This window comes from Cyrtonyx montezumae, unplaced genomic scaffold (genome assembly GCF_038088225.1).
Source record: "Cyrtonyx montezumae isolate F1298 unplaced genomic scaffold, pur_monq_1.0 scaffold_3, whole genome shotgun sequence".
NCBI classification, from domain to species: domain Eukaryota; kingdom Metazoa; phylum Chordata; class Aves; order Galliformes; family Odontophoridae; genus Cyrtonyx; species Cyrtonyx montezumae.
In genome coordinates this window covers 14,149,810-14,221,898 of record NW_027072034.1, presented here as the reverse complement: position 1 = coordinate 14,221,898, position 72,089 = coordinate 14,149,810, and the positions used below count along the sequence as shown (strand labels likewise).

The window sequence follows — 72,089 nt, the reverse complement described above, 5'->3', positions numbered from 1 at the left end:
TGCACCAGAAGAACCACTAGGAAATAGAGAATTTACTTCAGTTATTGTCATATTTTTTATGCAACGCAAACTGGGCAACAAAATAAGGTTCCATGTGCTCAGCACTTACAGTATAAGCATAAAATCAGAGAAAGTCTCAGGAAATAAATTGAAAAAAAATAAAAACATTAAAGTATCCAGGAAAGTAGGAACACAAAAACACAGTAAATGATGTCATAGGAGTAAATATTAGCTTTATTATTGTTGCTTAAAATTTTTCTATGAAGTTCTGAAAGGAACAAGGCAGGTGGAAAGACAAAAGGTAGGGGTCAACCTGTGAGAGCAAACATGAGTGCAGATTGGTAGGCATGACTGGATGTACCAGCCAACTGACTGGGACATTTCAGACCTGTGAAAAAAATTTATTTTAATGGCAAGAGAAACATCTCTTGCAGTAGCTTTAGCAAAAAGAAAAAATAAAAACAACATATCGGTCATCTAAAGATTGAAGAACCTAAAAAGAAAAACAGAAATGCTTTATATTGGCTCATCTGAACAGAGATACTGAGGAAACTGTCAAGATTTATTGTACATGCCAAAAGAACATGCCAAGTCAAGCAAAAGAGCCCCTATTGGTGGCACAGGAAAAACTGTTCCCCTGGAGCAAAACACATTTAGACTTGTTTGGATTGGCCAAGAAAGAATACGTGCTCTTTTCTGAACTCTTAGTTGCTTTTCCACAAGTGGCATTACTAGACTATGTTACTGCTAAATAACTATTTCTGATACTAATTTTGAAAGTGGGCCACAGTTTACTAAACAGCACTATTTTGTGAAGTTTGGATATAAACAATTTACTGCTTGCGTCTCTTATTCATAATTCAGCAGTAAGTTTGAAAAAAATAGTACAGTTAATCAAACAACTAAATACTGCTTGTCACCTGCAGACAGCTGTTTCAAAAGACAGAGCATGGCAATGGCTTTAATGATAGCAGTCGATGCCAGGGTTTTGTGAATGTATAAAAACAGCTATATGCAATAAGACCTGATGGTCAGGGAGTTCTCAGCGATTCTGTAACTTGAAACACCATATTTGCAAATGATGGAAACCAACAAACAAAACAAACAAACAAAAAAACAGACAGAGAAACCACAGTACCATTAAGAAGTTTCATGTCACGCTTTCTAATCATAAGATAATTGACAAAAATCACCAAACTTCCCACATTTTCCTATTTATAATGTGGCTAAACCCTGTCCTGTAATCCTGGGAAGGGTTCAGATGTTTTTCCCCCGATTTTTTGTTAAATCTCCATCAGTAGGAAAATGCTGATATCACCAGTTTCAAGAGAGAAGGTAAGAGTCACTCAACTTGGAATTTTGGTGGGGAGAAATTCATGAGTAAGCAGTAGTTACAATCAGTAAGATAACTAAATTTAAGGTCTTTACAATTATTACAAAACATACTCATTTACCATTTCCTACTAGCCATTTTGTTATTTCAAGAGACTTACCAGTGAATGAACCTCAGAGAAGCTGAAAAGAGCTATTAAGCTCAGCACACAATCACATGTCAGTTTATTTAGAAGGTTGATCATAAACATTTAGAAGTATGCTCCAGACATGTTGTTTAAGGATTCATATTTAAAGTTTTTTCATTCAGAAGGCTGAATTAAGGTATTCAACCTGTCTGAGAGACCTTGGCATACATGGAAGCCCTCATGCATTTGCCTCCTTCTTGGCTGGCCTAGAGCAGAAAAAGGGAAGCGGGAAGAGTGAACCAATGGATATATTTAAATATATTTACATACATTTCACGTTGTATATATTTTTAAATTTAATATTTAAATAAATATTAAATATTTTTAAATTTAATATTTATTAAATTTAAATTTATGTAACTGCAACCCGGTAAAACGCCTCCTAATCCCTGAATCCTAATCCATCCTAAACTGTGAAGTATAATACAGCCCCAGACTTGTTTCTTGGATGGTCCAACAGCAACTGAAATATAACCAGAAGAGGCAAGTGGCCAAAATTTGGAACACTATCTTCCCAGAAAAAGAGGAAGATTTTAACTAGTAGTTGTGCACTTCACAGAAGGAGCTACATTTTGATTCTGCTTTTTTTATTCCCATCCTTCTCTTCCTCCTTCTCACCTTTCAGAACTGTTTAATTAATATATACATTTGCTTGGTGCATCACATACAGCTGCAGAAGTATTTGTTCAGACAAACTAAGCTTATTTTCCCAGGTTTCTAGGTATACATACAAGTCTGTTTTAATATAGAGTCTTCTAAAAGCCTTTGTTGCTGTCAAAAAGACTGGCAAAAGGATTAGTTATTAGGTGTTATCTGGGAAAAGCAGCTGTAATGGATGAATACTTACTTTAAGTGGTTCATTTTGAGAAATGTCACTGATCAAAAAAGTCTCTTTCCTTTACTGCAGACCTTGAGGCTATGTCTACAACTCCCAGGAAAGCAAGTCACCACCACTTAGCTGACTTGAAGGCCAGGTGGGACCAGCTGCTTACCTCAAACTTATTTAGGACTAATCTCCTGGAGATATGTCTTGGAGATGGCTAGCTGGAGCAGACAAAAATGAAGCCGGGGAACAAGATACCAGTCAAGCAAGGTAGATCACATTGGGTGCAGTGTCTGGACTCCAGTATAGCAATGATGACTGAGCTCTATCCTGACCTTTCAACACATTCTGTGGAAGTGAGATGGCACCAATGCAAAAAACATGATTACTTCTACCCTTTAGAAGAAGGCTCATGAACAGCTTGATCCACAAAGCCTCACCACCTGCCAGAGAAGTGGGTCAAGGTTTGAGTCATATGCTTTCATTTTGTGCTGCAGGATAGGAAAGCAAAGAGAAAAAAAGAACATTGCTAAGTGCTGTACCTGAGGCACTAACCAGCAAACAGAGCAAATCCAGCAAGGAAGTCTGGAGTGTGTCAGGTGCAAGAAGAAACTGAATTGTTGAAGCACTACAAAAAAAAAGGAGATTTTGCATGCATCAGTGGCAATTGCAAACAGCTGCACTGATGTCCATCACCTGGGTGATGAATTGTATGGAGAAAGCAGATGAAACCACTTAATCTAGGGCAGGATAGAGGAGGTAGCTGTACTTGCTGTTTTGGAATTGCTCAGAAAGTTTTGTTTATTCCAAGCTAGTAACTGTATAGAGATCCTAGTACACAGCTTTTCATTAATGCTGTCAGACTAAAGCCTTAAACCCTAGTTTATTCCTCAATATGCAATGTACTGCACCTTTCAGAGAACACACAGCAAAGTCATGAAGAATGTCTACAAGTTCTGCAGAAGCTGACATCAACACAGGAGTTTCTGAGCCCAGTTGTCAGCAGGGATGGTACTGAGAGATTTTTGTGGGGGTCTAAATGATCTGGGATCTCACAGTTTTCAAGCCAGCTCTGGGCAGGATAACTGACATGATTCCACTGCATTCATCTTTTATGGATGGTTTATTTGACCAAATCTTTTGTTTGGAGTTACTTTTCTGTCAAAACAAGGAAGCACATGAGTTATCAACTCAGAACCTATGCTATACTTACACTTCTTCACTTGAATGCAGATTTTAAAAATGCTCCAACCACTACAAAACACCCAATAGACTTTTGCCCTGTGATGGAGCAGATTTTTGGACTGCAGGAAGGATTACATTACATGACTGATCAGCTGTAAGCTTCTATCCTGTGATATTTTCTTACAGATGTGAGAGCACAGCTATTTAAAGAAAACAAAACAGTAACAACATCCTCTACTGTGTTGGACAGACTTCCTACGTGTGTTATTAATTACTCTCTGTGACAGAAAAATATTTTTCTTCATGCAAATATCTCTTATAAATATGTTCTGATGAGTCTTCTAAACATTTTCATCCTACGTTCAGGCATCACATTTCTACCATGTTTTGTCAAGTATGAGGTGTACTGTCATGACACAGAATACCATTCGACCAACAGTAAAAATAAACTTTTGTACATGGTAGCTCTGTTCTGCAGTTTCTTGAAGCACTGCATAGTTTAATATAAACATCCTAAAATATATAAACATGTTCTGATTAAAACCTACCACTTAAAATTCAAACAAATGGTAACAAAGTGAGGATGAAAAAAAGGTGTTATGAGATAAGTAAACCCAAAGTCACTGTTGTTGAGGATTAAAATAATCATCTTCATTTAAGTGATGTTTGATTGCTTAAATCTAGATCTACCATATGTACACAGGTTGGAAAATTATTTTTAACAAATAGATTAACCACTCTCAAATTAGCCTGATCACCAAACACTGCTCCTTATTCCTGCTAAAACAAGAATGTGGCTTCCTCAGATCAGGTAAGAATCTAATAGAACCATTCATCTTGTTTTCTGAGAAAGTTCTGTGAAATTATATCTTTGCTCTGTAGATATTACTGGCAATAACAATCATATGCGCTTTGATTATAACGTGAGCTTAGCTGTGCAGCTTGTTTGGAGACAGCATTTAGATATCTACAGTTTGGTACTGAATCCCACTCCCAAATGGATTAAGTGGTGAAAAAGTAAGCATTTAAGACTCCATTCAATTGCTTGAATACAGGTGCCACTTGGATGCTGCAGGGTATCATGCTTGTTGTCCTGCTTTCCATTAGAGAAAAGCACAGGCCCACTAGAAGTCTGGTACCTTAATCCATCAGTTTTATGTGGACAACCCCATGGCAAGTAACTATGTTTAGACAACTGGATTGGTCCCTATATATGGATAATATATATGAGACAAACCATAGCATGAAAGTTCCTGCTTCTGTCCATTAGTATTTCTGGCAATCCCAGGCACCAATACAAAGCAGAAGAGTCCTATTGTAGGTAAGTCTGAAAAATCCTAAAGTGGAGGCACGGAAGTACAGTTCATTCCAATCTTTGTGTGGGTCATGACAGAGATATCTTATCTGGAAGGTACACTGGGTATATCTCCATGAAAGGAAATCAAAGCACCGATGTCATTTCCTACCTGTGACTCCCATCTTGCATAGAGAGAGCTGTTAGTCACTAACAATGAACTTAGAATTTCCAAGTATGCTTTGGTGTTTCCATGTGCTAGTGGCCAGGATTATGTACTGATACAAAAGTCCTTGTATTGCTGCTTGCCCTTCATGTTTTCCCTGTCATCACAGGATCATTGCTGCTTGTCTTCTCTGTATATAATCTGACCTTAAGGATCTCCAGTCTTAGGACATGGCTGAGTACAGTTTCCAAAGCTGAAATCTAACACTGAAAAACATTTGTTCCAGAAGAGCTTTTAGGAATGGACATTAAAACATGCTCAAAATAAAAATTCCAAAATCAATCAATCAGCAAGAAATAACATCAGTCATAGGGAATTTCAAAACAGAACTGTAGCAAGGAATCTCTGCAGCCATGTAAGAATCTCATCATTAGCAAGATGAGTTTTATTGTGTATTTTGGAAAGGGGAGTTAATAAGGATAAGGAAACATGTATGTTTAAGATACTGGAAGTAGCTAAGAACTATTGATAATTAGTATCTTATGTTAATTCCTAGGAAGGTTGATGTTAGGTACTCCTCTTAAACCTTGACACTTTTTCAGATCAAAAATTTGACATAGCATGAGTTCCAAGGGTTTTTGTTTTCTGTGGTGAATTTTCTCAAGGATAGATAACATTCTCTAAAAATTACTGAGCCCCTATTCTCCCATACCATGCTGGAAAATCTATTGCCTTTCACTACCTCAAGTCTAATCTCAGAGGCCAACCCCCTCTCTCTGTAGCTATTTTACAATAGAGGGTTTGTCTTGTTTTTGTTTCTTTGCTTCCTAAACATGATTCTGTTTTGTCAGTCTTTTAATCAATAGCACTTTCACCTGTAGCAGTATTTTTTCCAAGTCTTACCTACCACTTGTTGCTTTGAGTTCTCAAACTTTCAAAGCATATAAAAGCTGCTTTTCTCATTGGGTCATGCTTTATCTACATTATATCCAGCACTTTGTCAGAACATGTTAATTAATGTAAAACCTGAAAGTAAAATAATAGGTTCAAGACACATGCCTCCTCATTTTAATTCCTAGAATAAAGAAATTGAGGTAGGAATGTAAACATCTGATTCTTTGTGGTCAACGGAGAGAAGTAATCATCTCAGAAGGCTGAGTTGCTTTCTTGATACACACTTCTTTCCATTGCCTATATGAAGAGATATAATTCATATTTCTGGTGGTGGAGTTAGAAGCTTGACTTACATTCTAATACTTCCAGGAAGAAAAAAATTAATCTTTCAATACAATGTCAAATGGTCACTTTAAAAGCAGGAACTTCACCTGGATGTATCTCTACTTATTTAGCATATATTATAATATACATTAAGCAATTGTGCTTTGTTGAGGCTGGGGTAGCTACTGTGATTAATGTCAAGCCTTGAATTTCAAGGTAAGATCTTAATATATTTGAAAAAAATGACGTTAAAAAAAATCATGCATCATTTCCTAAGAATATTAATAACTTCAATACAAAATATGGACAATTTATTGTCTGGTTCTCTCTCACACAAATCCTGGAAGAGATCATTTATGTTTTTTATGTACCAAATTCTGATAAAAATGGGAACTCAATTGCCAGGAAACTATTTTTTTTGTAACAAAGCCAAAAAACAGAAAATCTGTTCTTAATCTCTCCTATCTGGTAGTAGAGGTCTGCATCTGTACTGAGCTGTAACTCTGTAGAGCCACTAAACTCGTAAACAACATGCAACCCATTTATATGTGTTTGGGAATGTAGTAAGTTTGAGTGTGAGTACAAGCAGTACACATACCTCCAGGAGTAAGAAGTAAACAATTTGCTAGCAGAAGCCATGGAAGAATGCAGTCATGAATTGGTGAGGATCAGCAATGAAAAAATGACAGTTAAAGATATAAATCATAATTTGTCAGAGAATTGAAATGGTGAACATAATGGAATAAAAAAACTGAGGATAAATATCTTACTGTTACTTAATTAGAATGATGAGTTCCTCCTCTGTTGTCTATCATCACTTTATTTCTGCACAAATTCCAGTGGCTTTTTTTCTGTAGCTAATGCTACAGTCCGTTACATTTGCTTTGATCTGTCTAGAGTAACTTAGCAATCATGTTGTCTCAGACACAAAATGTTTACTATACAGATAGTATAAGTATTACAAGGTGAGTACATGTACAGAAACAGAGCAAGTTTATCTCCTAGTCTCACTTCCAGTGTCTGTTTCCAAAGCTGCCTATGGATGCATTACGAGTGATATTGAATCACTTGTGTTAAATGTGTAAAATTACTTTCTATAGTTGTCACCAGGAACACAAGCACCATTTAGATGAAATGAGCAATTCAGCAATAAAACTGTATTTTAATGCCATTAATATGAAAGCCAATTTTACACTGTCAGGATGCTGTGGTTTAACCTGGTGGGCAACTCAGCACTGCACAGTTGTTTCCTTGTGCCCGCTCAGCCCTACTCACTGATGGGACAGTACGAGAAGCTGAAACATCTTTGCCACTGTACAGCACTGCTCAGCAGCAACTAAAACATTGCTGCATTATCAACATTGCGTTTCTCCCAAAGCCAAAGCATAGCATCATATCAGGAAAAGGAAGGAAAAATAAAACCTCTGTCATAATAACAGCTTTTGCAACAGTCCTAGAGACCCTAGGAAATGACAGCTACATGTTTATTGACTGAGTATAAGATTCCTCTCTCCCCAGAATCGAATCCAGTTCTTAAGTCTTCTCTGCTTTAGTGGAGAGACACAGACCCCTCCAGTGGGAAGCTGACCTGAGCAAAGGTTGCAGTAAGAGAGAAATTGCCTCAAAGAGAAACTTATCTTTCCTCATTGAATGTGGGAAAAAAAAAACCCCACACAAGACTAACTTAGCGGAGATCCCTACATTTTGTTGGCAAAAGTTAGATTAAAAAAAGTCCCATTTTTAGAGATTGTATTCTGGGAAGAAATAATATTTGTCTTCCAGAAATGGAGAACAGATTACAGAGAGACACTGCCCCATTTCTAATAACACTGAAGGCAGGGGGAAGGCAGTGGACCCCAGAAGAGTACCTGTGTGTATGACATGGTTTTTCCCTATCAGTTGCTTCACTTGACAGGTTTCTCTCTGCTTAGATCATGTGATCAAATAGTCATATCACCTTTCCTGTTTTGCTACCTGCTTGCAGTGTACTAGGCTTTTACTAGGACTGAACTGTGAATACATGAAAGAACTGTAAGAAGAGTTGTATACAGTAGGCAAACATTTCAAATCAAAGCAAAGATAACGATAAGCAAATTTCATTTTAATGCAGTAAGACAAGCTGTTGGCAACACCTTCTCCTAGTGAGTTTGTGCCACAGTGCTGTTCAGATATCACGTTGTGACTGCCAAAACTCCTTGACACTTCTACCTGCAAACTGTCTGCCTTGGAAAATCAGCCCATCGACTCAGTGATTCATAACTGTTCTGTTGAACTGAATGGGCTAAGAATTACAAAGAAAAACTCGCATCAAATCTAAATCACCTACACGACACAAAAGGAAAATGAGATGAGGAAGAAAAGAGGGCTGCAGGAGCTCTTCCCCTTTCTAAGTAAATCTGTCTCTTGGTGGAAAGGAAGACGGTATGCTGAATGCACTAGCAGAGTGTTTTGCAGTAAAACAAAGATGTGAAGATGCAGGAGAACCCAAACAATCCTACAGTCACTGAAAAATTGTGATAGACAGTAAATAACAAAGATACAGATGGAATAAAAAGATGAGTTCCCTTTAACATAGTGTAGTATGCTCTCTCAAAAGCAATGAGTCACCTTTCTTGTAGTTCTTATGGTAGAAATAAGGAATCACATTCAACAGTGTTTCTACTTCTGAATGTCCCTTGCTGGTGTTCAGTGTAGAGAAATATTTGCGAGGTGCACTAAAAGATGCATTTATTTTGGCCACTACTGCTCAGGACTGAATCTGCTCCATTATAGCCAACTGAGTTATGTACATATTACTTTCAGAACAATACAGTTCATACCACTCAGATGTTCAAGAAGCTACTCCCTTTCCTAAAGGAAATGTGAATTATTTCAGTGACTATGAAATGTTTGCAGTCATACATTAAGGCAAATGTTACCATGAGCAGAACTATGGGGTCTGGTGGAATACCACACTCATAGAAACCCTACAGCTTTCATTTTCCCTCCAGTAGTTTACTTATCCAAAGAGGAAGGAGATAGGATTGTAAGCATTAGGTGGTAAAATATCCTATTATCTCAGAAAGAAAACTTTCAGAGTTGTCAGTGTTTACTCTCCCTCCCATCCTCTGGGCAAACAAAATGCAGTGTGATTTACCAATGTCCTGGGGAGTGTGTGTCATACACAAAGCTTTAAAAGTTCCTGTTTATTCTGAGTGGACATTTGAGATCCCAGGATACAGAATCATAGAACTAGGTCTTTTCTTTCTTTCATGCTTTGCCAGCAACAGACTGCTCACTATTCTGTCGTAGTATACATGTGTCTATACCAGCTTTGGGATATTTGAAAGACACTATGTACATGTAGCTTATAGTGAAAGTAATGAGGTTTAAAATCACGTATAGCTTTTGTGACTGTAAATGATGACATCCATCTACTTAAAGACACTGAAGAAGTCTAATGAGAAAATCAATTCCAATTCAAGTACTGATGGATAGCTGCTTATATTTTTGAAAACATAACAATTACCCTTTGCAGTTCTAGTAGTCTTATTAGTAAAAAAGAAAATATAAAGCTTTGTAATATTACTGAGTCAGGCATTAGTGTGACAAGTCCTGCTTATCTTAACTTTCTGGAGCTTTAAACATGAAATCTAACAGGGAGGAAGCAGGAAGACAATTTAGCAGTCAAGAATAGCTGGTGTGAAAGGAAGGGAGGGAGCTTTCCCCTGGAGCAATGAAAAGATAACTTGCAAACTCTTTTTCTTTCTTTCAAAATGCACTTAAAATCAGGATGATGATTTACTGAATACTCAAATTCTGGTACTTCAGTGAAATTATTTATGCAGATAAAATATGTTTGGTCTTTTTTTAATTAAAAACAATAAAAAACAAAACAACAACAACAAAAAACAATAATCTACTTTTGGTCCCATATTTTTCCTTAGGAACAGGTTCCTAAAAATAAGAGCAACAAGATGGTAGGTGACATGTGCATGCATTCAGGATATATAATTCTTATTTTGTGGTAAATTTTCTATAATGACTTTAAAATCTAGATTCACAAAATCCTAACAAAGGTAAGTTCAAACCCCTTAGCATTCAAGTAAGAAAGTTCTGAGTTTTAAAGTGATTTTAGAAATGATCTTTTAAAAATATTCTTTCAGGGAATCAGGAAGATATTCCAGTGTTTTAGATAGCTGTGCAAATGTCTCCTTTTATTTTTTTCATATTCAATAAAAGTAACTGAGAGCAAAATAGACCCAGCTGTACTGGGGTCTACATACAAATGGAGATGCATTTTCTCCCTGCCATGAAACTAGCAATATCAACTGCACAAAGCTGTGTTAGTGTGACAAAAAGAAAACCGTGGAGGTGCTACATTCCTTCTAATCTTTGCTCTATTACAAGGATTAAGACTGTATAGCTCTGCAGTCTTGCAACTCAGAAGTAGAATGGAGATATAGAGCCTTATGCATTCATGCAGAAATGATGGGAGCTGCCCATGGCATCTTTTCTTCATAATAGTAATGAAATAGCACACTGCTGTTGCAATTCTACTCCAGAATTTATTTTCATGGCTCAAAATGCACTCAATATGTGATGAAGCCAATTGATATTTGCAAAAAGCAATTTTTTAGATCTGTGAGAAAAATATTCTACAGTTATTTTCAGTGCTGGAAAAGCCACGTGCTAGTAAAGCACATATGGCTGAACATTTCTTGGGAACTGGATAAAGAGGCCCACAAGTGGACACCATGTGATGGCAGCCTCTTCTGTGAATGCAGCTTTTCCAGAAGGCAGAGTACTTGGCACAAGCCTGGAAGTCATGAGGCCTGCATGAGACTTGGAGAAATCCATCTGAACCTCTGTCTTCTTTTCTTTTGAAATGGCAAGAGCTACTGCTGTTCACACTCCAATGGCTGCTAAAAAGTTTAACTAATCAAGGTTAATAAAGCACACTCTCACAGCATGGGTATTTTGTTCTCTGGGACAGAACATGCAAAACAGGAAATCTCAATTTCTGATTCCACGTTAGAAAATGACATTTTATTTTAGGAACACTAAGAAACTCAGAACCTGATCCTCAGAACAGCAACTTCAGTGACATCTACTGAACCAAGTGGATCTATCTCAGTGAAAGGTAGGACCCTCAGTTCTTCAGAAGTAGCATTAAAAATAAAATAAAAAAATAATGTGAGCCCATTGGTTTGGTTAAGATTTTGAATCATGGAGTCGTTAAGATTAGAAAAGACCAATAAGGTCATATAGTCCAGCTGTCAGCCCATCACCACCATGTCAACTAATTATGTCCGTTAGTGTCTCTCCATCTCCATGTTTATTGAACACCTCCAGGGACAGTGAGCTCACCATCTCCCTATGCCAGTACCTCACCAGTCTTTCTGAGAAGAAGCTTTTCACAGTATCCAATCTAGAACAGCCTGTGCATGGGATGCTATTAAGTGCTTCTTAATTAAATAGATCCTGTACTTAATGTTAGGCATGTATTCCCATACTTTCCTAAATAGGAGTGACATCACTGTTGTTTAAGGGCTCACTCTGCTGTATTCCACCACAATTTTTATTAAACGTATCAGATAGACAGGACTGTTTCTGAAGTTTTGAATCAGGACTTTATGTCTCCTGTGTGCAGTGAACCAATATCTCTCCAGTGTTCGTTTCACTGAGTACAGACTCTCCAAACTATTTCTGCAACTGTATTTTTGCAGTGTTCATTTCCTTGGCATCTGGAGAGATTAAATAACCTTGCTCATCTGCAGCAAAAGCAATACTGCTTCTGCCAATAGCTAAGAATGAGAGCTGAAAGAGCATTCAAAATACATCTTGAATAAATGCTCAAAAACATGTCCTTAGGGTAGTTTCCTGTGTTACTGGCAAACATACTTTGTGTCTGTCTGATAAAATGGTTTTGAACTATGAAAGTTTAATATTGCAAAGAGTGTTTGATGATGTTTAGGACATGGCACATGACATACTCTGAGCAATTCCCTATGCTTCTAGCTTATCATTTCTTGTCACTGAAAAAATCCAGTCAGATGGATCGAGCTGTGCATCTACTTTGTTCATCTTTCAGGTACCTGGTATCTGCAATTAATTTCCGAACTTTTGCCTCACAGCTTTCTTGGTAAGCCTGAGCATTTTTATTAACTTTTCTTTATTGCTAGTATGAGATACGAAACTCCCTGAACTATTTTCCTAAATGATTGAGTCTGTATTGAATGACTTTTATGCTACTCAAGTGAGAAGCTCTTACACTGCTACCAGTGAGGAAGATTATTAGAAAGGAAGACTTAATCAGTGAAGTGTCCCTATACCTCCCTTTCTCCTTCACTTCAAACCAAGATTACATGAATTCCTAGAGACTCAGATAAATATAGAGGTAGGTGAGTAAACTTGTAGGAAATGGGTTTTTAATGAGCATGGAGTTTTGAAAGCTAAGAATATCAAAGCCAGTCAAACCAAGCCAAACAAACAAAATCAAAGCAGTATTCATGCTTTAAATAAAGCAAAATCTATATCAAGCGCTATTGGGTGAGCAAGAGGACTCTGTTTTCAGAGGTGTCCTTCCACAACTGCTTCCTACTTGTGAAACTTCTGCTTTTCAGAAACTGAAAATTTGCTGATGTATTCCTAAATGTCTGGTGCTGGTAATGCCAGGACCATCAAGAAAAAAAAAACACATTTCTAGTTCTTTCAGCTGTTGAAACACGTAACTGCCTTTTTGGATGACATTCAGCTTTGTTCAGAAAAGAGAACTGGGATCATATTAGATGGCAATCCAGCAGTCAGCAATGAGTAGAATACTTTAGGTCGATGTGGATCCAGAGGTGACTTTGCATCACTTCACCATGCAGTAAAATGCTCTCTGTTTTCTTTCAGGATAAAGAAACCACAGCTATTATTTTTTTTTAAACCTAGAAACACTCCAAAAACAATGCAAACCAAATGCCTATGAAAACTAAGCACATCCTTTTCAAACCCTACTCTAAAATGATTTCCAAAATATCTATTGATGAATATATTTGCCCTTGGCAAATACATTCCAGATTTCATCTGAAGAGCAACAGGAAGCAACATGTTCATTTGTCTTACAGCTTTATTATAGCAGTAAAGCGACTGAAACATTCAATGCTGGAGTTTAAGATTGCTTATTTTCACTTCCTTCTCTTGGTCATATTTTGAAAGAATAATAACTCCTGTAAGCTATGTCCAGAAAAAAGACTGGTTCTACCTGCTGATGTTAGTTATTAACATCTGCATAAAGGTTTGCTATAAGGATTTCATCTAAAAGCTGTGGACACATCCAGGAAAGTAGTGATCAAAAGGAGTATTACAAGAAATGCTTCTCAGATACTCCTGCAGAACATGATCCCCTTTGTGATAATATAAACAGTCTGCATCTATATTTTATATGCAACTTGTACCTGCGTTCGTCATGACTGCTTTACAGTAGCATATTTAGTGAAGCAATTTTTCCAAGCTTATTTTTTAGATTCAGAATCATTAGAAAGAATTGTAGGCATTTAAAGTGTGTGGCAGCCTCTGTATGCAGTAACTGCTTAATGTAAAACATAGAAGTAGTCTCAGAAGAAAACCAAAACAAACCAGAAACCAAAACCAAAACAAGAATAAGCACACTACCAACACAGCGGTTCTTTTCCCTTTAATGCTGCAAATTGTTGTAGGTTAGCCAACTTATGCTACTCCTCTTTCCCAGAGTTTTCAGTAGTCTTCTGCTCAGTTTATCATAGAATCACAGAATGGATTGGGTTGTTGCATGTTGCATCTGCTGTAAGTTAGAATCACAGAATCACAGAAAATTTAGGTTGGAAGAGACTTTAAAGATCATCTAATTCCATCATGAAAACTGTTACCACCCATGAGATCAGCTGCCCAGGGCCACATCCAACCTGGCCTCGAATGCCCCCAGGGATGGGGCATCCACATCTCTGAGCAATCTGTTCCTATATCTCACCACCCTCTGCGTAAAGAATTTCCTCCTGATATCTAATCTAAATCTACCCTCTTATAAGAGGGTAAAACCATTCTTTCTTGTCCTGTCACTATCAGACCACATAGAAAGTCACTTTCCATCCTGTTTATAAGCTCTTTTTAAATAGTGGAAGGCCACATTGTGTTCTCCCTGAAGCCTTTTCTTCTCCAAGTTGAACAATCCCAGCTCCCTTAGTCTGTTTTCATAGGAGAGGTGTTCCAGCCCTCTGATAATCTTTGTGGCCCTCCTCTGGACTCTCTCCAACATCTCCAATAGTGCCATGATTTCTTGTGCTGGAGGTCCCAAGCCTGGATGCAGTACCCCAGATGGGGCCTCACAAGAGCAGAGTAGGGAAGGGTAATCAGCTCCCTCTCCCTGCTGGCCACCCCTCTTTTGATGCAGCCCACCATACAGTTGGCCTTCTGGGCTGCAAGCAGACTCTGCTGGCTCATGTCTGGCTTTTCATCCACCAGAACCCTCAAGTCCTTCACCGTAGGGCTGCTCTTGATGATTTCTTCTCCCAGTATGCATTTAGCCATACTGAAACTAATGAGTTTCACATGGGTTCACTCTTCAAGCTTGTTTACATCTCTGTGTGACTTCCCTTCCTACTGTCACATCAATTGCACCACTCATGTTAGTGTCATCTATATATTTGATGAGGGTACACTCAGTCCCATTGCCTATGTAATTGATAAAGATGTTGAAGAGCACCAGTCCCTAGATGGACTCCTGAGAGACACCACTCATCACTGGACACTGCCTGGACATACAATCCTATGGCTGTGACCAACTAATCAATTCTTTATCCACCGTATAATCAACTCTTCAGACCTCTCAAATTTAGAGATAAAAGTGTGGTTTGGGACCATATTAAATCTTTACACTAGTCCAGCTAGTCCATCAGTTGTTCTTCTTTTGTCCAGAGATGCCAGTAGTCCATAGTGGAAGGCCACCTGACTGGGCAGACATGATATGCCCTTGTGAAAGCCATGCTGATTGTCTCATATCACCTTTTTGTCTTGCAATTTAAGAAGAGAAGCTGGAGGATCATGGTAGCTGTGGGACACAAGCTGTTAGATCTTACAAACCAAGTGTAGTACTTCTTCGGGAAACATTAAAACTGTCAATAGTAATATAAAGAGATGCTATTTTGGAGGTTAAAAAGGCTGAGTCCTGCTCAATTCCTACAGAGTATTTTTTTTCTGCTAGAAAAGAATCAGGAACTTAAACAAAGCAGCAGGCCCACATATCATCCACAGTATTTAAATGTTAATTGATACCTTGGCTTCCGTTCAGACTGGTAACTTGAAGAGGTAACTCTCTTCAAGATGCATTTTGTTCCAGAGGGAGCTGCCCCTCAGTTGTGTAGCCAAGAAACAGTTCATGTCATTTGGCTTTGAGGTCAGGGATTGGCTCATGATCCCTTTTTAATTAACAGCATAAACACTGCTTCAAAGAACATATGTGGGTGTCAGACCTCATTAGGGGATTTGTGGTTCTGACTCCCAAGTGAGCAGACTCAGCTCTATTATAGCAGAGGCACCTACAGTCTAGAAAGGGAAGGATTTATTTAACCAGCCTTAATGGAAGCACTCCTCTGAGGTGTCTCTCTCACCCTTAGCAATTAGTATGCATCCTTATTTTACTCAAGATTTTGGATTACTTCCTAGGTGGACATGAACATCGAAAGTAGGCAAGACATTTCCTACTGTGTAGGCACCCACCTCCCCTCTTGGGTGTACTTCTACACTCCATGGATAGCTTTTCTTCTTTTTCCTTTTCTTTTTTTTTTTTTTTTTTTCACCAAGCTTAGAACTAGAATATCTGCTCATGCAGTCACTGTTGATGCAAATTTAGATGAAAAACAGAAGCTTCCTTGTTGGAACTGCTTAGAAGTGGTTAAGAGATGAGGAAGAACAGAAGCTTAGTACGTAGTTGAGAAAATAATGCCCCAAGATTTTACAGCATCAAATAATATCATGATAATCCTATTCCTTTACTATTTTTTGTGTCATAGTAGATGCCATCAATGCTGCTTTTTCTTTGACCTTCTAAAGCATTCATGCCTACTCAGAGCTCACTGAAGTTATGTGGTAGCTTACTTTCACAGTCCTTGCTCTCAGATCTAATGCTTCAAGGTCAGCTTCTATGGTAAATTCAAAGAAGAGGATACCAAAGAAAATTGCCAGAGATATTACCCTTTCAAGTACATACAATCTAAAACCTGAACTACTCTGTAGAGTTTAATGTACATTTTAATGTTATTTTTCCTTGTTTTTCAGACCTTAAACCCTTCAGGGTAGGGACTTATTCTTGATGTATCTAATTTTATCTCCTTACTAATGACATGTGCATAGCAGCTGAGCAACAAGTGTGATTCTGCGGTAACAGCACAGAATTTCAGAAAATAATTTTATTTACAGTAATTGGAGGACAACATACAAAAATATTGAAGATCTTGGTTTCTGATGGACAGAGAAATGCATGCATACAATAACAATATATACTTTCAGAATAGTATGTGTCTTATGCGAGATCATCTGGCTTATTATTATCCTTGTGCATCACTACAATATAATATAATACAATATAATACCATGAATATAATGATAACGTGGTGAACCCCAGTACTCTCAGTTTTCTCCCATCCTCTCTCCTCTACTAAATGATAAATACTTGCACATATTAATGGATACTAAGGAAACCATTTTTTTTCTTCTTCTAGACAAATATATTCTGCTACCTGAATTCTGGTCATACATACATCAGCTTGACTCCAGAACATTCTAGGAAAGTCCATTGTCCTTTGGGATAAGAGTCAGCATGTATGAGATAAGGATGGCATATGTGATACCGAGTCAGCATGTATGAGATAAGGATGGCATATGTGATACCTTTTAAAGCACTCTGAAGGTCTCTGGAGATCTTTTAAGATAGCTCTCTGGTTAGAGCTTGAAGAAAAGAGTATAGGGCCAATAAACTATCTTACACTTGTCAATTTTATATGAAAAATAACAAAATGAAAAAAATTAAACCATCCTGAAAATTAGTTTTTGAAGTAAAAATGTATCAAATTCCTGTCTTGTTCTTACCAATTCTCACCACACAGAGAATGTTTTTATCTTTCTCCCTGTGCAAAATTATTTTGGCAGCTAGGAAGTAGCCACAGGATATCAAAAAGACATTTCTTCTCAAAAATGAGCGCTTAACCCAATAACATAAACACATGAAGGGCTTATAAGAGGGAGAGAAAAAGGAAAGGGATTGCTTTAAACACCCTTTCTTGTGCTAGGATTTGAAACTAGTAACAAAAACGCAGTCTGGGCAAAGGACAGATAAGTACTTGCTATGGAGACCTCCTTGCCTTCAAACAAGTGCTCTTCCCATCAGTTGACTTTATTTTAGCTCTCTTTCTCACTTTTCCTCCCACTTCTGTTTGATGCATTTGGTTGCATGACATGAAGATACCAAATCTTCTTCAGCTCGCAAAATAAAGGGCAACGCTTCAGAAGCGGCATGTAGTTATTTCTTTATGGATACCTGAACTTCTTAAAGACCCTTTGCTCATTACCTGATTTCAATGTTAACACAAGATTACCCCAGCTCCACAGAAGATATGAGTAGATCATATGGAAAAATGCCTTCGGATTTGGATTAGGAAGTTGTATTTTTCCACGAATTGCTAAATGGTTATCTGTGTTCGTTAGCAGCATCAGAAATTACTACCTGCTTTGCTGTAGTTCCCATAAGATTTAAAAAGTGATTCTGTTATGCTAGACTGCATGAGTACATGGTTAAGTTCATTTAAGCAAAGACTGTTTGGTTAAGCAAAGATGTTTGGTTAAGCAGGGAAAGGGACACAGGTTTTCTGATTCCCAGTTTACTCTACTGACTGTTTACTCATGTCTCAGCATCAGTTCTGCTATGTTCCTCCAGCTGGAACAACTTTATTCATATGACAAGGTGTACAAACAGAGTTCAGGCAATACACTCACTGAGTCTGCCAGCTGCTTCAGACGAGGCTTTTTGTTGTTATTGCATGAAGTCCAACTTCCTTCCAGCACACAGACACTGCCACAATACAGACACCTAATCCCGCTGCACAAGTGTGGGTATGTACCACGGGTTTCCCAGTGGTACTGAGGTTTTTATGAAAGACATTCATTTTCAGTGCTCTCTGATTTTGTCAGCAGGCTACCACATGCCACGAGGCAGCTTTTCATGTATCTTTTTCTCCCAGAGGAAAAAAATAAAAGCATTTTACAACAAACTTATCCGCTTTGTGGAACTAAGGAAAGGTTTCAGAATGGAGGACAAAGTGGCAGTTCACTGATTCACAAAGGATTAAAAGGATATGCAGGAGAAGTGCTTTATGTCTTTTTTTTTTTCTTTTTTTCTAGGAGAGTGTCTGCTTTTACGTAAACTGCCTTTCATCTTATCATATATTGTTCACAGTGAGGATATAAAGTAGACAGGATATTGAGTGAGGCTGCAAAATGATGCAGAAGTTAACACAGCTCTTTTTGGCAGTTTATGCTCCTAAACACTGTTGAAATGTTCAAGTTTTCCACTTCTCCATTTCTTTCTTGGAAGCTACTTTGTGCTTATATAAACATGACAAGCACCTGTGATTTATATTTTGAAGCAAGACATGAAGTTGAGCAAACTTTTGGTTTAGTCTGCAAGCTGTAAGCTTACTCTTTGGGAAACTGATGAGACTTGCTGTGGTGGAGTTCTCCACCACATAACTGCTCCTTGGCTATAATTTCATAGTGTATTGTATACTTCAATGGGACTTTTATGAATGCCTAAGTCTTCTTATTAAAATACAAGTTCATTATATACTTTCTATTAAAATATACACTCAATTCTATACAAAGCAATTGAGTGCCAGGGAAACCTATCACTCCAATTGTCTGAAATACCTTGCCTAGTAGATGGCATTTCAACTCCTCTTCAGAAAGTATGCCATCAACAAAGCATTATTTTTAACAGAATGTCCTGTGCACTGAATTTGGAATTCCACAAAAATACACAGTACCGTCCTTCAGAGAATAAATTTTATTTCAAACTATTTTCTCTCACTGCCATCATATAAATGCTTTCTGTAATAGATTGTAAGATATTGCTCTGTGAAAACAGAATAATGAATCCTCAAATTAAACATAACTTAATAGGAAAAGAGATTGTATCAGGGAGATACAATTTGTCCAGCATATAATTTCAGAGGTGTTAACAGTCTTAAGAGTTTGAGGCAAAAGCAATGGCATCTGCAAGTACTCAGTACATGAGAAAAACATGCCCATATTGTTAGTCTGTGAATAATTACATTTGGTTCTTCATCAAAGAGCATCACTCAGTAGTTCGCTTACAAACCGTAGGCCTGATAACAGAGCCACAGATTTGCTATCGGCTATCAGCTGCCAGGCTGTTAGTACAGAGTTAGGTGCATGACCTCCTACCCCACCTCAGATCTCCATATGGATGAGACTGTATCCAAAGTAATAAGGTGTCTTGAGAAGCAAGATAAGCTCTGCTAACGCTCAGCATAGCTTCTGGATCAGACTTCACTTACAGCAACCAGATCAGAGCACACCTGAAAGGGCTCGAGCCCATCTGCACCCACCCAAGTAGCTGCAGCTGTAGATCAAGTGGGACAGGAACCATCACGGCTATTGCGTTCCTTTTATAGAGATGGAAGCAGGTTTGTATACTGTGATTTCTGATCCAGCTAGCAATGAAGCAACATCATTATGTCTGATGTTTTTTTCCCTTCTCTTATGTATACAAAAATCCTTCCTGTTGTATATGTATACATAATCAGAGTTGCATAATTCATTCCAGTCAATGACTGCCTAGAAAAACATGGGTTAGATAAAAACACATTTTTATGATTACTTTGGCTTAAAAAGATCACACTTTTTCTAAACCAATTTTTTTTCTGAGTTCTGGAACTTTCTCTTCAATTACTGCTTGACATTTTAAAGGAGCTGAACGGAATATTAGCAGCATTATGAAAAAAAAATGGTTATATACTGAGGCTGGAATTGGAGTATCTGCTTTAGAAGCAGTAAGAGAAAGTCTTCTATACAGGTCAAGAGTCAGTAAGCATTTTTCTAAAAATAAATACAACATATTTTTATTGGCTTAGTGAAATTCACATTTGGAAAGTAAAGAGCACTTATTCAGACACTACAATGGGCTGCCCAGGGAGGTGTTAGAGTCACCAACTCTGGAGGTGTTCAAGGAACATTTAGACATTGTGTTGAGGAACATGGTTTAGAGAGAGTTATTGGTGATAGGTGGATGGTCGGACTGGATGATCTTGTAGGTCTTTTCCAACCCCGGTGATTCTATGATTCTATAAGGGTATCCAGAAAGGAAGATACTATAACCTCCTGAAGGGAGGGTTGAAAACACATTAGTAAAAACACGCTGGTGTATTTTCTGTTATTGCAAAATAATAATAATAATTAAAAAAAAAAAGGTTCCAAATATTCCAGTTTATGTGTATTGTAGCTGACATTCAGATTATGTTTGCTCCTGCTTCTACAAATGAAAAGCTCAGTCCTGGATAGAGGCTTGCTTAGAAACATCTGTGCATAGTCTGCAAAGCATGAAGGTTGGATGGATTGCTGGATTAAGTTTAGGAATATTGCTGCAGGCTTATTCATGCTACAGGTCTGGCCAAACAGACAAAGAAGTAATATTTCATTTTTTTTGGAGGAATAACATAAATCTGAGGTACAAGGAGTGAAGTGAACAGAATCACAGAAGGAATATTATTTTCATTTTTTAACAAAGAAAAAATTATTATTTTCATTCTTTTAACTCAAAGAATAATCACAACAAAAATTTAAAGCAAATGTACAAGCATAAGGAAAGAGTTCTACAGAGCAGAAAAATTATGTCTGACATGGAAAAATATTATCCTTCAGCTATGCTCATAGAACTAAAACAACGTGCTTGAGTATCACCATTTGATTAGATTCTAATATCTAATCTTTCTTTCAAGCACTCCACCTTACCAAGCAGCTCCTTGGTACCTACACACAGCTGAGTGGACTACAACAGCTGTGTATATGGGTAACATGTGTGCAGCAGGCACTGCATTCCTGGGAAGAAATGGGACTGTCATGTTGGCCAAACCTACTCTGTACATAGGAGACACAAGCATTTTTCTGCATAGCCACAAGAACAATGTATGTGTCTCAGTCTTAGAAGTCCAGGCCCTCAATGTAAAGAGCCCTGCATTTCCAGATAGCAAGAAGAGTAATGGCAAGGACAGCACTGCTTCCATTTTTCCATTTTTTGTTAAATTTCTCTTTGGGCAAGAGTAACTGTATGGTCTGTGCATATTGTCTGTCTACCTGTGTTTTCAATTTTGATAGCTACACCTGGGAATGGGGCATATTTCTTTCAAGTGTGTTTCCATCTCTAAAAATCAAGATAAACAATCAATACAAAAGATTAATGTTACATATGTTTCACAGGTAAAAAATGACTTTGTATCTCTACAGCAAATTTGAAGTTCAAGCACTCATTGTGCAAACTTCTTGACCTGGTTCAGAGAGCCACGAACAGACAAGCCAGTTCATACTTCTATCCATTTTTTTTTTCATATGAAACAATGAAGGATAAAACAAACAGCTGTTTCATATGTATATATGCATGCCATCATTTCATGCTCTGCTCAAGGTAATGCATGAATTATGAAATATGTTTAGCCCTACTTTAAAAAACAAAGTAAGAATTCACTATTCTCCCCTCCAGATCTAAGTTCATACATTCTTTGTCACCGTAGTTACAGAGATCAGTAAAGAAATAATAATTAAACTATCTTCTCAACTATCTGAGCTATTTGTATTCAAAAACATTAGTCCAGGTTCTTCTACTGAGAAATAAAAGCCACAAAAGTCAGGGACTCATTCAAATCTGGGCACTGCAACGTTTACAGCTAAAGATGAGATCAACAAAAGCATATACATGAGTGGCTGAGAACAGACTTTCCCCAGTAAAGCAAGGAAGAATTAGATCTAACCCAGAAACTATATAGTTTTCAGCCAATGCTATTCTTGGAGAACACTGCTTTACCTCTTACTATGCTCAAACTAATAAAACTTTTAATGCAAACCATAATCTTGCAACACTTGCAAAATTTAGACTTAGACCAGAACATTACATTGTAATAAAAATCAAAGACTGACTGGGTTATGGGACTGAATTACAGGAAAGTTAGAGGATTTTATCTTGTAACTGAAAAGGGAAGGAAAATATCTTCGAGAAAAAGGTTTAGAGTTACTTTTCATATGCCAGCTCAAGAACTAGGACCAAAACTAGTTTGGACAGAAGAGGTGGGTTTGCATTGAAGAGTCATTTCTGGGGCTTAACAACAAGGAGACAAGAGTAGATTGCTTTCATGCACCAAAAGAGAGGAGAATGAAAGTGGGTCATGGAGAGTCCTCAAATACTCCCATATATTCAGAAATGAAAATAGCTTTGGTTTCTCATGAAAAACAGCAGTTTGACTCTATTTTAAAGCTATCTGTGTGGCTTTGCTGTGTTTCACACTGCCCTGGAGAAGATTTGCCTCACGCAAAATTGATACAACAGAAGTGGTTTTGTTCTCTTGCATAGTGTGTACAGTTTTCTCTGTGAGACAGTGGTCAAGTAAATGACACTTTGGGCACTATTTAGTAATACTTGGTTAGTTGATGCTAATCACAGTGGAGACAGCAAACTTGTAAAATCATAGAATGACCAAGGCTGGAAAAGATTATGCAAGTCCAAACATCCTCCTACCATTTTCCACTAAACCATGTCCCCTCAGTATGACGTTTAAACATTTATTGAACTGTGTCCACAGACAGTGACTCCACTACCTCCCTGAGCAGCCCATTCCAGCACCTGACCACTCTTTCAGAGAAGTTTTTCCTAATATCCAACCTGAATCTCCCCTGGTGCAGCTTAAGGGCATTCCCTCTTGCCCTGTTGCTAGTTACATGGAAAAAGAGGCCCTACCTCCATCTCACCACAACCTCCTTGCTAGTAGTTGAGAGCAATAATGTCTCCCCTGAGCATAGAATCATAATCAGACTCCCTCGGCCACAAGGAAACAGCACTACCACAGCCTGTGGTTGAAATGAGTTGATTCTGTTGGTCCTTTGAGCATAGAAAAAGACATCAAATTGCTCACAGCTTGGGTTTCCTCCTAAAGTTTGATGGCATCCAGTGGGCAGACACTTCACAAAAACAGTTAAAACAGCAAGACCATACATTTACAAAATCCTGATGTCATGAAATAACACATTATAGGAGACCAGAAAAATTAAAAAGGGAAAAATACTGCTTTTTCTCAAAGAGTTCAATGCACCAAAAATGCTTAATTCTCCAGTTCTTGACACATTTTGTGGTGTTCAATATAAAGTGCAAATCACAGCACTTTAGCACTTTCTTTAACATGCTGTCATTATATTTGAACAACTCTGGAAAAGAATTCAGTCAATTGCAGTCTGGAAAATGGCACAGCTATGGTTACCGCAAAGGAAACATTTTCCAAGTATACGCTGCCCTCTTGTGTACAACTCAGCACTGTTTCTGCAGTTTGCAACCCGTCTCAAAACTTCAGAGCAATGTGGGGCTGTGTTAACGCAGATAATAGAGAAGCAAGGATATAAACGGGGCACCAAAGTTAGCTCCCAGATGTTGGCTCTGCCTTAGCACTGCTCATATCCGACAGAGGTGATGAAATGAAAGCGTTTGCCTGCTTCTGCTGTAGGTTAGATTCACAGTTCACACAAGAAATTTGGATAGAAGGTAAAGATCCTACCTTCTATGGGCAGGGACACCTTCCACTCAGCTGGCTTACTCAAAGCCTCATCAAACCTGAGCTTTAGTACTTTCAGGGATGGAGAATCCACATCTTCTCTGGCGTGGTGGAACACGCTGCCTGTTCCAGTGCCTCAGCACCCTCATAGCAAGGAATTTCTGCCTAGTATCTAGTAAATTATCTCTCTTCTAGCTTAAAAACGTACCCCTTGACCTGTAAGTTCACTCCCTCATGAAGAGTCCCTCCTCAGCTTTTTTGTAGGCCCCCCTTCAAGTACTGGAAGGCTACAACAGGCTCTCCTTGGAGCCCTCTCTTCTCCAAGCTGAGCAAAAGCCCAGTTCTCCCAGCCTTTCTTCACAGAAGAGGTGCTCCAGCCCTATGAGCACCTCTGTGGCCTTCCTCTTTAACCACTCTTTCTTGCTCTGTGTGTCCCAGGCATGGGCAAATAACGAAGCTCCACCAGATTTGGCTCTGCATCCCTGTCATAATCAGTCTGCAGGCAAAATAAACAGTTCAGGTTAAGTGAAATAGACCAAGAAATGATTGACTTCTTTAGCCAGCAGTAATTTTTCTAATTAGTTTCTTATGAGCAAGATGAGTTCCACACACACCTGCAGAAATACTTACTTGTACTGAGATGATTTCCATGCTGGAAAATGTCTTGAATCTTTATCTATCTATCTATCTATCTATCTATCTATCTATCTATCTATCTATCTATCTATCTATCTATTTAATTTTACTAAAACTGCAAAGATACTACTGCATTCCTGTACAGTCACATCTCCCCCTAAAAAAAGGCTTTACTCACCACTAACTTAATTCCTCTCTGTTTTATATTTTAGTTTGTCTTTTTAATAAAAACAGATCCTCCAGAAAATTCAGGGCTAAATCCATGGCAAAAGAATGGCTTGGTAGCTTCATACACAATCTCTGTTTCCTATTGATTCACATTTGCACTTGCACAATTTCAACATTGAATTGAAAAAACATCTTAACATCACAGTAAGTTTGTTTAAAGTTCATAAGTTCATAAGTTCATAAGGTTGGAAAGGACCTATAAGATCATCTAGTCCAACCATCCTCCTATCACTATCTCTACCCAACTACTAAATTAAGTCCTTTAGCACCTCATCTAAACGCTTCTTGAACAGCGCTAGGGATGGTGCCTCAACCACCTCCCTAGGCAGGCCATTCCAGTGCCTGACCACTCTTTCAGAAAAGAAATAAATAGAAAGAAAAATAATGCTTACCTGTCTTCTAGGCACATTATGCCTTCATGATATGCTTTTAAAAAAAATCATATGTACTTAGTTACTAGCTGCAGAAATTCAGCATAATATAAATGCTAAGGATGTAGTTCATATTACTTAGTCTGGGATCCAGGAGCAGATGTTAATTGCTAAATTATGACAATGCTTACATTGCACGCTGAAGAACAGTATTATTGCTGAAATAGATTCTTTATTTCTGAAACATTCCAAAACAGCAGTATACACAGTTGTAATCAAATATTAAGTCATATGCCATTATAAGAAAGCATTGATTAGTGCAATTGGATTTTGTAAAAGATCTATCAAAAAGATTTATCCACATTAAAACTCATTTTCCATAAGCAACTGTTAATAAAACATTACAATTTTATTCTTTGTAATAAAGTACTGAAAACCAAACATAGTTGTAGAGATCACTGTGTCTTCGTGAGTGCAGAGTGACTTATGATGCCATTTTAAATACAAAACACTATGACAATAAATTAACAATTGAACAAATAGTGAAAGACCAACAAAACCATGCTGACCCTGCTGGATGGCAGTCTCCAGTGAGTGCTACTTTTTTGTGCTTTCGCAACATAAATATACTGCTTCGTATTGCCAATGGTACAATTTTGTAAGATATTTTGTTCCTAGTGCTAAAAAAGTACATTACCCCAAAAATATCATTTATGGCACAGAAAAGTTAAATCATCTCTCTCTTGTTCAAGGTTCAGGCAAATTTAAATGAACTCAAGTATACAAAATAAAATATACCGGAAACACTAAAAAAAATTCAAGCACATATGTAAATCCCCCCCCCAAAAATTCAAAATAAAATACACAATGCCTTTATACTGATAAATTATCTTAGAATTTCAGTATGGCAAAACTGCCCCAAAATCATTTACTCCAAGTTCTTTCAAAGGAAACATTCTGGAACTTTGCACATATATAACACTTTCTTCAGTTCTACACAACAATTCTGCCATTGTTAGTCTGATGCAGCTGTTCAGGAAACTGATTAAGTGCAATATTTAGTATCTGATAAGATGTTCGTTTTTAAAAAAAAACAGCATTGCATTATGGATGTTTACATATTAAAATCCCAGGGGATATAATATTGCATGATGCTCCTTTCTCAAACCATTGTTACCCAGCCAGCTGGGTAATGAAATCTGCATTACTTATTTTCCATTGTTCGTGGGCATCGTTCATCAATAGCAGCCATCTCTCCAGTTCCCATCCCGCATCGTGCTGAGTGATGAAAGTGGCTTTGGAGGCTGAAGAAAACTATGGAACAAATGACAGAAAAAGACAAAGGAAGTCATTTTTCACATGAAAGATTGAGGTAAAAAAAAATTCTACTTCCTTCTGTAATGACACTGGCTTTGTGGCTTGCTTGAAGACATCATTGTGGTATAATCCTGGCTCCAAGCAAAGGCAACGATAAAGATCTGTGGTGAAATTAAGATCTCCAGCGAGATCCCATCCCTGTTACAGGATAAAAGGTTTACAGAAAGGAATTCATTGAATAATACTCACATGATGCACAAGATCCCCCTAAGTGGGAAGACTTGATTCTTCAGAGCTAAGCACCCTGAAGAATATAAACACAAATCTATACATATTTTTCTCACTATGGACAACAGATCTTCCAACAGTAAAAGGCAGCAGAGATATAATGGGAAATATTCCCCCAAAAGCTGTTCTTTTCAGTGTACTCTCAAAACACCCAAAAGCACTATGCAGGCACTAAGGAATTAAGGCATCTAATCAATGGAAGAACCATACTGAGCCCTGCTCCACACCTTCTTATCCAACAGACATGATAATGCATCACCATCACTCAGCCAGATTCAGAGAGCTGCTAGTTCCTACACCACTGCCGATGCAGAGAGCTGGCAATCCTTCAGCCACACACACTCACACTTGGGCTCTAACTCTCACGAATGAACAATACTTATTCAAAAAACATTGTCCACCAACTTCCAAACCTTACGGGATTTTACTAGCAAGGTAACTGTTTCAGGTATTATCAGAGAACAAATGAACAACTATCTAACCAACCTAACTTATCAACTCACTAGCGATGAGGCGACCATATTTTAGTTACATCACAACTTCCTGAAAGCAAACTTCTCTGCTTTTCCTTTAGTAGTAACTTCCATAACTTACTGATGCTTTCTCTCCCTTCCAAATGCTCTTGCACAGAAGAGACATTCTGGGTTAGCTGGGACCTGCCTAGTCACTGCAGACTTGTCTGAAAACTGGGACTGTTGGCTGACCCTGGTCCCAGTGCTGCTCTGCTCTTGTTTCATTGCTGTGAGATAACAAGGCTATTGCAGGTGGCTTCCAGCTCACCTTGCCCACGCCATCATGCTCCTGAGTGGAGATGGAATATGGAGGGCCAGCAAGTAGGGGAAAGGAGTTGGAAAGGTGGACCTGTAAACCCAGTCACAGAGTGTGGACTTGGAGAGAACTGGGGACTGGAGCATCCATTTAAAAGGGAAAAAATGCTGCCTTGCTTTTAAGATTAAATGTAGATGGAATGTACTCATTACAGTTTATTTACACTGCATTTGGATACTTTTACCTCTGATAGTATGAGAAGAGCAAGTAACATTTAGCCATGTTGATTATCTTGGCTATAAACTGTCAAAAGTACTCCCTCGTGTTTGGTTCTGTGAAGTATTTAAGTTTCCTAACACAGGGCCTACATAAAGTGTCAAACAATTTATTTTATGTAGAACACCAGTAACTTGGCTACATAAAAGTCTGGCTATAGAAAAAAAATAAACAGCTTTGTTCTGAAAGAACAATTCTTCCACAACATGTGATTTATCAAAGAAAAATAAAGATCTTTTCTACTTCCAATGAAGTCATGGTTCAAAAGACTTTTATTTTATGTTAATAGAAGTTCAACTCTTCAACAGATAATTGGAAATACCATTCCTCAGAAATGACTGTAGTGAAAAAATCAACACTGAGAAAATCTTCTTCTCATGGTTGACTTCCTTCCAAGAAATTTCAGATGCACTGAAGCCACACTTATTTTCCAAATGCATAAATAAGAAGTTGTTTGCTGAGCTCCGATCTGTCTGTGCTTTTAGAGTCCTACAAACTTGTCATTTACACGGTGCAAACACTATATGCCTTCCAGCATCATTGGCAACATATGACATGGCTAAAGTATACTTGCAGATGGGAAGATATGAGTCCAGACTTCCTGGACTATAAATAGATCTGTTACCAATTTGAATCAGCTTCTAATAAAAACAGTGTTGAGAGTAGGGTGTTCCACCCTCCCACTGAAATCTCCTAATTTTGTTTTTCTTTAACACTGCCTGTTGTATGAAGTTACAAAATAGCAAGAGACTGGTCATTGTGGCCCAGAAAGTCTCTTTCTCACATGTTGCTATGAATGATTTAAGAGCTCTGCAGAACATGAAGTTGAGGAGAAAAAAAAATAAAATAAAAAAAAAAAAAGAAAAACCTTTACTATAAAGAACAGAGAGAGTTCCAGCCGAGAGGAAAGAAGGTTGTAACAGAAATCTCATGGTATAGTCTTCATCAAAGAAGAAATCTGACAGCTCTTTATCAAAGATTCACCACAGTTGGTCAAAACCTGTTGTCAGTCACTTTGGTGTAATCCCTGAGTAAACAGAGAATGTGAGCAACTGAAATTCCTGGTATCTACTGAAAAAATAGAAATAGCGAGAGCTAAACAGTGATAGTTCATCCAACAGAAAAGCAGGCAGTGATGGCAGTGGGCTTTCGCAACAGGGGGGATGCAAGCAATGGGAAAAAAAAATAGAAGAAAAACTTGACACCAGTTGATAAAAGTTTCTCTGAGAAACTTCCAACACATATTAATCATAGAATATACAGCTGGAACTTTAACTCCCTTCTGTGATAAGGTGCTGAAAACATAGTTTCCTTCTTCAGGTTTATTTTATTGCTTATTCTAAAAAATTACTTGGAAACAATCCCATGTAAGGATTTATTTATTTAGCAATAAAGCTCACCGTAAGTACACAATACTTCAGGATTCCCAGTTTGCCTATTGTTTCCCAGCTGGAACTGACAGGATGCTGGTTTAACACAAGACCAAGACATCCAAGCTATCTCCTTCCTCACGTTCCAATGCTGTAACATCACAAGTTGCATTTTTAAAGTCCACTGCTTTTAACAATAGGCATGCAAGCCTTTCTCAGTGTTATCCTGTGAGCTTGGATCAGCAGTAGGCACAAGTCTGGGAGTGAGTCAGACATAATAATAATACAAGATGTTTTGATTTCATATTGACGAGTAGCATTCAATTCTTACATAATTAAATTCCAGCAATTATCACAGTTTACTACCAGCAGGTAGTGTCCATCACTACTTGTGGAGAGAAATCTTCCCCCATTCACTGACTCTGGAAGCTGAAATGTCTTTCTTTTATAGTTCAGTTTCAAACACCACGAAGAAAACAAACACGACTATCCAAACCAAAGCTACCTACACAAGAAAGGTGGCCTGTTTAACTCTTACCTTCGAACTGGCTGTGCAATTTTACTCCTGGGTATGCCACTTCCATTGATGGCCAACGAGGGTCTTGGAAGAGCACTGCGCCCCAAAATCCCTTGACTGGCAATCTTGTTTGGCATTGGGATTCCACTGTTAGAATGTAACTGTAGATTGTTGGACACTGGAATACTACTACTACCTTGTACAGTCGGGCTTACGTAGGCAGTAGCTTTGAGAGGCTGCCTGACAGACACTGGAAAATGTCCCACACTGTGAACTCTGTGTTGAAGCTGTCCAGGAGATGGAACTGTTAAAAGAGAGGCAGAAAAGGAATTGATGAGGTCAAATGAGGATAGTTAATAATGCTCATCTCTAGTTAGATTTAAATGGAGATAAACACATCATTATGCAATTAACTTGTTAATTGTAAACTGCTGAATAACCCCTTGGATTCAATACTGTGCTTGGTAACATTACATTGATCTAACATATCCCATTTCAACCCCATACCATCCAAAAATCCCATGCCTTATTCATCCTTCTTTCTCCCCCTCAAAGAGGTTTCATTAATTATTAAAAGCAAACTAATTCCACTTATGCAATTAGAGCTTTAAAACTGCTAAAAATGTATTAATTGCCATTAAGATTATTTAGATGTTATAAAGTTGTCTGGAATAAGAAAAATCAAAAGGCTATAAAAAAGTCTGAAATATAACAACATATTCCATGGCTGGTGTTATGTAAACTATCATTTAAATCAATGCTACCTATTCCAGAAGCTTTATCTGCACAATCCTGCCCTCTGGTGTACATCAGACAAGCATTTGCTTCAGAATTCATGTATCTGAAGCTAACCATCAAAAGTCTGAAGCACTATAACTAACAACTGCACAGAAACCAAAGCTTTTTCAACTCTTTGAAAAAGGGCATCTTATAACCATTTAAAGGCATAGAAGAAAATAAAGATATATGATTCAGTTATTCAAGACTAGCAGGGTATTACTGTGGAACCTTTCTAGTAACACACTTATTAAAGACCCCAACAAAGCCACGTGGTAAATATGTATTTTAGAAGAGTTACCTGATACACACATACATATACATACATAAACACAGAGAGAAACATATTTTTTAAATTAGTAATTAAAATTAAATTCTCAACAAACTAGCATGCAAGTTTCAAGTGGCACTCTGAACATCCTTCTATTCCCCTACTAGACATGGATGAAAATAAAGCAAACTAAATCCAGCACAATGGTATATTTCAAAGAAATATTCAATTTAATCATTCTGAAGATTTTTGAAAATTCTGTTCAAATTTGAAGGACCCAACAGGACTTCTGTGCCAATTTTTCCCTCCAAAACTTCACAGGAAATGGGAGGCAGAAGTTCAGTTCCTTCTGTCTGCATCAAACAACATTCACTTTTTCCACTTCCCATAAGAGTACCTCAATTACTGTGCTAGAAAAGACTGCCTTGGTTCTTGATCTGTCTTGCTGACATTCTACATTAATAATTCAACAAATGATAGATCAATACTGCCACCCATCTAGAAGTCAACTCAATTAAACCGATTACAGAGTCATTTTAAGTTGCTCACTCAACATGTAGTACATACTTGAGGAATATGACCCTCCATTTTCTATGAAGTGGCTCCACTTCAAAAGGTGAAAGATCATGTTTTAAGACAATATTTATATGGTGTAATGTAAATACAGCATTGTGTAAATTACTAAGAAAAGCAATGTTTTAAATTCTAGTATCAAAACTAACAATATAAGCCCTTATTTATTGGTGCTTCTATGCTACTACTATTACTGCAATTTTAGTTTTAAAGTCAGTAAAAAATGAGTGGGCAAAGAAAATAAAGACTGATAAAACTGACTAATGCATAAGAGGATCAGCCAGAATTTGTTTTCCAAAACAGCAGCTTTAAAAACTTGAATTATGTTAAGATCTAGTATAAAAGGAATACATTCTTCCTTTGATTTTTCATGTAGTGAAAATTTTATGAAAGCTTTGCAGTTGCTGGAACATATACTTAACCGTTTTATTGATACCTTGCACACAGACAAAGAACACAGGTACTTACTACATGACTGCATCCTTGCAATCCCATTACTAGCTCCATGTAGATTGGAATCAAAGCTCTGACTGTTCCTCACAGTGACTGGAGAACTAGCAAATCCAGTAGTACTGCTAATGGTGGGGGTACTTGGCATCCGAGCTAGATTAGGCATGCTTCTTCGAAGTTTATCTGAAGCAAAAAAGCACAACATTCATAGTCATGTCAGAATTTACAACAAATACAAGAAGTTTCTGAATAATTTCTGTAAAAAAATCAAAATTGATACCAAATCGATTCAGCATAAAGAAAAGGTTTGGTCAGTAGGGACACTATGAATATATTATTGATAGCCTACTAATTGAATGAGTCCTTCTGAGTATTATAATACCACAGTTATTCACAAATCATTTTAAAAACACCAACAGGGAGTACATTTTGGAGATTACAAAGACTGAAACACTGAAGTGTCATAATAAGAATGAGTTTAATGTAAATGTGTAAAATAGGTCAGATGAATCATGCCCTGAATGCACCTGTTTCTTTGTAGTGAATAAAAAGCAAGGCTGAAGTGACAGTCAGATATGGATATTTATATTGTGGGTGTCTAAAGACATATGAGATGAATCCATTGTAAGTGACTGTCTTGTTTTCAGGTGCTAACACACTTTTTCTGCAGGGTGGCCATGCACAAAACCTGTTCAGTTCTGATGCTGTCATTTGCTTGGAGACCTGAGCTGACATCATGGTTTTCTGGCTAACATAACTATGGAAATAACAAGTCGCTCGATAAATCTTTGATAATAACATTGGCCTCCTGGCACAGTACAGTAGCAAAAATGTTGCACTGCTGATTATGTGATTATGTTTTTTTCTGGTACCACTGTCAGTGTAGAGTCTGCCAGCTAGTGACCTGCAATAGCTTCTAATGCACAGCACATATCTGCCTCTAGCTCTTACACTGCAGTGATGTGCTTTTCTTGTACAGCTACAACTACCCTCTTCAATGGCAAGCAGAACACTTCAAGTTTACAGTTTTGGATTTATGCACAGAAAATATACATCACACACTTTGAATTGCTGTTTTGAATTGACCTTCTAACTTACATGGGGTAAGTTTGACACACAGAAACTATGAATTGATTCTTAGGAGCCTCTGTTAATCAGCTCGCATAAATATATAACCTATTTAGCACCAGAATGAGCTCCTCTAATCCTTAAATCCTCTAAGAACTGATGTGTAATGAGAAGTGACAGTACAGTTCTATCTATAAAATGTATTAGCAGTCACTAACTTGAGTAATGTTTGCTGCCTAATGTTTGCAGGCCTACTATAACCGTAGCTGTTTTTTATGAATGGTCATCATGATAAGGATTGGTACAGCATTCTCCAAATACCGAAAAATATCCTTGTATTTCAAAGGTCCAGCATTTCTAATACCCTCACATCTCAGCTCCCAATTATCAGTGCCTACCTGCCCTTTCATCCCAACTCAGTTTGACTTTCAGTTACCATAGATGGTCTGACATAGAAAACCACTGCTGTCTAGGAAGTAGTTTACCTTGACCTATTCATTTTATTGAAATCAAACTTGAAGTATGGGAAGTATAACTGGGAAGCATTCATCGGAAAAAAAGGGAATACAATATTTGAGTTTTCAGAAACTAAGTACAGCCAAATTCTAATAAATCTTTCCCAATATGGTAATTTTAAAGGGTAATCCTTCACCAAATAATTTAAGGTATCATCACTGGCACTGGCAAGCAGAAATTACCACCATGATTCACTCAGGTGATAAATAATAATTTCATTGGTATAAAAAGTGGCACAACTGCAATCAGGTTTCCAAAATCATACTGGAGATGTGAACGATGGGATTCATACAGTTACTATAAGATTCCATTTCCAAAATACTCATGATTTTGCAAATTGGAAAGGCAACTGCCTTCCTATGATAAGAGTCCTGGCCCACAGTTGCAGAAAATTCACAAACAGAAGATGTCTGTAGCTAAAAAATTGCAAACAACGTGCAGTAGGATAGTGGTACAGAAGATGACACACCCTAAAACAGATTTTCGTCTAACACTATCCATACATCACATAGTATTAGCAAGAATTCCATGCAATCTACATGTTCCTCCACTCTGGGATGGTGTCAGCCACAAAAGAAATAATCTGTGCCTAGAACTGTCCAGTAATGCAGCTAAAGTAGCAAGAAAATAAGTACAGAAGTCATTTGGATTTCCTCTATGGCAAGAGTGACCATTTGTTTTGCCTCCCACTCATTAGTCGACTATTTTCTCAGCAGTCTGTTCTGCTGCTGATTCAGTCCTTAGGCAGCAGATTCCTGCTGCACCTGCAAATTCTCATCTGTCAAGCATTTGCATTACTTCTTTGATGACTCCTTTTGTCTGCTGAGATAAATAGCCCTAAAAAGCAATGAAAATAGCAGGTCAGTATTGTGTTGGGGGAAAACCCAGAAATGCTCATCTTTATAGTATTTTGCAGCTTTCATCTCCTTGGATGATGCATTCTCTTTCATCTCTTTCTTGAAGTTTGTTCTGTCACCTGTTTCCCTCCTATTAACAGTAGCGAGTCTCATGGGTTTTTTAAGTGAAAAATCAGCTCCTTTGAGACTGGTATACAGATGGAGACAAGAGTTATGTGATTTTAGCATTACTTTGGGCCACAGAAACATGACTAGATAAGAACTTGCTGGAAATCAGAAGAAAAAGAAAAGAAAGCAAAAATACTTTGCTAAGCCACGGTAGTAAACATTCCCTTTGCAGAGCTCTTAGGTTTTCTAAGAGCTGTGAGAAAATTAACAGAGGGAAGGAATGAAGTAGTAGACCTGAGATTCTCAGGTAAGGAAATAATTTGCTCAGACAGTCCTGTTCATGATGAATGCTGAACATATCAAAATTCTGTTGCAGTTCCTGCTAGCTTTCCCACACTGATTTGTCTCAGTGGCAAGCCTAAAAATATCAATGTTTGTTTACAGTTTGTTCTGTTAGAGAAAAATAGCCATTAACACCAAAGGACCTTCACCTTCTACAGCATCAAAAATTACTGTGACCCACTAACTTAGTCTCAACTAAAATTTGCGTTGAAATAAGCATATTTAAGTAGAATGCAGTCACAGAAAGCACCACAGATGTATTTTTGCATTTTCCACTTCCTGTATTAGCATGACCTACAGACTTTATATTACTGAAATATTTGGAACTGTTAAGACCAAAATGCAATGGCAGGTCATGCAAAAGACTCAATAATCAGTTTCTGGTCATTACCATCTTCTCAGAGTAGTTCATGAATACACACATGCTTGTTACTTCATGATTGCTCTTTAGATTACAATGCCCTTGTTTCTCAGATCTGCAGCAGAATGATCTACCAAAAGTTGCCTACAGCATATTTATACATCTTCCTCTATGCAGTATACATACTGATCTGCATACTTCCTAGAGCAAAGGAAAACTAGGATTATGAAACACACTTGAATTGTGTGTGAAACCAAGGCATGGATCATAGTCACTACAGTAAATAAATTGGTCAAAAACAGGACAAAAAATTCCTTGTTTTGTAAAAGATTCCACAAAATTGTGGTAAAGACAGCAATTTGCCTCTTACCCAATTGGTTCGGTTCTGATTTTCCCAATAAGTTTGTCCCCTGATATGTTTTCTTCTCTGAAGTCAGCCAGGGATCTCTGGCCAACTTCCCTCTGGCAGGACTCCACAACATGCAGCACCTGACAGCTGGCTTGATTCCAGATCTGCTGTTAGCCATCACTTTCTACTGTTTTTCTCCTCCTTCTGACCAAATACTCACATCATCTGAAGGTTAACATGCATGCAGAATGTATACAGGCTTCATACTTGAAGCAAAACTGCACTAAAAGAGGTATTTTGCTGGGCTGCTAGACTGGGAGTTCTGACCTGTGGGTTTCTTGTAGAGGCTCTTGATAAATATATCTTCTTTCTAAAAAAATGCCTTCATCCTTTGAGCTTCATCCACTGAGGCATTACATTTGCATTACATTTGCTATGCTTACAAGAGGTAAGACATCCTAGATACACCACAACCTAGTTAAAGATCTGTGGAATCATCAGTTAATACAACAGAGATATCAATACATAAAAACATACATATAGATTGAGAACTAAAAATAAGTTAAGCCAGAGACAGCATTCCTTCATTATTGTCAATATCTACATTTTGCTATGTTGAACATTTCCATTTTATTTTAAATTATTATTTCACTTCACCCTGAAAAATGTCTCCTTCCAAAGATACGTAGAGATTTTTCTGTTATCTTTCCATGACTTCTCTCCACTGCTCACTATTCTCAAAAATACTTCAAGAGTGACTGAAAAAGATTTTCTACTGCTTCTCTTTAATAAAGAGTGTGCTAAAATTTCCTAGTGATTTCTCTCTTCTTTAATGAATATACAGAGAAGCTAAGAGAAGAAAAGCACTCAGTAAATCAGCAAGAGAGGAAGGAAGGAAGAAAGGAAGGAGGGAAGGAGGGAAGGAGGGAGGAAAGAATGGAAGGAGGGAAGGAGGGAGGAAAGGATGGAAGGAGGGAAGGAGAGAGGGGAGGAAGGAAGGAAGGAGGGAGGGAAAGGAATACATGTCCTTTCCAAATGAGGCAAGGATTTTGCAACATTCAATGATGATCTTAGAATTTTGTCTGAGAAAAGTCATTCCCCCGAAGTGAAAGCAAGGATATTTATCATATCTAACAATTTAAGAAAAGAAAAAGCAAAGATTTTTAATGCAAATGGTATCTATGACCTGCTTATGAAGGTATCAGTAAAGCAATAAAGTTAGAAAAACATGAAACAATAATGGAAGACACAAAATTAACCAAATTGCACACAATGATACTCAGTGAAATACACATTTTTCATCCATCCCTTCTTACTATATAATACTTCATTTCTTTCTTAGCTGGAATAGTTTATCTAAAGTTTAAATATTCTGATTTCCAGGTCTTATACCAATAGATGCCTTTTAAAGTGCACATAATAAAAGATATGCAAAAAAAAAACAAAACAGGTATGAGTAAACTCATTTAAAGACCTAGCAAGAGGGCTTGAACATTAGAAGATCAATTTATTTTTCAGTCCCAGTTAAAAAAGGAAGGAACATCTGCATTTGTGGACAACATGAAGCAGAAAACAGCTTGGTTTTAAGAAATTTGCTGATATTTATTTTACAGAAATGAAGCATAAAGTATTTTTTATGTTAATAGGACTAGCACCATTTAAAGTTTTTCAAATGGACTTCGTATCAGAGAAGGGTGAGAGAGGTAGAAACAGAAATCTTTTCACTGTCAACGTATTACAAGATTTGTTAGCTTACAAGACACACAGTAACTAGATGCACTCTCTTTGCCTAATTGCAATGGATACTCAAAAGCAATTCATTTCTTCTCTCCCTTAGGTCTTTAAATGAACTATTCTGACACACTAAACAATTAAAAAATAAAGAAAATTGAAATGCCTGAAGACTGCTTAGGGATGAATTTTTTAAGATGTAATTACAGACAATTCAATTGATTAAAGAAATAAATAAAGCAAAGGTTTTTATTAGTGGATTCTTGGCAGAACTGGAAATAAAACTTATTAGAAAATAAGCATAACATACACTACAGGCAATTAGCTATGCCCACAGCCTGTGCTACAGGTGGGCCCCAAATACACTCTAAACACATCTTCACACACTCACATTTGTGCACATCTACCAGTTTATGTTAGCATTTATCAGGAGCCTTTTAGTACAGCAGCTGTTGCAGATTTGCAGCAAATAGGAGTGGTCCCACTCACTCAGACAGTTCACTGGTGGGATAAGGGGAGGAAAAGAACCTGTGCCCAAGAAGTAGAGCTAGATGGCATGGAATTTTAAAATAGATGTATGGCAATTTAATGCATAGCTGAATGTCAAATTTACACCAACAGGCAGTGCTTTGCTAAAACACACTGGCAAGAACATTGTTTGAGTTCAAAGTTATGGTCTCAAACACAGCAGGAAAACATCTGTGAGCATTATTCTCACCCCAAGTACATGCAGAAGATTACAAAGGCTCAACTCACAAGACAGGAAATCTCTGCTACCTAGAATGACATCCTGTGAATGGAAAACAAGCAGATCATCGGCTCTAGTGGGCCTCCATATGGATACATAACACCATTTGAGAGATGCTGGACTGTGTAAGTTATCTGAACAACACTGACATGTCTGTGGTGAAGCCAAGAAGGGCACTCTAGAGCACCTCATATAACAGTAATTGCTTATATATAGGCAAAGGAATTGGGCAATGCATTCATATCTGGCCACCTACATCCTATCACCTGAATATAGGTGACAGCAAAGCAGTTCCAATCCAACATATGTGTAAGGACACACAACATGCATCCTAAGAGTACAACATTCCTAACTCATCTGTCAAAAAGCCCCAAAGCATTTACAGCAATGAACCAGAAGTCTTATCTTCTCAAACCTTTGCAAGCCCTCTCAGCAAGGTTAAGGGAAATGGCACAGAGAAGCAGCCACTCCTGTCCCCAGAAGCCACATGCCTACATCTCCTCAGTCATGGTGACTGCCACTCCTTATTAGGTGATGGCTCATTTACCTTGCTCTTTCCTTGAGGCCAGTATTAGACTCCTCTCAACCTTGTCAAAACCACTCTGTTACAGGGTTTGCAACTAGGGGATGTCTCTTCCAAGCCACTGGGAACCTGGATACAGTGTTAGGGTGCTTGCTGGGATATTCCTTGTTTACATGGGAAATATTTTACATTTCCCATTTGTTTTCTTGAAGTCCAATCCAGCTTAGCAATAAACATACCAAAGCTAATCGTCAGGTACCCAATAAAATACTTTTAGAAATTATTAACATTTTCTAGGTTTCTCGTAACTTCACTCTGTTTTTTTTTATAATTATTGTTGTTGGGTTTTTTTTGCAGACAAGTAGTACAGACCTAAACTTAGGATAAGTATCTCAGCTAGCATGCCACACCAAGCAAACTCCTCTATGAGCAAGCAGGACAGAATCAGAACCCCAGATACTATCTGTTCCAAGGGCAAAAAATTGTAGTCCAGCTAAACACATAGGCAGGTTTTGGGAAGACATTGTGTCTAAGCTAAATACTGTCTTTCCATCAAGACTGAGTGCCAAAATTCAATGTTTACTTGTCGATTCCTCTTCATTCACAGAGAGCTCTGTGAATGACCAGATGAACCAGCAGCCTTACTGTTGACTCCTCATACAAGAACACATCTCTTTAGGGGAAAGGAAACGAAAAGTGATTTGGGAATACTATTATAACAGCAGTATTTCAGCACAGCATGCTAAAAGTACAATTTTGATTAATTATGGATGACATTTTCCATGTATATTGAAAGCAGCAACTAATGTAACAGTTTAGCCTCTCTATCTATCCCCTTCTCCTTTCTCATCAGCCTTGGTAAAGTGCAGCAGTGTGAAACACACTGTCCATCACACTGAGGTTCAGACAAATCCCTCTTCTGCAGTCTAGCTCAATTTCAGCATGTAGGAGTTCTTGAGAGACTATGAAATTGTTGCCAATATGATGAGAAGTGCTGACAAGAAGATACTGTCATAACACTACTCATACATCTTAAAAATAGCAAAAAGTTTACTCCCTGACTGCCAACAAAACATAGAATCATAGAAGGCTTGGGTTGAAAGGGACCTCAAAGATCACCTAGTTCCAACCCCCTGCTGCAGGTAGGGTTGCCAATCATAAGGTCAAGCCAAAAACACAAATTAAAATATTTCTCATTAACAGTGCTTTCCATTTCCATCATATGATCACTGCTGCATGAGTCATAGGGTGAAGGGGAAAAAGATAAAGAGATAAATAAATTACCTCTAAAGATCATGGTGTTGGCTATTATAGGATTGCCTGCCATGCCAGCAAACAAGTAACTGGAGACACATAGTAATGTGTCAATGTTCCAAACAATACCAAACAGATAATCCAACATCTCAAGCTTTCTGAAAAAAAAAAAAAGGTAACCAGATGATAAAATTGGTAGTTTTAAATTCATAGATTTTCTCCAGTTAATAAACTAGGAATGTATTATTTTTAGTATGCTGCAAGTACTGTCTGAGATTTCCATGTAGAAATCCAGTGATTAAATTGCTCAGAACAGGTTGCTGAGAGATGACTCCATGTCCATGGAGATTTTCAAGGCAAGGCTAGATCACACCCTGGGCAAACTGATTGAGCTGTTCATGTCCCTGTTCGCTGTGGGAGAGCTGGAGTAGATGACCTTTAAAGGTCCCTTCTAACTCTCAGGATTCTATGACTCTATGATTCTAAGTTCTACTAACATGAACAAAACACTGTAAAAACTTCAGGAACCATACAAAAACATTCTGCCCACATTTCTGAATCAAAGATGTTCCATCGCTTTCTTTTCTATCTCCCAAACAGATTTTCCACAAGGCATTCAGTGCTGTCCCATTCTTGTACCTCACAGGTGAGAAGAACAATATTGAAATGAATGTGGTACATACGCTGTAACAGCAAACACCCACATCACTGTGCTCTGTGCTAACCTTAGCCTTCATTGTAGGCAGCTACTTGTCGATCATACTTTCATGCTGTGTCTTACTTTGAATGCAAGTGTTCTTGGCACCAACCTGTCACATATGATTTGTCAGGAGAGTAACATGCATACCTGTAGCACACTATAAATAGGAACTGTCTTCAACAACACATTTATTTTCTTGCCCAAGGGTAAGCTGTAACCTGTAATGTTACAAACAAAACCTTGACTGAGAACTAACTGTCCTGAAGTATCCTGGGGACTTGCACTGAAGGAACAAGAAGTAACATGCAGTGGGAGGAAGAAAATTATGATTGCAACAAGGAAGGAAAATGAAGATAACAGTAAGAAAAGAAAACAAACTTAATTCCTGAAAAAGCAGTGAGAGAAAAAAATTTTGTACTCTGAAATACATCTCAATTGCAGCGTATAAAGCACCAATGACTCAGAACATTTTAGGGACAACCTTATATCCTACTACATCAGCAGTCTGCCCTACCAGACCTGGAACAAGAACAGAGCATTGACCTTTGTCATAAGCACCTTTCATGGATTCACAACAAAGCTGCATTCATGGAAAAGCTGGGAAGTAAGAAAGAAAATGTTATTAGGAATGAAAATCTGAAAACCCTATTCTGTATTTTGCCATATCCATGATGGACATACAAAGGTCACACTCAAAAGCCTGATCAGCCTGTCCAGACAAACAGTGGCCTGCTAAAAGATGCTCTTTTCCCTGTTTCTTTTCTCTTCACATCTGCTCATAATTGCAGCATTTTAAAACTGACTAAATTAATAGGGTCACAAATTACATTTTGTAGCAAATTACCTAACGATAACATTCCTCTAATAACACAGTCATGAGCACACATTTAAATCAGAATTGATCTAGTGGTCATAAACCAAAGGCACAAGAAGTTCTACAGAAGCATGCAACCCACCTCCGTTAATCCTATTTGGTTGCTGCTCTGGAGTTTGTACTTGAGGAGAATAGTAGGGCTGCTGATAAGTACTTGAAGGAAAGTGCTGGGAAGTAGGGCTTCTCCTGCAGTCCCGAATACTGGAGAAAGTCTGTGAGTGTGGGATCCCCCTCTGGAAAGGGGAGCAGCGGGTGAGTCGTGGCTGTGGGGGTGGGAGGTGGTCAAATTCTTCCTCATCTTCAAGGCTGTAGCGATCATACTCCTGGTCGCTGCATGTCCCCTTCTTTCCCGAGTGCAGTGACACACTCGAACTGTGTCTTGACACTGATGCTGAAGTCGAAGCATAGTCTTGTCTAAGGCCTGTAAATTCCCAGAGAAGGATGATTCAGTTTCTGCTTAAGTGATCAACACTTAACACACAGTCCTTCAGACTTGGCAAGTAAGTGGACATAATTTGAAAGCAACAACTGGATTTATACTGTGACCAAGCTGAAAATTTGAGGTGGTATTCATCAGATCTAACTTTTGGTGTTTACCTTACAGGTATCTAAGCCTGAATTACTTCCACTGAGATGTCTTTTTAATAATGTTTTATTTGTATTTTTTAAAGAAACAAGAATTGCACTGTGTAAGCTGTCTCATATGCTTCTCTTCAAATAGCATGAATTACACTCAGGAGGTGCCTATTACTCTGCCAGTGAAAAGATGACTTGAATATTAAGTATTTATCTTTTTCAAATTGGAGGAATCAACACTCACTCTATCTGTTTTCCAAACAATTATATTTATAATAATAATTATTATATTTTTAATATTGTATTTATTACTATATTTTTAATTTCCTGCAAAGAAAACAATGGCAATGTCATTTCCTAACATATAATCCATGTAAATATTCTTGCTCTTCAACCTCTTTGATCCACAGTGAAATCCTGCTAGAACCTAATTTCACAGAAAAGGCTCAGAGGTGACACTGTCACATTTCTTATACATGAATTTTACCACCTCCTCCTCAAAATGGCAGTTGTTGAGAACTGTCCCACTATTAGCTCTACAGGTTTGCTCCAAGTGAAGTTGGGGGGAAGAATCCACAGCCCTTCCATATCCCCATTTTCCTACTGCATAGCAGCCAACACAGGCAGCTTTGCACTTCCAGCACCTGAGCAATTCTGCAAATAGTTGTGAACTACAGAATCATAGAATCAAAGAATCATAGGGGTTGGAAGGGACCTCAAGAGATCATCGAGCCCAACCCCCCTACCAAAGCAGGTTCCCTACACCAGGTAGCAGGGTCCCTACACCAGGTAGCTTCCAACAGCTTTCTTAAACTTACAGAAAGCTTTCAGCTTTAACAAGTGTCTTTGCTATCATACAGAACATTTCTTAACATACTGTTTTTTTCCCTCTAAAGTAGGAGATTATTTGTTTATGTGAAGAGTATGTGCCTACGTGCACACGTATTACCACTTTCTGCAGGATTAAGTGGACAACAACTGTCATGTGTTCAAAGATTGCATACAAATTGCTGTGACAAGAATGAGATACAGTGATTACACAGGAAGTAGATCAGAAGAAAAAAAGTATTTCTTTTTCCAGTTTATGAATGACCTGATTTATCAGAGAGCTAAGTACCTGAAGTCTTTTTTTAAACCTCGCTCTGAAGGAGGAGAGCACAGCTGTCATTTACATAACACATTCTATCATATCTATGATAGTCACAAAACTGATTTCTTTTCATTCTTATCTCTTGCAAAAAATACCAGAAATCTTCTGAGCTGTGACTGCACATACTAACCAGTTGAGAATTTGGTGTTATACTTGCTAAATTTCTCTGCTGAATGCAACTAGTGCTACCAGACTCACAGCAAGCTCAAATGCTGGCAAGTCCAGTAGATCCAGCCAGATTGGATCTCCAATTTCTTGCTCCAATTTCTTCATTTCATGTAGCCACTTAATATTTTACTTCAGTCATCATCTCTGAAATTCCTTTGTTTTTCACCTTACTATATCCCCCTTTATGTCTCACTTGGCGCTGATAGGAAGTAAGAAAGATGCTGCATTCATTGTTTGAGTGATTTTTAAGTCAAATGGCCTTTATTTCTGAATAAAGTTATCTTCCATAAACTACTATCACACTAAAATGTAATACATGTCAAACAAGCCTTTGGGGTCTGATTTGTGCATAATCACACATCTCACATCAAAATGTTGACTTTAAATGCCCAAAGAATTGTAAAGAGAGTTAATTTATAAAATTCATAAAAACAAAGTAGGTACAAAAAATCCATAAATACTGCTTACTTTTTTCTTTTCTCACAGTACATACATAAGATGATAATCACAGAATTGTAGGGGTTGGAAGGGACCTCTAGAGATCATCTAGACCCCTACCAAAGCAGCTCCCTAGACCAGGCTGTCCAGGCTATGTCTCCAGAGGAGACTCCATCTCTCTGGGCAGACTGTTCCAGTGCTTTCACCCTTACTGTGTAGAAGTTCCCATGCACATTTGGTTCCCATGGTTCAGTTGGTGGACATTTCCCCTTGTCCTATCACTACGCTCTGCTGAGAAGAGTTCAGCCTCATCCCTTTGCCTCCCGCACCCTAGATATTTATAGACATGGATCAGATCTTCTTTTCTCAAGGCTGAACAGATTCAGGTCATTTAGCCTTTCCTCACAAGAGATGTGCTCCAGGCCCCTTATCATAATACTTTATTTAAATAATACAGTAAGACATTATAAAACAGTCAAATAAAAATGTATTCAGTGGAAATGGAGCTACTAGTTGGGATTCAGCAATAAATAAGAACCAAGTCTGAAACACCCAGTACCATTAACCTGAACCCAACATTGCATACATGTTCTGATTCCACATGAAGTTTTTCCACCTGCCATTGAAGAGGTGACATCTTTCAGGAAAGATCCAATTGGCTGAGACAAAGCAGGAGCAGTTTTGACTGCTGTGGGAAATCTTCCTCTGAAAAAGAATTAAAAAAGAAGCCACCTACTCTCTTCCTGTAGACGAGCCATAATCTGAACGTCGGTGAGGTCCTGCAGTTTGTATCCCATGGAGATAGAGTCATCCTCAAGCTCTGAGGTGCTCAGCTCACTGTCTATTGATGACTGTGGGCTCAAAGGGGAACTTCTAGAAACGTAACCTTTGTAGAAAAACATAATCTTTAGTCTGTGAATATGTCTGGTCATATTTCCATTCAGGAGTAACCACTCTCTATGTTACAGTAGCTTAAATTATTGTATATGTAACAAATGAAAGCTTTCAGAAATACAGTGCAGCAAAGCAGCAATCAGCAAAGGGATTAGAAACTCATGAGAAGTATGCATAGTAACAGAACATGAATCCCTCTGCTTGTTCCCAAAATAGCACTGCATAGTCCAGACAATGAATAATTTACTCAGTTCAGTTCTTATAGCATAGAACTGTTAGTGGACTCTAAATATACCTGCATTTGAATCCTTCTTATGATATTGTGGTTCTCCCTATCCTTTTCTGAAAATCAAGCATGCATGTTGCCTCTTATTTAAGCTCAGTACTCAGATTCCACATCATAGTTATTTACCTAAATTTTACTATCCTTTGAAATTGTTTCTAACTGACAAAAGAAATAAGAGATGATAGCAATTCAGACTGAAATAGGCATTATGTAACATAAGAGTAAATAAAGCCTCGTTCACAGAGTTGAGAGGGAGGGCTCTGGATTCTATTTTTTCCTGTGAAGTAGTGGAAGTATAAACTAAATTGCCAATTACTTGTATGAGCTAGCATTTGCCCAAATAAAAGAAAAATTCTTCAAATAAAAAAATAAATTACTTCTTAATATCCTTTGAACCACCAGAGGCTCACTGCCTACAGAATGAAACCACTGAGGTGAAGGCTCTTAAGCTGTGCTTGTATCACAGATGTGTTTGTATCTTCTAGCACAGCATCTATTCAAAATTTATCATCAATTCAGCTGCTCTCTAAGAATAACTCCAACAGAAAAGTACATGCAGGGGATTACTTCATTCTGGAAGGATTATAAGCAGTAAATGTTTGCCTTTCTAAATTTTCAAGTTGTAGTGGTCCTCTTAGATTTTGCAAAGGTAGTAACAGCTGTGCTCTTTTGGATCAGTGTTGGAAGCAAGATAAGATATGTCAGGGGACCTGAAACAGAACTCGATGCTTTTGGTTAGGAGCTAAGACACATCCCACTGACTAGGACAGCTCAGACATCTAGCTTACACACAGACACCTACACAAGGCATTATCTCACCCACAGCGCTCACATTCCTTAACAGGGCTTTCTGCATTGGTAAAGAAAACTGCACAGAGCAGTGAGGCACAACTGCTGACTTCCTCAGATCACATCTGCTATTGCCAGCAATAAAATATTAATGCTTCCTCTCCAGAGGATTATTTTCTCCACTGCCACTTCAGCTTAAGAGAAGTCACACATTGAATTCTCAGATCTGTACTGAAGAAGGAAAAACCCACTGAAGGTGGGGTTTGTATTTTTCCTAAAATACCTGTGCCTTCTGAAACTTGGTGTGATAGTAGCAATGATGCCAGATCAAAGCAGCCTTATTTCAAAGGGCTATTCTTATAACACATAAATCGCCCATGGAAAGTCATCATACAGTTGCACAAATGTTTTTGTAGACATAAAGGGGCACAGTGGGGTAGAAATGAACAGGAAAGGGCAAAGCTGGATGGAGATGGCTTGAACTGATACTGCAGCAATTATAAATTGAGGTTAATCATTATAGAAAGCTGAAATGTTTAGTAGCATCGCTTTCCTACAACACACTGCATAACAAAGAAAATAACTTACATCACCAGCTAATGGCAACATTTTAGGTCATTTTAATGAAAAAATTCCTCTGAGATAAGAGTTTATAAAATCATCTGAACAGTCCATTGTTGTTAAATGCTAGCAAGTTTAGATCAAATTAAGCAATCTTGTAAGCACCATAAATGAACAAAAAGAGAAGCATTACCTGTCCGTTCAGGTGTTAGTATTGCTTTACTGGAGGTTTTAGAGAAGCTGGGACTATTAAAGCCATTGGTATATGGGGTGAGTCTTGCAACGGGACTATAGGGGAAAGCCAGGGAGACAGGTGTAGAGAAGAGGTTCCGCCATCGGCTAGCTGTTATGGATGTGAGGGAGGAGGGAAAAAAAAAAAAGAGGAAAGATTTATCATTATGAATAGGAAAGGGAGAGACAATATTAGAGAGACAATCATCTAACCATAATCTCTTAATTATACATGGCTTACTTAGGGCAAATTGAAAATAATGGTATGAATTCAGCAGCAAAACAGAGGATCAGCAGAGCCTTCTACATGCAAGATTTGTTCCAACACGTTTTGTACAAAATACATGCTGTTTACTATTTTCTATGTATACAGCATTTTGGTACGTATTTATCATATATATAGCTGTGTGTCATAACATGAAGCAACAAAGGATGCTAAAACCATTACAGTTAACAGAGAAACAAATTAAATTGGTAGTGCTCTTCAAGGAATTGTTCATGGCAATCAATCATCACACTACAGAATTAGAAGTTAAATTATCAGCTGTGAGAGTTCAGAGACAACAGTAAAGTACGCTTAACCATCAAGTGCTAAAAACAACTGTAATCCCATAGCAAGCTTTTAAGCTACCATGCCATATTATTACTTCTCTTTTTTTCAGCATGGTTATATAAGCATGACATTTTTTTCACTGTTTTTTGAGGACCAAATAATGGAACAGGGCACCTCTTTGAATGGATTGCTCACAGCAAGGTTGAAAAGCATCTGGTCCACTCGGAAATGCCACAGAAAGTTCAGAGTAGGCAAAAGGCAAAATTGGTAAGGTTTATTTGATTTGCATTTTCTTAGCTCATCTAGTGAAGTAAGAATAGTTTAGTTTGGTTTATGTGTTTTTAATATGTGTTCAGAAGGTAGGATATACAATATCCACATGCTTTCAGGATACTCAAGGGCTTTTTAGCTTCTTGTACTGCCCTGCCAGTGAGAGCCGGAGAGAGGACAGAACCAGGACAGCTAACTCAACTGGCCAAAGGGATATCCTGTACCACATAGTGTCATCCCGAACAAAAAACTGGGGAGAGTTGGGTGAGGGGCTGCTGCTGCTTGGTTTGTATCACAAATGTACCATATTGTTTGGCTTTGTTCATCCAGCACACAGAATCACAGAATCATAGAATGGTGTGGGTTGGAAGGGACCTCTAAGTTCATGTAGTGACAACCTCCTTGCTACAGGCAGGGACACCTCCCACTAGACCAGATTGCTCATAGCCCCATCCCCATCTTGAATGCTTCCAGGGACAGGCATCTACAACCCTCACTGGACAACCTGTTCCAGTGTCTCACCACCCTCAGAGTAAATAGTTTCTTCCAAGTACAGGACCTAACATCAATGCAAAGTGGCTATGGGGACAGAAAGGAAGTACATCATGTTGGAAGGCTGTCAGTCTCACAGCTACAACCTCTAGGAGTGATCAGAGGATCACAGAACTATTAAGGTTAGAAAAGGTCATCTAGTCCAATCATCAACTCATCCCACCACACACACTAAACCATGTCCATCAGCACTACACCAACACACTTCTCATACATCTCCAGCGACAGTGACTTCACTACCTCTCTTTGCAGCCTGTTCCAATGCACCATCACTCTTTCCAAGAAGAAATTTCTGATAATATCCAATTTGAAAATCAATTCACAGTCAGTACAAAAGGTATTGTTTCTTCCCATTCCTTTCATTTCTTTCCCACACAAGGCTATTCATGGTTCTGTATGGACATATCAGAATTTTCTATTCTTCTCAACAGTGCTACTAAGCTTACAGCAAAGAAGGTTTCGTTTCCACAAGCAGAATAAAGCAGTCTGCAGTGGAAGGGAAGCATCGCATCTGTAATGCTCAGTCTCTGTAGGAGGGAATTAAATGACAAGAAAGTAAGACATAAAAATGCAAACTGTGATCTTTTCTTTCACTTCAGCACAGAATTATTGCAATTCTCTCATTTTTCATGATTCTAGTCCCTTCAAGCTTAAAAACCCCACAGGCCTGAAATCATAACTAGAAGAAGGACCATTTCCACTTCTAGAAAATTGCTCCATGCCTAGCAACACGACCTCTACATCTAGATAGAGCTCTTTGTCTTTAACATTTAATGAATGTAAACTTTGAACACTTATAGTTCAAATGTCAAGTGTGGAAGTATTACAAGACAAAAAGTAGAGTAAACTCAGATGAGCACAGCTTTACAAAGCAGTATGTAACACAGTCACTACAGATCAGATTAACCCACAAGTGGTCAGAAACTGTAAATTAATTTGAGGTGCTCATTTAAAGAAAAGTATGTGACAGAAAAGATCTAAATATCATATCCACAGCTAACATCTGCCACTTCCACTAGAAGCTATCAGTGAGAAGCACAGAATGACAGCTCCTTGTAATTCTATTTTTCTGTCTAACACAAGGTCCTGTTTTGTCACATTTGCCAAGCCAATTAGCTTCCAGCATGTTCTCACCCACAGATGTGGTCAACCATACAGCACAAATAAACATCATTCATTACTCTGTACAATCACCACTGTGAGCTGGCCCATGGAGCACAAAGCAACAGTTATTGTGACAATGAAAGCAAAAACCCACACTAAGAATACATTCAGTATTTATAGCAAAACAGATTCGGAGCCACTCTTTCAACTCATGTGTGTTCTGAAGGGAAGGAGAAGAAAGATGACAATAAACTCTGGAGATATACTATTCTAAAATAGTGCTTCAGCGGAGGACTGTCACTTTTTATTTATATGATTAACACCTGAATAATAATTTAGGATCAAATATAGAAAAACATTTTCATTAGGTTTCAAATGGAGATATCAAAATGAAGTATATACTGAGTACTTCAACAGTATAGACAAAGATATTAAGATTAGACTTTTGTATTTTTATATATTTTTAAAAGGACTTATCAAAATGGCTACAAACAAAAGTATTCCTATAAAAATAGGAACTTGCAACAAGGTTGCCTCTTTGTAACTTTAAAATGTTTACTAACATTTTAAACATTTTACTAACATTTTGATAAAAATGATATGCTGGAGATATCAAAATGATAGAGTACACTAGAGTAGTAACTTGGAGCAATTACATAAACACAAATACACACAACACTGACTGTTTTTAATTATCAGCATTAATAAGTAAACAACAATTCACAAGAAAACCTAAATAAACATATATATGTATACATATATATGCATATAGAGAATTGCATGACAAAGAATGGAATAATATTAATAACATACTCTATCTCTACTCACACATGCAAAATCCAATTTTGAAAGTGAAGCCAAAATTGACTATTAACACTAATGGGATCATCCATTAAGCAAAACAGACAGATCAAGTACAGCTGCTGTATATAAGATGATGTATTATCTAAAGATATACCGGGCTTTCAAGAAACTAAAAGGAGTATATGTACATTTGAAACACCTTCCTTTATCATAATTCCATTATGAAACTCAGTGAGCACAGTTGGGCAGAATTCTTTAATATAGCAACCTACTTTCACTCTAGCAGAAATGAAAAATATTTCTTTGCCATAGAGACAGAATAAAGTCATAAATTACTTTGCTATATTATGGGCTAAACCATTACATTATAACTGAAGTTGCTATCCAGCTCAATTAGCTTAAGTTTTATATAAGCCTTCAGGCCAGAAATGAAAATAACTTTTATATTCAAAGCTAAAAAATAAATTGAACTGCGCATATGAAGATATTTGAACTCTGGTACTAATTATATGGCCTCCAATAAACCCTCTCTTCTAAGCTAACAATTGAATAAGCATTTAAAGCACAGTCAATCCAGTAAGTCCAAAACTGTAGATGGTGCTAAATCCAGGGTCTTGTGCTATGTTCTGTGCCCTCGCACTATGATCAAGCCCTGCCTCCGCTCTAGGCCCACAGACTTTCTTGCTGACACACTTTCCTTTGAGAAGGAAAGCCAACCATTCCCTTGGTACATTCTGCGTATGGGCAGTTGCACAGCAGCTTTGCTTAAAAGAAAAATGCCTTTTCCATGAATGAAACACACAATCCTGCTTGGGAAATACAAGTATTTCATTAACCACTGGGGATGCTTATGAGTGCTAGAAGGGAATTCAGAACTCTCTCCTTCATGTAGGTAAACAAGCTAAAAGGCACCACACGAGTTTAGTATACCTAACAACTTCCCAGACATACATATTTAATTTCAGTTCAGATCTCTGTAAAATGCTGATTCAGAGTCTGACCCCTGCTCCTGCAGTTAGGCGTACGCCTGGGAACAGGTAAGTAGATAATGTGCTTGAAAAGGCAGTAAGAGATGGAAGTTCTTGCTACTTGCTGAATACAGCAATTGTGAGGGCATTTGCTTAAGAAGTGGGAAATGTGGGCTCCTACTACTCACTGAGGAGATTTATTTACATTCTTGAAAACTTCTATAATGATTTTAAACAGTCTTGGGATGACAAGAGGTGTTCTATACTCAACTGCAAACAATGCCATGGTGCCAACAACATGCGAGAACATATCTCCAGGTCTCTAAATGTTCAAAGCAAAGCCTAAGCAGATACTGTTTTTCAAGTATCTCTGTAGTTCTCTACCACAGGAAGCTTAGAAGCACTCATAGTCCTTAGCTCTGCTTCATACAGTCATACAGTGAGGGAATCAGCTTCTGTGCTCAAAGGAGAATGGCTGTAATGTAGAATCATAAAATCATTAAGGTTGGAAAAGACGTCTCTGATTATCAAGTCCAGCTGTCAGCCCATCCCCACCTTGCCCGCTAACCATGATCCTCAGTGCCACATCTACACACTTCTTGTACATCTCCAGGGACAGAGACTCCACCACTTCCCTGATGGCCTCACAAGTTTCAGCGAGCTGTCAGAGCTTAGTGATATGCATCTGCAAACACCCTGTGGCAGACTGCTCTTTACACGTTTCGAAACGGCCACTGCAGCAAATGAGCAACAGCAGAAATGAAGATTAAGAGTAGTATTTTTCATTTAACATTTAAAAAAATCTTCCAGGATTTATTTGAACTCTATGACTTCCATGCTTTCCTTTGCAATTACAAGTCCAAAAAGCTTCTTCAAAAAATTAGGATTTTTACTAGTTACACCAAAACAAATTCTGGGCCCAAGATAACGTTGTCGCCTTTATTATGGTGTGCAAGAATTGAATTATACTTGTAAAACTAGAAGCTATTCTAGAAAATACATATATTCTCCTTTTATTGAATATTACTGTACTACAAACACCTCAACTTTTCAAGCATTTCACCCTTAGTTCCAATCTCTCACAGTCATCAGCTATAATCATCTCATCACCTTATTTAAGCACTTATGGTTTCATGACCATAGCTGTAGCTTCCTCAGCCATTCAGTCAGCAAAACTGTCATCAGCACAAAGCCACATTTCACATGCTTAATGCACATTTTCACTCGCATTGAATCTGTCATTGTCCAAAACTATTTCCCTCCACTGTCATACCCAGCTCACAAAATGCTCCTGGGGCTTGTTTGCTGTTTCATCCCTTGATGTCTTGGCCCATAGAGGCAAAGTGCCTCCTCATTCCCAGATGAAATGATGACAGAGATAAACTCTGCAAGTGCTGACTGCACAAGTCAGTAAACAAGGGTCTCCAAGATAAAATTTCCTGCATATATTTATTCTTGAACCTTAAACCTCCACAACTACACTACAATGACTGAACAAATAAATGCCAACATTTTTCTTAGGTTTTGGTATGATTTAGTGTAGAAAACCAATGACTTCCCACACTTTTAACATAGGTCAGCTTGTAAGAAACAACATAGCATTTTGATACATTTTTATTTGGTTGTCTTCTACAAGAATGTAATTTCACTACAATATGTAAGTTTTCACAGCATTTTTAATAGGCAATATATAGGACTGCTATGCAAAATAAAAATGATGAAGAACAATCAACTTCAATCTCAAATGCAGTATCAAATGTCTAAAGAAAACAACTGCCACTATAGTTAGGTGACACAGTCATGTGTTGAGAGAAGCTGAGAGAATTAATAAAGATTGCCTACTTTCCTGTAAGCCTGGGAAAACTGAAAAATAATATTAGCTTTAAGAGTATGTAAGATTTGGGAGTACCTAACAAAGCTTCTTTCCCAATTATTCACATGAAGTAAGGTTTTTTTCAATAATAAAATAAAAGGAATCAATATTAGTGTAGAATGAGAAAGTAGTTCAGCTGGTTTGTATTGGTTTACTACTCTTTAAGTCTATCAAACTGCAGCAACTCAAATACTTCAAGATCTGCTCCAGCAAAACCAGCACAGACCTCTTCCAATGGCACAGTCAGAAAGCATCTAAATTGCAGAAGTGTCTTGGACTTTCATCCAGCACAGCAAAGCAATATAATCTACAGTGGTGCTGAGTATGCTACAGTTGCTGAAAAAGGTGTAAATCTAAGTAAGATTCAGGAATGCTACACTTGGTTTTGGACAAATTCCACTTGCGCCAATGATTACATATCATTGCAGGCAGAGAAGATTTCTGTACTTTTCAAGACAGATGCACTACTCTGTTTCAACATAATTCAGTGACAGGCTGAGCTGAAAATTGCTTTTGGACACATTACAGATTGGAAAAACGACTACACTTTGTTCCAATTGCAGTGCACTGAATTGCAAAGAGACTCTAATCACCACTCCCCAACACACCTTTTTTATACAAACGATTTTTTCTAAGTGTTCAGAAGATTAGAAACAAAATGGAATTGAGAGGCATGAATTACATATCTCATAGAGAACTCCTACATAAAAAGTGTATCTTGCCTTGGCTCCGTGCTTATGCGTGGTTGGATTTTTGTTTGTCTTTTAGCTTGTCTTTATAGGTGAACTGTTTACTAACTAGTTACACAGACAAGCACTGAGACATTGTGATAAATATAACTGTCTCACCATTCATTTTCTTATTGCATGGACTACTCCCTCCGCGTGCACAGGTCCAAAAACCAATTTTTCAAAGAAGTAATAGTTAGTGGGCAATTGTGGCTTCCAATTTCCTGTCGTGAGATACTGGACAAGTATTACGCTGAAAAACTACACCTGAGTCATGAGCTAGGGCCCAAACATCTGTTCTCTCCTCAGCTCCCATATACAGCTAATGGCAATTTATACAAACCACTAATCTGATGTGTTTCCTGTCTGCTGTGTGGATTCTTAATCAGGATCCCTAAGTATACAAGCTCTCATATTTCAGCTACTTTGAAACAAGATTTAATCTAAGCAGAAGATCTATTCTCTTATGTATTACTACATAAGGTAACCTGGAACAAAATAGTCTGAATTCTTCTGCCAAACTGTAATCATTTCATTCGTTAAGAAGGGTGTTTGCACCACTTAATTTTAGGAGCCTTCAAATAAAGAATTACAAGCTTTCCACTTACCAAAGAACTCTATCACTGATAAAAGTTTATATGGGGAAGCTATGTAAATTCACAGAAGAATCCATCACAGGTTAGTTAATCACTTAAATCAGGTATCATATCTGGTTCAGTTATACTCTGAACTGGAAATACACCTGGAGAGCTTCAGGGAAAGCATGTGTCCTGCTTCCTTTTGTACTCACTCTTTTCTAGTTATCTATTTATGGTACTTTTGGGCACAGGAGACTGTATCACACAGACATTATAAAGATGCTCTGATGTACAGACATTTATGGCTGACTTATTCACCACAGTACAGGACATGCTCAAAAGGGAAAGAACAGGACACGATTGACCTCGCCTCCACTTAAAAGGCCACAAGATGTGCCTGTTTGCCTCCACTGACTATGAAGGGAGATCAGTGTGGCTGGCTCAGATAAAGATCTCTGCATATATTCAGAAGAAATTCACTTTGACAGCATTCATTAGAGGGAACAATAAACAGAGCTTAGAAAGAGACTTCAGAAACTGCCTTCAGTTCTCCCTTTTTCCAAGCAGCTGAAAAAGACAACTTCTCTGAAATGCTAGAGTGTAACGATGTACATAAGAAATTCAATCAAAACAGCTTTCTCAACCCAATTAAAGCTGTTGAGCATCTTTCTTGGTAGTAGCAGCAGCTTGAAGGGGAACCCATTCCTACAGGATGATGCTTTACCCCAGTCCTCCCCATGCCATGTTCTTAGCTGTACTGGTACACTGTACCACCGATTGCAACTTCCAGGCAAGACTTAAAGACAAATACAATCAGTTAATTGATCTGTACTGAGAATAACTTTTTGTATTTTTTTTTTTAATACTAAAAAGTGTTTTTCATTTCCATTTACCAGGAGGATGCTGGCAACCTGTAACATGGCATTTAAGAGAGAAATGGAGAAGCAAAAAACAGGAGCAGGAAGCTGAAGCTGCTGAAGTCAACAATGCATGTAAAATAAATATTTGTCAGAGAATAACTTCTATGAGTCATAGTATGGCCTGGGTTGGATGGGACTCCAAGAGTCATCAAGTTCCAACACCCCTGACACAGGCAGGGCCACCAACCTCCAGATCTGGTACTACATCGGGTTGCCCAGGGCCCCATCCAACCTGGTCTTGAACACCTCCAGGGAAATTATGTTTCTAAAGGTAGGTGAGAAGAATTCAATGTCTTATAACACTTACTTACACATACAGCACAGAGCAAATCTCTACCAATTTCATCATATCTGTAACAATTAGCATAAGAAAGTAATAGAAAATTGCAACTCTCCTACAATTTCACAATTACCATGTAGATAAAGAAAGATACATCACCTTCATATGCAAACCATGTACCTAAGGCCTCAGAAATATCTTCCAGTGCTTACCAAGTCAGCTGGACAGATATTCTGTCTCAGCTCCTCCTGGCTATCAGTCTCTGAAAGTGATACTATCAGGCCTCTCGTTAATCTAACTCAGCATATGCAGCCTGCAATGGGCAAGGAAGCCATTGCATAATCATCTCAGCTAGCACATCAGAAAGGGCAAGAATGACATCCTTGCCAGAGAGAAAGTGGGTTACATTTACATGTAAAGGGATCAAAAGAAGATACAACCACAGCAACCTAAATTGTTTTACTTCAAATTAGTGGGTCCACAAGAGACTTGCAGGATGGTTTTTATAACACAGAGTAGAGCAGAGTATGCTAGAGTCGAACAAGCTCTGAAAAGGCTGATACATCTACCTAAGGAAATTCTGGACCATGACAAGAAATTCCACCAGCATAGCTTCACTAGCAGCTATTTACACGTAGGTTGGTCAGAAAAACTAATTTGTTCTCATATAGTTCAAGCAACCTTGAAGAAAACCCCCTGCCATACTAATTATGAGTGGTGTCTTCATTCTACTAATACAAAGCAGATGTCCTCATACAGACATTGTCACTGCAGCCTACAGAATGGAAAAGCACAGGACTTAAGCAGAGCAGTGTCTGAAGATATGGTACATGTACCATTTCAGCACTGCTCACGCATAACAATTGCCTGTTTGTTCAATGTTTATTCAATTCTTACTGCAGTGTAGGCACCATTGTAAAGTACTGACAAGGCAAAGGTTACTTATGGAGATGTCTATAGACGTCTCTATGTAAACTTAATAATTGCCATTATTATTACTGTGGTGAGGGTCAGGACTTCTGAGATGAAAAATTTTAGCCTAGAGGGACTATTCAGATTCCCCAGAGAAAGACTGACTCCTCATGGCACTAAGTCAGAGCTTGTTCCTAAATGTAAGCTTCCCTGGTGCGATTTTAGATGTCTCTCCAGAGAAGTAAACTTTGCCTTATCAGTACTTCCCACAGGTGCCTACACTGCAGTAAGAATTGTATAAACATTCAACAAAGAGGCAATCTGTGCTTCTTGCAAGGAAGTGACACAGATATAAGCTGACAGAAAGGGAAGTATAGGAGTACAAAACTATCAACAGAGTACATGACAATAGAGAAAGTATGAGAATAATGAAGAAACGTGTCAATGCACACGAGCTAGAGGATCACCATCAACACAGTTATGATGCCGGTGCAGTAACTTTCTGCTCACGTCTAATTTTCTGGAATAAAAGGCACTTCACAGTATCTTTTCAAGCATTTTCACCACCAGAACCAGTCATATCCATAATTAGCAGCGATAGTCTTAGACAGGCAATTTGAAATGTTTTTCAAACTGTTCAGTAAAAACCATTTGTTTCTTGAAAGTAATTATCTCAAATTTATCAGCACAGAGCAAAAATAACAAAATGTAATTTGGACCAAGTCCAACATAAGAACACGTGTGCCTCTTACAAACTGAAATATATAGATATATTTTAATTTATTTATTTTTGCTAATAAATTGAACATACTACTACAATATGAAGCAAAAATGACAGAAACGAAGCGCGTGGCAACACAAAGAAACATGCTGAAAGCAGTGACTATCTCCATCAATTTATTCTGTTGTATTCAGTGCTTGCATAAATATCATTCTTTTCCCAGCTTTTCCTATGGGTTAGGATGGAGGAATACAGAACACCAAGAAGGTCTGATAGCATTTTACTGATCTACCTGAGGGTTTGCGATGGTGCCCAGTGACAGGACAAGAAGCAATGGACAGAAAACAGAACACAGGAGGTGGTCTGAACATCAGAAAGGAGTTTTTGACTGTGAGGGTGACTGAGCACTGGCACAGTCTGCCCCAGAGGAGCTGGGGTGTCTCACCTTGGAGATCCTCAAAAGCCACCTGGATTTGGGTCTGGAAAATCTGTGCTGGGTGGCACTGCTTAAAGTGATTGGACCAGGCAACCTCCAGAAGCCACTGCAAGCCTCAGCTCTTTTGGGATTGTGTGGTTCTATAAATTCTAGGGAGAAAGGACCTCAAACCATTAGGTTGTTAAACTCAGTCCTCTCTATGTGCAGGCAACAACAGAATAGATGACTAACCTGATAACACCCATACACTACAGGCCACAGAATGCTTTCCTGCCCCCTTAACAGACCTTAAGACACCACATGGAGCAAAAAATCATAATTACAATTGTGATTGAAGCCAAAATTATGAATACATAAATTGTTAAATACCTCCAAAATTTGAAACAGAGATATGCTACCAGACAGACTCAAATCCATAAGATACAGTCCTCAACACTTCTCATTTCACAAAGGTCATGTACTGTAGTAGTACTCAGAGCCCAATTAAACTCCTATTATCCTGTGTGAGGCACTTCTGAGGCATACAATAAATGACAGTCCCTACCCCTAACAGCTGACAATCTGAACACCGCTTTCATTTGAAAACACAAATATTTCTAGATGGCTTTCAAGAGACTTAAAAAAGGTAGCAGGCAGTTAACACTACTTCAAGGCTATTCATGCACTAAATTATACCAGTTTCAAATTACCCTGCATGATTTATTTTCTTTTGTGCTGATAATTTTTCAGTGACATGATAGCATCAACATAAAGCTTATACTGCATTTCTTCACTTGTAAAAAGCAATTCTAAATGGAAAACAAAAATAATGCATGCTGCTGTATGCAGCACAAAAAAACATGAGAGCCATATGCCAACATGCTAATAATTTAAAAGCTGTAGTCTGAACCCACATCAGAATTACGTTTAAAAAGTTACAAAATCTTCTTTCTAAAATACATCTGTTAAACTTAACAATTTGCATATTAAAGTCACCTGTGCAATTCATTACTTATAAATACAGTGCTTATTAAAAAATTTAACATACTAACACATACACTCCTAAGAAGAAAAAGAAATCAATACTCTCTCAGTTAATTGCTTCAGGCATTCATTCATGGCTACACCACAGATCTTTTTTTCTGAGTATTTACAATATCTACAAGTAAGCTTTGCTTCTAAGCTCTGATTACAGTCAGTGGAGGTCTACAATTCATCAGCTGCCTACACACAGGGATCTCATGCCATTTAGACATCTGCTTAGGGCATTTCAAAGACATAGTGCCATATGTATGGACAATTAAATCTAACCCTGTCTTTCTACTGGGTGAAATAGAAATTTAAATAGTGATTGTGTGAAGTTAAGCAAGGAGAGGACTTGTCTCTGACTGGAGGTGAAAGTAATTGAATGCATCAATAGAAAGTACCAGACCAGACATGAGACATCACTCAACATTGTAAGGAACATGCAGTGTCTCGACAACCTCCCCCATGACAACATGTAAAACAGAGATGATCTAGGCAATGGTACCAGAATTAGCAAATTGGGACAGATGAGGGAAATTCATAAGAAATAAGAAACCTGGTTAGGCACAGGTTGCTTATTTGGCATGGAGACAATGCATAAACAAACAAATAAATAAATAAATAAATACATACATACATACATAAAAATGAGGAAGGGAACATGCTTGACAAGGTAGGAATGTGAAAATTGAAGAGTTCAAATTTACCAGTGAGCATGATCCAGCATCTTGATTTAGAGGAGAATTTTTTATTTTATTTTATTTTATTTTATTTTATTTTATTTTATTTTATTTTATTTTATTTTATTTTATTTTATTTTATTTTATTTTATTTTATTTTATTTTTATTTTATTTTATTTTATTTTATTGTGATAGTGAAATAAGAAAACAAATAAATGCTGTTTAAGCTACCAGCTCAAGTTTACTTTAAAACAATCATTATCCCTTATCTCTATTCTGCAATATCTCATCGTCAAGCATTTCAAAAAATAAAACAATCAAGAGCATGCTGAAGTACATTTTTGGCTTTTTTTATGATTCTTTGAAATTAGTATAAGTATAATCTTCAAACTTAATGCAACTGCTTTTTAAAACAAGAATTAAGCAGGATTCAGCTTTTTTTCCAGAGAAAAGCAATTTTTTTTTGTCTTGCAGGCAGACTTACACCAAATTTCTCCCTTGATCTTCTCAGAAGCATGAAACTTTTAATTAAGTATGCCATTACAGTGTTGGGTCAACCCACTTTCAAAGGCTAAAAATGGCTTAGTGACCTTCCCCAAAATAGAATAATCCAAAATAAAATGTATTTTGTAATTATGATTTTTAAAAATACGTCTAATTCTAGAAGTAAAACTAAGGAAACAATATCTCAGGGCAAGTTCATGAAAGAATCATACAAAGCACTCAGGAATTTGATGTCTATAAGTTTTGTGTCTCCATCATTCAAACTAACATACCCTGTCTTGCAAAACAAAGATGATAAAGTAAATCTAATGTGCTTCCACAGAGCTCAATTTTAGGGCCAATTCTCTTCAACATTTTCATAAATGCCTTGGATACATGACTTGAATACATTCGGAGCATTTAGACAACAGTCTCAGACATAAAAGGGAAATTTTGAGTGGTCCTGCATGGAACCAGAAGCTGGACTCAATGATCCCTGTGGGTCACTTCAAACTCAGTAGATCCTATTGGTTCTATGATCTGTAAATACCTATGATCTGCCTCGCAAGTATTCAGATTACATCATATTCTGTGTCATAAAATGTTTTATTGCATTACAAGAACATTTGCACTACGCGATTTACTTGTCTAAATGTTGTGTTTCCACAGTACACAAATACTGATAGACTGGATGCAGAACATTTGGTAAACGAAGTGCAATTGATTGACTTTTTTTCTAATATATTAAAACGCGAGGTCAGCCGGCAAGGACAAACGCTATATGTCATATTTACAAACCTAAATCCTAAATCCTAGCAGAAAACAGCTCTCAAAAGATATATAGGAGTCACAGCACAGAAAAGTCTGAACAAAGCTTCTTAAAAAGATGCAGTGCTACAAAGACAAAAAACAAAGTGCCCTTTGACAGCAGAAACACAGAAATAAACAATATTTTCATAAAGAAGTGATGATACCTCTGTATACCACATGGGGCAGGCTCATCTACATTGTGAAATTTTATTTCCATTTCTCTTCTGCAGATATAAAAAACAGGCAGTGAAAGAAAATGAGAATTAAAGAAAAAAGTTATAACAATACTTCAGAGACTAACAAATAATGAGAAAGACACATAGACTTTCTGGACCAAAAGGAAATGAGAGCTTTCCAAACTGGGCTGTTTTAGATATAAGATTCCCTTCCCTGTAAAAAAATTATTCTCGGAGGATCAGTCACCACATTCATCCATGTCCATCAATAAAGTCTAGTTTTCTTTTTAATTTCTACCTGGAAAAGAAGCAGTATATCTTGCAGACAAAAGCAGTGATATAGTACTCCACCAGTAACAGGAATTGTGCCTGTATTTGAAGCGTAACTGTCAGGATCAAAACTACTATTGCTTTTACACATACACTGCATTACAGACTTTGAGCCTACATTGCAAACATAAACCACTCCTGTTTTAAATAAGGCTTCTGAAATGTCCACGTCAAATTTGACAGTGTTCCTGGCTATTAAACCATTCAGGATGAACTGATAATCCTAGATCAGTAGTGGGTGAGCATTAATACAGCACTTCCATTCTGAAGTGGGATGGATATCTTCTCAACAGATATAATACGTAATACAGCTCGTCTGACAACCTTTACATAAAAGACTTCAGACTGCAAATTCTGCATCTTCTCGTAATTACAATGACAACTAGGAATCAGCTCTAAGAAAACATTTAATAATGAGTCGCATAACAGCCAACTCCCAAATAGGAAATGAAATTCTTAAGAAACATACTGTATCTGAGAGCCATATTATAAAGGCAAGAGATATCAGTGAAGTGAATAGACTGAAGAGTCTGATCTTCTGTGGATCTTGTTGCCCTAGGAATTTTCAACCAAAAACTTTTATCTTGAAGTGCAGAGTAGAAATGATCCAGTGCAGGAGAAAAATATTCTATTTGAAATGCAAGTACACACTCCCAAGTAGAGTATCAGAAACCAATTTTTTTTTCCAGTTGAAATATACAAATTATCTTTAATAGTTGCGTTAGAAAATCCAGTGATATCAGCATTTGCAAAACCTCTGAGAACTCCTCAAAATTATGCAAGTGTTACAACATGTTACTTCAAATAAATGAAATCTAATAGGAAATAATTCCTATGCATGTATATTTGCGTGCTCTGAGCAGTAAACTTGTACTGTGGTAGAAGACTGCTATACATCCTGTCCTTTGTGATGTCACATTCCCCAAAAGGAGCTCAGAAGCTGAAAGGTATTACAGATACCCAGCAACTTTTGTTATTCAGAAACACATAAGAGAGAGGAAATTTTGGATGTCAGGGAGAAGACAGAGTGGTGAGGTGCTGGAACAGGCTGCCCAAAGAGGCTGTGGATGCCTTATGCCTGGAGGTGTTCAAGGTCAGGTTGGATGGGGCCCTGGGCAACCTGGTCTAAAACCACATCTGGAAGTTGGTGGCCCTGGTTGGAAATTGATGATCCTTGGGGTCCCTTCCAACCCAAGCCATTCTATGGTTCTACGACTCATTCTATGAAATGAGTAAGTCTTGCCACTTCTTTCATTCCTAAAAGAGACTTAGAAATTGTTTTATTTATGATTGAAACAGCAATCCTATTGTCTGCAGCCTTCAGGACATTATCATTAGCAGCTCCAGAAGTATTTCATGTAAAATTTTAATCTCTGTTACATACGAAAAATAAGGATGAGAAAGCTTTGTTAGATGTTATTAATCCGGTCCTGATCACCATAACATGCATCTCTGATAAATCAATGTACATCAAATAAACAACACCCTGCCACTCAAAACAGCACTGGATTCAGCTCAAGGATATACAATATAAACTATCATCCATTTACAGTATTTCCTTTGCTTCTGCTGTTAACAGACCATGGTGTTAACATTGTACATTGACAGTTTCTTATAACTGCAGTTTTTAGTAGTTGATTAAATACATATCATATCTTCAATATATCAAACTAAAAGATTTCATGGTGAGTCTTTTGGAAGAGAGAATTGGGAGAACAGAACAAAACCTGGCCAGGTTCTGCATAAGCCAGAAGCTTCACATCCAGGTAAAATATTCTGGCTGGGCCACTGTCAGCTAAGATTTTTACAGATAAAGATCATATAGTACTTCCAAATAACAATAAAGGCTAAAACTCGCTGATGAGATTTTTGGGCTTTGTGAAATCATGAAACCAACAGTGGATCTATTTCGTTAAGATACCAGACTCGCATACAACATAATGGAATCCTTGTAGTATATAATGATATCCTGAAGTATATTGTTTATTTATTTAAAGAAATGAAAAATAGCTTCATCTTAAGGATAAATGACTGTAACCAAGTGCAAAATCTCCACACTTCTGTTGCCTACTCTTTTGAAACATATGAAGCAGCTTTTCTCAATGAGAACTCAACTAAGATGAACTCTGAATCAAACCAATATTTCATATTCTCCAAGGAAGAGTGGTTTTCTTTCTGGAAGGCTGAATTGGATGAAAAATGCTTTGAAGCCCTGCATAAAAGCTGAGCTCCTACAGCCTGACTCCTTGCTAAGCCTCTTAACTCCTCAGTTTATCCATCCTGCTGCTCCACAGCAGTTTACAGAAGTGAAGCTACACAGCGTAGCTTCAGCCAGGGTGTGAATCAACATCATTTCATCAGTTTCAAACAAGTTACACTGATTTGCTGCATCTAGGAAGTTTATATATCACATCTCTCTCTCTCACCAGGCTTTAATACTGACATCTCCCAACACCTTCAAGGATTACCAAAAAGATCTAGATGTTTCACCATGCTTTCATGACTATTAGGTGACCCTGTCAATTTGAATGAAACTAAAGAAATAAGATAGAAAGCAACAGTAACAAATGAAGGGACAGGGGACTGTAAATGAAGAACTGTGTAAACAACAAAAAAAAAAAACCCAGAAAGATTTCAAACACAAGATGACTGAAGAAAAACAGAGAAATAGTTGATTCAGGTTGGGTCATAAGGTAAAAACAAAGACCACCGCATCACTAGAATTGCTCCTGGAAAGCAGGAAAAATTCCAAGACCTTATGATATGAGATTCTATGTAAGGGATGGAACACCTCCCATATGAGAGAGGGCTAAGAGAGCCAGGGCTGTTCAGCTTGGAGAAGGCTCCAGTGAGACCTAATGGCAGTCTTTCAGTATTTAAAAGGGAGCTATAAGAAAGAATGGGACAGACTCTATAGAAGAATCTGTTGTGACAAAACAAGGATAAATGGTCTCAAACTAAAAAAGGGGAGATTTAGATTGGATGTAATGAAGATTTTTATGATAAGGCTAGTGAGGCACTGGAACAGGTTGCCCAGAGAGGTGGTGGATATCCCACCCTTGGAGACATTCCAGGTGAGGCTGGACGGGGCTCACAGCAACCTGATGCAGCAGTAGGTGTCACAGTTCATTGCAGAGGAGTTGGGGTAGATGGCCTCTAAGCGTTCCTTCCAACTCAAACAATTCTATGATTCTATGGTTTAACTTCTGTCCTCTTTAAAGCTATCATGCTTAATCTACAGAAACAGGACTTATAATAAGCCTAGTTCATTATAAACTAGAAGAGTTAACTACTGAGTGGTAGAACAGACATGCAGAGAAGCTTGTTTTAAGTTCTCACAGCACTTTACAGCAAAATCACCTGCAGACCACCACTGTGCTTATACCCTTAAAAATTTATTCCAAGATGAAATCTTACTTCCACCTTGAAATACATGAAGCAGATTTTTTTTCTTCACTAGAGAGGAACCAGGCATAGCAAAGTGAAAAATAAACTAGCATTGTTCAAGTGACTCTCCAATCTGAAAGATCAAGTAGACATTTTATTATTTCATTGGCTAGGATTGCTTTGGCTTAAGTCTCTCACAAGACATTTAGGCATGTTGTGAGCTATCCTAACGCTGGGAAATTTCACACAACAAATCAGTACTATTATGAAAATTAGGATATAACAATATAAGGGAAACACAAGCAGGAACAAATGAGCACAGACTTAAAAATTGCTAGAAGAGAACAGGAATTTGTTAAAATGCAGAGAAACAGCCTCACAAAATTTTACTTTTTTGATTCAGACTCTCCTTTCTGTGTGCATTCACACATGCTGATGTAGCAGAGAAAAATCTATTTTTATTGCTTTTCGTTTCAATCTGCACTATAGTGCTTAGAGAGCTATGATAATCTAAACTGGATTAATTTTTGGCTGATGCATCACTGACAAACTACTAATCGAATTCTTCCTGTATGTTTTAGAGAAAATACATGTTGGTACATTATAATTGTTTGTTTGTTTGTTTTGCATTTAATATTTCCCACATAGTGCTACTGCTGATTCTGTGCCAGACAGAAAAAGCGTTACTAGAATCCAAAATCCCTCTAAAATATCCTTTCAAAGCCAGTGGCTGAAAGAAAGATACTCTTCAACTTCTAAATATAAAGTTTGAAAATTTAGTATTAGGAAAGAGGAATGCCATTCTTATTGAATCTCTTTAAATTTAGGATAAAATTACACAAATATATGCATACTGATACAGCGGACTACAAAACTAAAAGCAGGAGGGTTTAGGTTACAAAAAGTTTGTTGTACTTTAAAACTGGATGATTTTTGTTGTAAGATTCTTACAACAACTTCCTATCTAGTTTTAAAACCAGAGGACATAAACAATGTGAAAAACACTTCTATAATGCTAATGTAAGAAATACGACACTAGCTTATCACATATTACTTGTAAAAATATAACTGATAAAAAGAAAATCTTCAGAAATATTGAAGAAAACTGAGTTAACTGAACAATTAATTAAAATAATTTTATCATAGAATTCTTGTAGTAGTAACAAGAGTCTTCCCTCCTTGAACATAGTACTCCCATATCAACATACGGCACTTAATTGCTGTAAAGACCAGGAAATTCATCACGTCATCACAACAACTAAAGCAACCCATCATCGACATAAGTCAAGGGACATACATCACTCACTGTGACTTCTGCAGAGATATTGTATTGATAATCATACAGTGATTGAAATTCAAAATAATAAATTTGCCTCATACCTTTATTGCCTGCTAAATGTAAATTAATACCTTGGTAGGGGAAAATAGGTCATGTATTCCTTTGGTTTATTCCTGCATAATCGTTATGGATTTGATTCAGTTGCCTTTACCTAGATGTATAGAGTATGGGAGGTGACAATACCCTCAAAGAAATAGCAGGTAAGTCACAGGAACTATAGAAAGTCTGCCCCCTTCCTGAGTGGAAGCCAGATGTCAGCCAGGGTAACTGAGGGCATCCTGAATAGTACGAGTTGCCTACATTGGACAATCTGAACGGAACCTCTACAATGGTATTCAGCTCCAGACTGGAACACCCAACACCACAAAGACATATCCTCAGGTGACCAGATGCAAGTTTGTTTCCAAGCACCCATTATTGTCAGTGGACGAAACAGAGCTCCATTTCATCCTAAGACAAACACCTACACCACATTCCCTGAGTAGCTTCCCAAGACTCTAGACAAAATTTTCATTGATTGCCAAACACAGACTTTAGCTCGGCTTGTCTCACCTAACTGAAGGCAAATGAACTCAACTGCATATTGCTAGGACAGTAATTACTATGCAGTCTTTTATAGTCAAAACAAGAGAAAGATCCCTTCAGAGACTGATTTAGTTAAATGTCTGATGTTGGATAGAGTAACCAAGACTTCATATATGCACCAAAACACCCAGGTGCATGCTCAATCACTCTTAACGAATGCTGTAGCTAACTTATACAGCCACCTGCTCATATTGTCATTAGCTTTATTTTCTCCTCCTGTCATCTTCCTGTTCATTTGTATTTTCTTTCTTAATGCCTTATAAACAATAAAATAGTGTTATCTAGCTCAATCACTCTCTTCAAAAACACTTATTAGTGTCAATAGGATCCTAACTGATAAAAAAGTAAAAATGTTGTAAACATTTAATATTTTAGAACAAAATTCATCAGACCAATATACAACTAAGTTCACTGGCACGGAACAGTGGTAAGATTTATCCCACTACTCAAGGCTAGTGAGTGTCCAACAAAGAAGTGCCTGCAGTCAAATTACAGGTTCACTTTGTCTGATTTATACTTAACAAAGTCCCGATACTACATTAGATGTGTACAAATATGTACTTAGAAATGTACTGCACCTTGACAATTTGGCCTTGCACACAACTGCTTTTCAAATGCCAGTGTAGTAAAGTTAGCACCAAAGTTTTCTTGCAAAGAGGTCCACAAATTCCTATTTAAAGCAATGTATGAAAAATACCATGTTGACAATACAAGAGTTATGCAGCAGAAGAAAAGAATAACTGAGAAGGAAAATACTTTCATACTTTAAAAAAAATCATCATCAAAATAAACATTAGCAATAGTTAGTGATCAAGGAGTGGAGGAAGACTTGCAAGAAAAACTGCATGTCTGCCATCTTTGGTGCTTGCAGAATTGCAAAAGATACTGAACACTAGCTAAATGGTGGGCCAAAAAAGCCAACTTACTAGTAGAGAAATTCAAAGAATAACATTACCTTGCTCCAGCCTAAAGCACAGGGAACGTTTCGCAGCCTCTACCTCAGGACTTGGATGATCCAGAACACGTCTGCACCACTGCAGAGGACTCAGTGATTTCTCTTGAAGAGTGACAGTCTTGTTAGGCAAGACATACAACCTTAACCAAAATACACACAAATGTCAGCAAAAAAATGTAATGCTTAAAATTTTACATTTCTAGTTTCAGTTTCCTGCCCCCTTATAATTTTAACAGTGCAAAGCTGCAATAAAATATTCTAATAACAAGAGATATTCTGAAATAAATGAGTTGAAACTAGTTTTCTTCCCTCCTCAGCAAGCCAGGTGCCAAATTACAGACTCTATAGGTCTAGAACTGCCAATCTAGGTTCAATGAGACTTCTCATGAAAATCTTGCATCTCATGATTAAGACTGTCGTAATTTCAGCAAGGTTCAAAGTTCAAATGCATTAGCTGCTATACATATTTAAAGCTGCACACACAACAAAGAAGCTACTAGTTTCCCCTTTTCTATTTATCTTCACTGGGGTTTAGATAATTTCAATATTTGACTTAGCCTATAAATTACAATTTCACTGTTATGCTTCGTATTTTAGCTTATAATTTAATCAACTTGTCAGACACTGATGATAATGCAATTTGTACATAGTGCCTTCTCCTAGATGAAACAAATGCTGTACAGAAGTCAGACTTTTTTAAAGATTAGAAAACATCTGTAGAGAAACAACAAAAACCCAATTTTGATACTCAATTCCAGCAGAAAAAAAGAAGCATGCAAGAAGAACTAGTATATATGCATTATTCTCATGCACTGTTCTCAGACTACAGTAGGCAACTAATCAGATGGCCAAGCACATCAGGAAGCCAGGTATCAGAGTAGATTTCGTGGGTAAATTCTTGAAGCTGGGATTTGTGCCGCTGCCATTGCAGATTAGCACACCGGGGCAGGCATCAGCTCACCTGGGTGAACACAAATCTTCCCAGGAAATGAACTATTATTAGCTGCCCAAGATTGCTCTCAGCTTATTGGTCTCACCACTTCTGATCAATGGGGCTGCAGACAATCTTAGATTTTCTGTATCAGCAAAGCGCTCTGCAGACTGCAAAGGGATTTAGTATCCAAATGGGGGGCACAAAAGGCAAGACAACAATAACAAAAGGATTGAGCTCCTCAGGTAGACTGCTTTCAGCCTTTCACCTGTTGAGATTTTGGATTTGCCAGCAACTCAAGACAGTGTGTATCTGTTCTCCCATCTCTGCTCTGCATCTGTTCCTGTGAGGTACATAAATCAGTGCTCCCAGCCCAGCTCCCAGCAAATCAATACCCTCACCTCAATCGGTATCCCTCATGGTGGTCCCAGAGGAGTTCAACTTCTCTAAGGAGAGGACTAATTTCCCCTCACTTCCTTGTGCTTGGCTACATATTTAAAAAATGATTCTGAGAAAAAAAAAAGGAAAAAAAAACAGAAAAGCTTTGAGCTCTCCTGATAAATTGCAGAAGGGTTTCAAAAGCTTCACGTCCAACTGATGAATTCTCAATGATGAGACATGCGAAGAGCTGACAAAAAGATTTGACTTGTCTGCCATGATGCTAACCCTGTTTGTTTTTGTTTTTTGGTTCTTTTGTAACTGCAGTTAAAAAAAAAATTAAAGGTCTAAAATTAGTAATCAACAACTAGGGCACACAATGCACTTTGGCCTCCTAGATACCAGTTTGCTTTGAAGACTTGCATGACAAAAAGCCTCAGGCAGCTGACATCACACAGCTGACCATCAATGGACAATGATGGAGATTCAGCCCTGAATGAAGAATGTCCAACAGCTAAAGTATCTCATGGAAGAGTAAATAAGTTGCCAAATTCTTCCTGCAGATACACAGTTGTGCGACATGTAGCCAAGTTTTCATCCTAATAAGACATTTAAGAATGTTTCTCAGGGGCAAATCAAAAAGGACCTTGATCAAGATCACCACTCTGTCAAGGCACACAAAGTAATACTGACTTTGCAGTGCCCTGTGGAACATAAACAAAAAGGTATAATGTTTCGTTGAGGAGGACTGGGTCACACAAATCTCACTGTAAAGGAAAGTTGAATCATTGCTGCTCCTCTGTCATGAGCACTGGGTTGTAGGACTGAGGCAAAGTCAAGACCCACAGCCCCAGACAGTGCACACGGTGAAACTACACTGTCCATACATTTTTGGGATGTGTCCATACATTTTTGGGATGATTCTCAGCTGGAAGAAGCAACTGTCAAAAACTGAAGCATGGCATTACCTTGTAGCATGAAGTGCATATAACCAACATTCAATAAATAGTTACGCTATTTGGACTAATTTTATAATCATTCTTCTGCTACCAAAATAAGGATGTTTAAATGCTTCTCACTGGCACTACGTTGTATTCTCAGCTCATCTAAACTTCCTATTCAAAAACTGCAACCCCTAAGAAAAAAAAAACTATGTTGAAGCTTCAACTGATACTTAAGACTGGCATTTGAATACAGATAATGCAGCTCATATCACTGAGGCTGTGTGTTGTGTATTAACACAACCGAGTATCAATTATGCTCGATATGGTTACGTGGCACCATTTCCATAGCATTTCTGCAGCATTTGTATAGTCCCTGAGATGTCTGCATGCTTTGCTGGGGCAAGTTGCAAAGCACCAGAATTTATTTATTTACCCTTCCCATCTAAAACAATCCCTTCTTTTTGTTTTCAAAGATTCCTCCTTCTAGGTCAGTTTTATTAATTTGCCATTCATTGCTGCCTTACCCAATGCACAGCACACCGCCATGCGTCCTGACGCTACATGAAGATACACAAACAACCCTTTTAGATCTATGTCTAAAAAACAAAAGCCCTCCCAAATCCCTTAGGATCTGCCACAATCGGACTGAGATTTTAGGATGGCGAGCGAGGCAGCGCTGCTCTGATGAAGGATTTCCCGAATCCCTTCCAATATTTTTAATTCCTTACGTAAAGCGGACGCTGGAACTAGGCTGACACCTCAAACGAGAGAAGCTGAGCATCCGCGGAGGGAGAATGAAAGGAGAAGGGGAACACGCAGGGAGGGGGGGGGGGGGAAGGATACACTGGGGGTCCCCACAGCGCCGCATTAAAATAATAATAATAAATAAATAAATAAGAAATAAAGAAAGAAAGAAATGAAAAAAAAACAAAAAAAAAAAAACCCTGCAGGATACAGAGGCAGATGTAAGTTTAAGCAGCACGAGATCAAGTGGATTTGGGGGCTAATGCTAATAACGCCTATAGCCAGCGGCCGGGGAGCTCGGCCGCCCCGCAGGGTACCCTGAGACGTCCGCGGGGGCGATCCGCATGTACCATGTATCCTCGTCCTGGCCGCAGCATCCGTCCTCCAGCTCCAGCACCGCCACCTCGTCCAGCACCGTGGCAGCCCCCGCTCCGCCGGCCTCCTGCCCGCCGCCGGCCGCCTTGAAGTAGGCGAGGGGCTCCTGCGGGCCGAGCCCGGCGCCGGGCAGCGGGCCGGGCACGCACGGCGGGGTCGGGGTCGAGGTCGGAACCGGCCCGGGGGGGCTGGCGGGGCGCATCGCGGCGGGGGCCGGCGGCGGGGCCAGCAGCAGGTGCGGGCTGGGCGGGCGGGCGGCGGCGGCGGCGGCTCGGCTACGGAGCTGCTCGTTTTGCTTCTCCAGCTTGCGCACCAGCTCCTGCAGCTTCTTCACCTCCAGCTCGGCGCTCACGGCCGCGCCGGCGCCGCTCCCCTTCACCTCCGCCATCATCGCCGGCTTCAGCAAGGCGGCCTCCATCCTGCCGGCCCCTCGCCGAGCCGCCGCCGGACGGCAGCGCCCGGGCCCGCGGGCGCTGAGGAGGGAGCGCCGGGAGCGGGAGCCGGGACCCTGCGCTGCGCGGCACCGCCCGCTCCGCTCCGCCGATGCTGCGCCGCACGACAGCGGCGGGCAGGGCGCGGGCGGGCCCCGTCCCCTCCCACTCGGCAGCCGGAGCGGGGAGGGAACAAAGCCGGGGCCGCCGCCTGCCCCCTGGGCTCGGGGCCGGGCCGAGACGCCCGGAGATGGGAGCCCGTAGGTATCGAGGCGGTGATTATGCAGACTGCGGTGCGGCGGGAACGAGAGGCGCAGCGGGAGGATGAAGGAAGAAGCGCGCTTGTGGCTGCGAGACGTGCTGGTGCCTCGGGTCTACTGATTCACGGCGACGTGTTTTGAGGACAAGTGTGGTGACGAGAGCTGCGGCTGTTTACCTACTGAAGGAGGCTCAAGGGAGACCTCGTCGCTTCTACCACTAACTCGGAGGAGGTGGGGTCCCTTCTCTGGAGCTACAGGCAATGGGACAAGAAGAAATGGCCTCAGGTTGCTCCAGTGAAGCTCTAGGCTGGATATGAGGAAAAGCATTGGGGCAGGCTGCCCAGGGAAGTAGCAGGGTCCTCATCCCTGGAGGGATTTAAAAGACCTGTAAGTGTGGTGTTTAAGGATGTGGTTGAGCATCAGATATGGCAGTGCTGGGTTAACATTTGGAAATGGTGACCTTACAAGTCTTTTCCAACCCAAATAATTCTGTGTTTCTATGATTTTTGAAAGTGGGTTGATGAGAAGGAGCACAGAATCACAAATAATAGAAAACTGCAGAGAATCATGATGGTTGGAAAAGATCAGTAAGGTTATCCAGTCCAACCGTTAACTCACCACTACCATGCCCAATAAACCAGGTCCTTCAGTGCCATATTTTCATGTATCTTGAACACCTCCAGGGATGATGACTCCACCACCTCCCTGGGCGGCCCATTCCTGTGCCTCATTACTCTTTCTGAGAAGAAATTCATTATACTTCCTTGTCTAATTGTGGAAGAAACCACTCATGTATCCCTTCTCCTCAGTGAACCAGTGGAAAGAGCATCATACCCAAGCCAGCACAGCTATTTCACACCCAGGTCTTCCCCTTTTGCTGGGTTCATTTAGTCAGGAGAAGACACAGGTTGCCCTGAAGTTGCTGCCCTGAAGTTTCCTGCAACTCTGATGTGAAGTACAGAGCCAACCTCCTGAAAGCATGCGAATGGCCAGATCAGTCACTGCTGATAGCTGTTGGAGTCAGTAGGCTGCTATCCAACTGCTGGGTACCAACACTGGACAGATCTGTAGCAATAGCAGCCACTGCCACCTGCAGTGTCACTTCCCTGTCACAGGTTTCATGTCAGGAGGTACAGTTATTGATTCTCTACTCAAAGCATAAATAAACCGTTCTCAGAGTTT

At 38.4% G+C, this 72,089-nt stretch overlaps 1 protein-coding gene across 1 annotated transcript; it reads right to left on the bottom strand.

Annotated features, from left to right (window-relative positions):
- Positions 1 to 25,475: 25,475 nt before the first annotated feature.
- Positions 25,476 to 70,634, bottom strand: SLAIN1 (SLAIN motif family member 1). The gene is made up of 8 exons (XM_065744088.1): positions 70,192 to 70,634; positions 66,845 to 66,984; positions 46,357 to 46,506; positions 44,370 to 44,519; positions 41,384 to 41,722; positions 31,889 to 32,053; positions 29,821 to 30,103; positions 25,476 to 26,577 (listed from the first exon to the last, which is right to left on the bottom strand). The coding sequence occupies exons 1-8, from the start codon at positions 70,632 to 70,634 to the stop codon at positions 26,502 to 26,504; spliced, it is 1,746 nt and encodes a 581-aa protein (XP_065600160.1). The 3' UTR covers positions 25,476 to 26,501.
- Between the last annotated feature and the right edge of the window lie 1,455 nt (positions 70,635 to 72,089).

Bases quoted from the DNA above. Each gene is read 5' to 3' on its own strand.
- SLAIN1 (XM_065744088.1), bottom strand. From the start codon at position 70,634: ATGGAGGCCGCCTTGCTGAAGCCGGCGATGATGGCGGAGGTGAAGGGG. The intron at 66,985-70,191 runs GTACATGCGGAT...ATTTTGGTTAAG, and splicing joins GGCCAGGACGAGGATACATG to GTTGTATGTCTTGCCTAACA. The intron at 30,104-31,888 runs GTAAGTACCTGT...CTCTTTTAACAG, and splicing joins TGCAAGGATGCAGTCATGTA to TTCCATCTCCTGGACAGCTT.